The 71,328-nt window shown below is 41.9% G+C and overlaps 4 protein-coding genes across 5 annotated transcripts in view; all 4 read right to left on the bottom strand.

Moving 5' to 3' along the window:
• Window positions 1-7,053: 7,053 nt before the first annotated feature.
• Window positions 7,054-30,609, bottom strand: CDK7 (cyclin dependent kinase 7). 2 transcript variants are annotated; one of them, XM_086479063.1, is made up of 12 exons: window positions 30,541-30,609; window positions 30,055-30,114; window positions 28,872-28,905; window positions 26,906-26,973; window positions 24,894-24,962; window positions 23,143-23,253; window positions 21,811-21,929; window positions 20,682-20,781; window positions 19,602-19,688; window positions 12,664-12,813; window positions 10,426-10,573; window positions 7,054-7,281 (listed from the first exon to the last, which is right to left on the bottom strand). In XM_086479063.1, the coding sequence occupies exons 1-12, from the start codon at window positions 30,598-30,600 to the stop codon at window positions 7,256-7,258; spliced, it is 1,032 nt and encodes a 343-aa protein (XP_086335189.1). In that variant the 5' UTR covers window positions 30,601-30,609; the 3' UTR covers window positions 7,054-7,255. The 2 variants fall into 2 exon arrangements, with proteins under 2 accessions (XP_086335189.1, XP_086335190.1); XM_086479064.1 differs by lacking the exons at window positions 24,894-24,962; window positions 26,906-26,973; window positions 28,872-28,905.
• A 692-nt stretch (window positions 30,610-31,301) lies between these two features.
• Window positions 31,302-36,698, bottom strand: KGD4 (alpha-ketoglutarate dehydrogenase subunit 4). The gene is made up of 4 exons (XM_086479532.1): window positions 36,633-36,698; window positions 35,770-35,833; window positions 32,709-32,911; window positions 31,302-31,458 (listed from the first exon to the last, which is right to left on the bottom strand). The coding sequence occupies exons 1-4, from the start codon at window positions 36,669-36,671 to the stop codon at window positions 31,441-31,443; spliced, it is 324 nt and encodes a 107-aa protein (XP_086335658.1). The 5' UTR covers window positions 36,672-36,698; the 3' UTR covers window positions 31,302-31,440.
• An 8,299-nt stretch (window positions 36,699-44,997) lies between these two features.
• On the bottom strand, window positions 44,998-48,121 carry CCNB1 (cyclin B1). The gene is made up of 7 exons (XM_009957892.2): window positions 47,879-48,121; window positions 47,492-47,659; window positions 46,942-47,100; window positions 46,310-46,546; window positions 45,773-45,910; window positions 45,376-45,486; window positions 44,998-45,108 (listed from the first exon to the last, which is right to left on the bottom strand). Exons 1-7 carry the CDS (start codon window positions 48,119-48,121, stop codon window positions 44,998-45,000), a joined length of 1,167 nt encoding a protein of 388 aa, XP_009956194.2.
• Window positions 48,122-51,332: 3,211 nt separating this feature from the next.
• The window catches only part of SLC30A5 (solute carrier family 30 member 5), a 29,033-nt gene continuing 9,037 nt past the window's right edge, over window positions 51,333-71,328 (bottom strand). The window contains exons 5-16 of the mRNA XM_086479364.1: window positions 70,998-71,085; window positions 69,155-69,242; window positions 64,592-64,668; window positions 63,482-63,652; window positions 59,939-60,227; window positions 59,369-59,577; window positions 58,134-58,291; window positions 57,366-57,495; window positions 55,726-55,951; window positions 54,090-54,316; window positions 52,231-52,359; window positions 51,333-51,625 (exon numbers count right to left, since the gene is read on the bottom strand). Coding sequence (XP_086335490.1) covers window positions 51,455-51,625; window positions 52,231-52,359; window positions 54,090-54,316; window positions 55,726-55,951; window positions 57,366-57,495; window positions 58,134-58,291; window positions 59,369-59,577; window positions 59,939-60,227; window positions 63,482-63,652; window positions 64,592-64,668; window positions 69,155-69,242; window positions 70,998-71,085 — 1,963 coding nt within the window. The 3' untranslated portion in view covers window positions 51,333-51,454. The remainder of the gene's footprint in view (window positions 51,626-52,230; window positions 52,360-54,089; window positions 54,317-55,725; window positions 55,952-57,365; window positions 57,496-58,133; window positions 58,292-59,368; window positions 59,578-59,938; window positions 60,228-63,481; window positions 63,653-64,591; window positions 64,669-69,154; window positions 69,243-70,997; window positions 71,086-71,328) is intronic.

Here is a 71,328-nt window from a genome sequence, read left to right on the forward strand (position 1 = left end):
TTCCCAGAAAAAAAGCCCTGGTTAAGAAGCCAGTTGTGCCCTGGGAACCACCCACTTTCCTCACTCAGTGTGTACGCAAGCAGAGCAGAGTAGCAGAACCTGAAGCCCCAGAAACATGCCACTTTGGGCCACTTACCTTCAGGCAGCCTACAAAACTGTGCCTGCCAGATATCCAGCCCTGCTTCATACACACGACTGACCTTCTGTGACCATTAGCTTTGCTCAGGTCACCAGGAAAGTCATTGCCCTTGGATCCCAACTGCAGTTTCACTTGCAGGTGTTGCACCTTGACATGCATCCACTTTACTCATTCACAACTCATTTCTACATGGATTACTGTAACAGAAACAGAGGTTCTCACTGTCCCGCTTCACCGTGCGAAAAACACAGTATTGCTACCTACGTAGAGAACTCAAAAGATGCTAGTGGTGAAGCAGAAAGCTTTTTGGCTCATACTTACCAGGAATGCTCAAGTACTCTGTGCTTCCTCAGTACTTGCATAGTATGAACCATCTCAGTACATTTTCAGGTAAGAATATTAGAAATTGTGCCGTTTTGTTCACACCTTCTGAAATGAAGCTGCAACTTGGAATGACGCTTTGAGTGTTTTGTAATTTCAGGACTTTGGTTTGTGTGAATTGGCAGAGAGAAGAGCACAAATAGCCTGCATCCTGTGAGGAGAAGAAATCTACCACTTCGATGTTTTTCAGGTGAAAAGAAATACAGAAAATCTTTCAAAATGTAAATGCAATGCAAAAGAAAACAGAAGATTGTTACATGTCATGGTGGCCACTTAGATAAAATTAGTTCATTTTTACAGTGTAAATTTAGACTTTATATGCCTGTTAAAATACCAAAAGATGTGAAATTGCTTTTTAGGTAAATGTGTATTTTGCTTGTGCCTATCAATTAGACACCAATCAAAAATGCGGTTATGGGAAAGAGGGGCAATGTGGGTGCATGTGCATGCACGTGTTCTGGAAATGACCACTCAGATCCAAATGTAACCTCTTCTGCAGCTAATGACCTAACTGCTGTGATGTTTGCTGGAATATTTTCCTGTGGAAAAGGTATTCCAATAAAGTGGAGCACCACAAAAAAAAAATAGATAGAAAAAAAAATATTTATTTATCACCTAGGAGGTTAACTTGTGTGTGACTGCAAGACCATCCCTGTCTCATGGTCTAGGTGGCTGCAGGCCATAAAAAACTCATGACTTCCTCAGTTTTTTTTTCCAAGTGTGCACCAGCACCTGGATTAAGGACTACTCCTCCCCTTTTAGGTAGCCAAGGGCTTCCAGAACCTTTGGGTATGTTCCTGAAGCCAGTGTATCTACGAATCGTGCCAGGATCAACTGCCACAGCACAGCATAGCCCAGCTGTAGACCTGACAAAAACCAACTAGGAATAGCCCACTTAGACACAAAGGTGCACCGTTAGCAGTTGAAGCATCTCGGAAGTGTTTTAATGCTTGGCTCAGTGCAGGAAGCCTAAAGGCAGGGTATGGCCCATGCCAGTATTTGCCAAGAGCACCAAGTCACCAGTTACTCCTTAAGCTCAGAGTTCTTGGCCACTACACCTTACTTATTTGACTCTCCAGTTGCTACTCTGCTTAAAAATAAATTAAAAATTTAAAATTAAATTAATTATAAATTAAAATGTAAATTAAAAGCACATTACAATAATGGATGCAAAGAATCCAATGACAGAGGAAAATGTAACATCTGTCATCTTTTGATGTTTGAGCTTTTAGGATCTAAGATTTCAAGCTGTTTTCAGCCTCTCTAGGGGTGGGAGACTGCATCTCCCAGCAGCAGCTTTCAGAAAAGCATCAGTTGGCTTGGGATCTAGTAACAGACTTAAACACTATAGTATTTGTTACCGCTATAACTAGATAATCACCTTCAAGATTGTGTGTGGAGGTTCATGGCGGCACACAGAGCAACTATAATGGCAAAGAGAGCACTGAATGATCTGCCAGTGCAAGGCGAGTGCAACATGCAACTCTAAATCTCTGAGACTGACACCTTTCAGCACAATACCATGTAATGCCAATTGTAAATATCATTCTTTCTGTCCTCTCAGCAACTGTATGCAGTATAGCTTTTCGTTCCTAAATCAGGGCTTTATTACCTGATGTCTTGGGTTTCTTAATCACAGCTAATACCGTTACCTTACAAATAACTGACCAGGCGACACTAATGAAACATTGTAATAGAAGAAAAGGAGACAGCAGCATTTCTCAGCACATTTACACATTTTTGACACTCAGGTAACCAGTCAGCAGCAGGGAGACTGGTGCTGGCTTGAGGCACTAAATCTCACTGGAGTTAATGAGTGACAGATGGAAGACAGGAAGCCTGCATGCCCCCTGAGTTATTAGGTAAGGTCAATACAAAGTTCTAGAAGAGTATCAAGTTAAGCAGGCTCAAGCTGCATGCTTAGAGATAGCCCAGTTCTCCATCCTTACAAGGAGCCTCTAGCTGTCAGAGTGATGATTCTCAGAGAGACAAGTGTTAGGTTAAGATCAGGCAGTTGTTACCCCATCTGACCATCTGCCTTATTTTTCTGTCAAGACACTGTCTCCAGTGGCAGGGAAAACTGATCTGATTGTAAATCAGCATTTCAACTCCTGCAGTTAAGTGTGATAGATTAAAATCTGTTTCTAGCATCATATATAAAGACAAAACCCATGGTGGCACTGTCTTTCTGCGCTGTTGACTTCCTCAGGATGCTGATGTGAGAAAACCAGAGGAAGCTCCTGAACACATAGGTAAGTTTCAAGTAGCAAGAAAAAAAAAAAAAAAAAGACAGTTTTAGTTTTACACTTGTCAACCCAGTAGTAGACTTCTTCAGAATTGCCAGATTGCAATACTTATCTGTTAATTTTCTTTCTCAGTGAACTTCTTCCTAAACAAAACCAAAGAAGTTTCATTCATGTATGGCAAATCTTTGCAGGATGGCATAAGTATTCTTTGAGGGTACTCAGCCTGGCCCAAAATAGAGGCTTGCCAAAATGAAAGCACATAGCTCACAACCTGTTGTCAAAGTCAGCTTAGTGTAAGTCAGTGTCCCTACTGAAGTGGCACAAATATCTTGTAGTAGGCAATAAACCACATTTCACTAATGCTTTCTAATTAAGAGCTAAATGCTACCTCTCATCCTCCCTTCTCTGCACACCATTCTGTTCTTATGGCAGTAATGAATGCTATTAGTGTGAAGATTTCTGGCACAATTTGAGCCAGCAGCACTAGAGGAAACCGTCACACCACTGATGGCCTCTGTGCTGACCATACAGCAAGCCTCTCAGAAAAATCTTCCTACAGGACCTGCCTGTAGATTTCACAGAACCCTCCCTGCCCAACCCCCTGTCCTTTTGTTTGAAAGAATAAAGTTTCTAAAAGGAAATAAATGGAAATTTTCTGAATAAGTTGCTCACAAATAATAAAAAAAAGAAAGTCCTAGAATTGACCACAGAGATGATATGAGGCTCGTTCAATAGCATCAAAACTGAGATTTTATTCCAGCTGTACTTGAGGAAGCTTGAAAATGAGAAATGGGCATTACACGATGAAAAAAGTTTGGCCAAGCGGAGTTCTCAAGCTAGCAACAGCAGAGGTGCTTCTGCAGCCTTCCTGGTACTGATGGTAGGCTACAGGAGGAACAAATCTAATTCCCAGCAGGTCTTTGGGAAGATTAGACTCAACAGAAGGTTCTCCTACAGCAGTGCTGTATTTGGGAGCAAAAAGAGACTGCAGCCATGCATGTCTTTTCCCCAGCTTCTCACACTACTGGGTATCAGCAAGGTGTATGTCAAAACACAGCCTGCCAAAAGTGTTTAAAGCACTGAGTTTAGCTCTCCAAGAAGTTTGTCTATCTCAACCTGACAAGCTACATCCAGATATATTCCTGTTTTGTCCGGTGATTTTATGACAGCCATGTGGAGAGAATATCTTACCTCAGAGACAAAGCTGACATGGTTGAGTATAAAATGCGAGGGGAAACAGAGGCATCCAAAGAAAAGCAGGCCTAACTACAGCCTTTTTTGTAACAATCCTTCCCTTCTCTCAGAGAAGTAAATGAGCATTAAAAGGTCACAGGTGAAACCTGTTCTGTAAAAGAATCATTACATTGGAGCACATGGAGCATAAACATTTATGCAGCAGAAGAAATGGCTGAGTAGGAGTTAAGCAAGCAGTGCACACGCAGCAAGTCAAGAGAACAAGAACAAGTCACAAAAGCCAAGAACAAACACAGGTAAAAGCAAAGAACTGGCGGTGCTGCCTGCAGTGCTGACAGCATCAGGTCCGTATCATGGGCAAGAGCATAACACAAATGCAAAGCAACAATTGTATGTTACAACTCAACTGGTTCTGAGCCTCTTGTCAAAACAAAAAGGCTGCAAGGATCACACAGCGTTCGCACCAATCAAGAACCAGGGAGACAAGATGAGGATGTGATAGCTAGCAGTCCTTCTTCTCCATGCCACCACAACTAATCCTGGTATCTGTGAGAAAATGAAATCAGTCTCATTTAAAACAGAGAGCACCTTCCCCGTCTGTACCGTGTGCTCATACAATGAGCTTTGCTACACTTCTTGTAGGCAACACAGTGGAAGGAAGAAAAAGTTTTAAATCAATAATATTAACAATATCAGTACAATGCATAGAACATTAAGTCTCAGGTAAGAGCCATCAAGTTTGCAAAGAGGAGTACTAACCTTACAGGAAGGAAACAGCAGTAACTCACGATAAAAAGATGGTAAGGGAAGAAGAACTGTCTCAACCCAAGAGAGAAGGCATTTAGATTATGTTCCAGTTTGCATAAGTGTACAACTTAGACCTTTGCACAGGCATGCACACCGCAGGCTCAAGACAAATCATCCTTGATTGTTGAGGTTGTGAACAGAAGCCCAATAGATTGCTGCAGCTGTATATTGAATGAGTTGGTGTGATAAAAGACAGACTGTCAAAGCAAAAGCACAAGTAGAATGATATAAAGCTTGTAAAGGTAACCAAGTCACAAATTAAGCAGTATTTAGATCAGTAATAGCATACAATCGCATATTAAGTTATATACACCAGAAGTCACATATATTCTTTCCAGGGTTCTGACCTAAGTCACAAAAGTTGAAACAAACTATCCAAAAGCCTGAGATTAAGAAAAAATACTGTGCTGATCCTTTTTCTAATCTTACCTTACTCTGTGATGCACATACACTTTATCTATGCACACCACCACAATTACAAGCAAGGCAATTTTAGTTCCCGACACAGCTTCATTCACGAACTCAGCTGAAAACAAGACTTACTATGTATCCTCATGGCAGAGAACAGGCCCCAGATGTACATGCAGTGCACAATATGCCAAATGAATTGCAGCGTGGAAGCTGGATGGGAACAGCTCCTGAACCCATTATACAGAAGCATTGATAATTTGTGGCATCTACTGCAGTAAACACATGACTTGAAGCATACAACACAGTAGCCTTGGTCACAAAATATCCTCTCTCTTCAACCCCACTCTTAAGAGCACGGCAACTGTGCTCTATACAAACACTGGCTGCCCACCTAACTCAGTACTTAGTCTATAACTTTTGCCAGCAGGATCTCAGAGAATTGCTACTTCTCCTACTGGAAACGGTTTCCTTCAGGGAAGGGTATCGTCTAGGCACACGCAGCATTTGGCAAGAAAGGAATGGTGTGGGTCTCAAAGCAGAGCTGACAGAATACTTAAAATTGTCACTGCCATTTCAACTCTATTTGTTATACCCCATAGTTAGGATACTCACTGAAAAAGGCAATATCTGGTTTAGGGGCTGAAGGTTTCCAGGCTTTGAATCCAGTCAGAATGCTGCCCTAAATAAGTTCAGTGCAAAAAAGTTTACAGTACTCCTAACTCTCTCTTCCCTATTAATGTATTTTTGTATGTAAGCCTGTGACAAGTAGGACTGCTGTTCTCTTAATCCCCCAGCCTGCATTCAGGATGATGTTTGATTACAGACAGCAAAAACTGCTGTAACTAACGTTATTTGATAAACATTTTCTCTACACTGTCAATTAGATCTTTTTCAACTGCCAACAACCAATACAGAGCATAGTAGCATATAAGAAGACTAGTAATTGTTCTCCCTTACAAGGCCAGCTTACTTCACACTGGCTCAAGGTAGAAGTAAAGTGAAGTAACATGGGAGCAAGAAGATAGTTGCTCTTCCTCTACAAGTCTCAAAGTCTTCTACTAATACACTTGCCACATTAGAAAAGAATGCTGAATGTGGTTCATAGGTGGCAAAATGACAGTGGCTCACCAGGTATCCCTGAGATCCACTGCACAACAGGACTGGGCATGCGGTTACGCTGCATCAACAGCACCTACTGGCTTGTTTCTCTCCACTGCAGAAGTTTGGTTACCCAGCAGCCACTTTGCAACACAGCCATGCTGGAAATCAGGCAACAGAGCTGAGCCCAGTATCTGCACTACTAATTGTTCAACAGCCACAGGTTGACAAGAGGGCTGGTATAGTTTTCCCAGCTGGATCTCCCTCCATCTCTTATTGCAATCTTGAGGCTGTGAAGGAAACAGTAGTTATACACTCTCAGATAATTTCTCCTGGATGACTGGAGTCTGAAAAAAAAAACCCACCCAAACAACAAACCCCAACACTTCACAATCAATCTGTGCATCATATTGTTTTCAATATATTGGATGTGTCCTTGGAAAGTCTTAATGCATGAGTGCCGAGAGAGCACGTGCAAACTCATTTGTTAATACGTTGGCATATTAACTGAAAGAAAAAAGCATTCTGCCCTTCCCTTATAATGATACATTTTTTCCAACATTTATTATAGGGCTGGCAGACAACCGTATGTACAACTAAGGTCCAGGTGAGGAGGGTGCTTTTTGTAGTTTTCCTCCTTAGGGGGCGCATCTCTACAGGATAGCACGAGATTCAGCATAAATGTTCTGCAAAATTAGTCCACGTAAATCTGTAGCCAGCAAACAGTTTAGACAGTTACTACCTCAAAGTAATAAGACAGCAAACCAGAGAAAGGAATCTTTTTGTTCTGCTTGAAAATGATTTTATTAAAAAAAAAAAAGTAGGGTTAATGAAACATCTGTTTCAACAAGGAAATATTAAATTCACATTTTACAAATGAAAATATTACAAAATAACCATCCAGTGACTATTACAGCTTTTTTTTCAATGGTTGGGACTTGGGCCATTTTCAGTCATTGTCATCCATCATCCACAGCAATCAAAAAACCAATTTTTTTGGTAATCCTGAAAAGTGTAAATCACATTGTTACCAAAGTAAAGGGGTCCAGCCCCCTCCTCAAGGTTTTATTATTTGTTTGATACTGTTCTTGAGATAAATCTACTCTTAATGCTGTTTGCTGCAGCAGCAGTACACGATGACTTTTTCCAATGAATCTATGACAGAATGCTAGAATCAAAGCTCCCTTGAATCAGTATGTGTACTCCAAATGAGTCCCAAATTCTGTAAGTAAGTGTTAATTGCATTTGGGATACATGTAAGTATTTCTTGTAACAGAGAGCCAGTTAATTCTACATTTAAATCTAAGAAAGGCAAGCTATTCTAAGGCTTAACCCTGCCCCACCACATACATACTCTTAATGATTTCTTTTACATGCTGCCACTACCCATAAGCTGCCTGCAGGAAGTAAGAGCTGTTTTAGTCTCTGCCTCATTTTTTGACCATGTCTTTGTTTAGTATCAGCTGTAGAGATGATGACAGCAGTAGTACTTTTCTGATTCTGTTCCAGATCTTGTTCTCTCATTTCTTCATATGCTACTCATTTATAATGTAGGTAGAATGAACACAGCTGTGTTCTGGGATGGATATGAAGCTTACTATGAAAAGATCCAACTGGTTTTGCATGCCCTATAGGCAGAGGTCTCCTTTAAAATACAGTGACATTGAGTCACACCCATAAACTTTAAACTAATGCCCAAACAATATAAATTCTTAATCTTAGATAGGAATAGAATGGTATTTTTCTTTCCCCAAACCAATGTAGAATAGTTCTGAAATTAGATATATTCCTTATACTGCATTAACTCAAGAAAAAATTTAGCACTGTATCTTTTATAGTCTATGAACCTACAGCTCCGTAGACATGCAGATTACTAGAACTAGAAATTGTTGTCCTGTGCAAGGAGTGCTGCTTTTGATTAAGTGTTTGCCAGAGTGGAGAAGATGGACAACGATGTCATCATGACATCACTGCCTCCACATACCTCACTGATCAGAAATAAGTCGTAGCAATAGCTAGAAACGATGCTTGCTTAATACTTTTCACAAGCAGTCATCCATCTAGTGATAGTTTTGCCCTGACAATAAAACGGCTGTTTTTTGAGAAGTACAGCTGCTGCACATTAAGTTGTGAACACACCCCACAGGCTACAGGGTTTTGTTCTTGTGGAAAAGCAGCACTTAAGGGGATGGCATGTATTCTTTCTCCTGGCAGACAGCTCCCGGTGCCAACATTTCATAAGAGGGTACCCATCAGTAATCACTCAGTCCATTCTGCTAAGTTCCAGAGTGCTACCTCAACAGAGCTAAGGGAAAGAGAATGTACTGTGCAGGATGCAAGCACAGGCCAGCCTATGAATTTCAGGCGATGCAATTTTTCTTTGAAATTACTTTTGCACATTTGCACCTTCAATTGCAACAAAAATATGCTGTACTTCAAATTTTATTTAAACAAAGACTGTAGGACTCTTCTTCCAAACCAATATTCAGATTTTTAACTTCAGATGATAAAGCCATGTAAGGATGTCAAAAGAAATCCAGGATAGCAGGTTTCCTAGCTCTAACATTGTCTCTCTCCTTTAACGTTTGCTGGCACTAGAGGATCTACTTTTGAGACCCTCTGGTTCTGTCAGCACAGCTAAGGTAGTAACAGAACATAATGGAAAATCCACATCAGAAAATCCAGTATATTTCCATTTCCACTTAGTGGAAATGATACCATTTTTTATACCGATACTCAAACGTCTCAAAAAGTAATGGTGACTTCCCAAATGCCTTAGTTATAGCCAATCTCAAAACTCCTGGCATTTAACACACAAGTCTGATTCCCTCTTGCTGAAGATGAGACTTTCAGAAAGATGTTAAAGCAATTGGTGTTCTAGCTTGATACAGCTCTGGAAACTCTACTCATTGTCAAAAGCAAGACTTCACATAGTTAAGTCACAGAACTCAAGGAAGCATTTCTTCCTCCTTCCTGTCCTGTAGTTAACAGGCATATTTTAGGGCATGCATTCCAAAACACTAATCACAGACCCTCACATGGCCCTTGTGAAAAGAGCCAAAAAGCTTAAATTACCTAAGCTATAGCAACTTGAGAAGTTCCCACATGTTAGTTGACCCATGGTACTGGGGTCAGCAAAGAGAATGCAAATAGTCAACCGATTAAACTTTTGAGATTAGAATCTTAAGCGAGTGAACTACTGCATTGTACTATTAATTTGACACAGACTAAGAAACAACAAGTCAAAGTGCCTAAAATGTAAGTTAAACTCTAATAATGTAGCTGTCCCTCAGAGTTCAAGAGGAGATGTACTTTCATGGAAGCATTCTCCATTCCAAAAAAAAATACTACTCTTGTATCAAAACCAGAGTCTCATACTGGCAATAACAAAAAGCAGATGCTAACCTGACAGCTGCTATCTAGCATATTCCAGCTGTTGGGAAGACCAACTCCAAGTTTAAGAACCAGTATTTGCCTTTCTACTAGAAGGTATGAGTAACTTGGTGTCAGATACGGGTCTTGTGTCCTCAGAGCTTTTCTTGCCGTGAAGATACAAAGTTCATGCTACTGTTTGGGGAAGACTGGGTGCTCTGTATAGGAGTAAATGTTAGAGAATAGGCTTGTCTTTTAAAAGGGTCACAAAAGTGTGCTTCATGTTCCTTACCCAGAGCAGTCTTAACAGTTAACTTGCTCAGTCTAAGACAGAGGGGGCAGAAATCTCTCTTCTAAATCTGATTTACATTCTCCCGCTCTCACCCCTCCCCCTTTTTTAAGTGAATAAAGTTACTTCCACCTCAGTAAGGTGTCTCAGAAAAAAAATAAAGAGCATCATAATAGCCTATAATTTACTAGGTAGTACTACATTCCATTATAGAAATTAATGGAATTAGATATTTCTCCTAACAAATAAGATTCCTAAACATCATAAAAGAGCCTTTTTTGTACCAATTCTGTGAGAACACAGAATTAAGTCAATCGCACCCTGATGCATTTATCCTAAAACATAAATCATTAAAAGGGCTTCAGCTGATGCTAGTGCCCAGGGATGTAGTCTGTTCAGAGAGTTTTTGCTCTGAAACACTGGAAGTATCACATTCTCTCTGAGCATGTAGCTCATATTTTAAAACAGGTGAAACATTAAGATGTTACCTTGATCTATACCTTCTGTTCTTTTTCTTTTCAAATTTAAAAATGCATTCTGTTGCTCCTTTACTGCTTCTGCAGGACAGTTGGGTCTTGGCAGCTGATTTCCTGGCGTGGGTCCTGGTCGGTTACTAAAATACTTCTGTTTCAATGCCTTAATGATAATAGAAGAAAAACCCCAAGTAATTAGTACAAAGTGTCAGAACACCATCTATAAAGAGGTTATAATGAAATAACACACTTGCAAATGGACTTCAAAGCTACTTGGACACTTTCATACTAGGTGGCTTTGGGGCAAATCAAGACTTTTGTGTTCTCAGTGACTACACAGAGCACTTTGATTAGTAAGCGAAGAGATAATTGTGTACTGTCATTTTTAACTAGTGCTTAGACACCTTAACAAAACTCCAGACTACATTGCACAAGGTCTTGGACAAACAGCAAATTTCTAGCTCTGAGGAGTTTACATTCTGAATAGACAGATGAGACAAGAGGATAAAGAAGAAAGAAGGAATAAAGAAAGATTAAAAGAACACATCCAAAGTCTTCATCAGATCCAGGACCTAGACACCAGCTGCTTTGCTAGCTTTTAAGATAGGTCTTTTCCCAAAATTTATTTAACTATGCTGTTTCTACACTGTAAACTATGAGGAAAACTTAGTTTGAATTAGAGCAGAAGACAAACACAAGCGAGCAGGGTTAATTTCATGTAGTGGAATTATATATCTTATTTTAAATTTTAGGAATTCTACAGCTTCCATAAACTGCGGTTAAGGAAAAGAGGCTAAACTGTTTCGCAGTTAATCATCACTCTTGCTAATGTAAGTTATGTGGTATTCAATGCCAATTATAAATCAACCAATACAGCAAGTGCAAGTTGTTTCCTGCCTTAAACAAGTCTTACGAGGAGCGGCTGAGGGCACTGGGGCTGTTCAGCCTGGAGAAGAGGAGGCTGAGGGGAGACCTTATCGCTCACTACAGCTACCTGAGAGGAGGTTGTAGTGAGGTGGGGGTCAGTCTCTTCTCCCAAGTAACAAGTGACAGGACAAGAGGAAATGGCCTCAAGTTGCACCAGGGGAGGTTTAGATTGGACATTAGGAAAAATTTCTTTACTGAAAGAGTAATCAAACATTGGAACAGGCTGCCCAGGGAAGTGGTGGAGTCACCATCGCTGGAGGTGTTCAAAAAAAACATTTAGATGTGGCACTTCAGGACATGGTGTAGTTGGCATGGTGGTGTTGGGTTGACGGTTGGACTCTATAATCTCAGAGGTCTGTTCCAACCTAATGATTCTATGATTCTATGTTTGTCAATAAAAATGCTAGACTAGAAAAATCATATATATACAAGTCACCATCCTACAATATGACCTGTAAAATTACTTAATACATACAAACTAGTACAGAAGTGTCCCAAGCATCGCAGAACTACTTATTTGGAAACTTATATTAAAAGTTCTTAAAGATGGTGAACAAAAAAACCTCAACGTGCTCTGAAAAAGTCATCTAGAAGATCTGTAATACATGCACTAATCCCCTGGATTAGGGTCTGCCTTGTCTAACAAGCAATGAGGGAGTCCTGGCCTTAAGGGGACAGCTCTGTTTCTCACAGGCTTCCCTAAATGTCAGGTGTCAGAAACAGAGTTTTAAAACTGCCAACGGCCGTGTCTTCCTCATAGCAGAAATCAATATTCTGAACCAGAACATTCTGCAAGTTTTTTGTCCAAAATCCTTAATTTCTCCTCATCAAGGAGTAATGAAATTAAGATCAGTTTCACCCAAGTATAACGGAAAAGGATATTCCGATCAGAACACTGGTTTAAATCACCGAAGATTTTCATATTAAAAAGAATCAAAAAAAGCTCAAATGAAGTTGAAAAAACTGGATGAAGCACGGATGAAAACTTTCAAACTCAGGGAACAAGATCTGCTATGTTAAGACTTAAGTTTCAACCTTTAGGTGACTGAATTTTGAATATTAAATATAATGACTGTCTGAAGGCCATGACTCATACACCTCTCAGTCACCGACCTTTGGTCTACATTGGGAACAGAGATGATCAGTCAGCAATACTCTTGCCTGTCAGAGTTCTCTCTATAAAACACTGGAAATCTGTTGCTATTATTTCACAGACAGAACTACAGGACATTTCATTTCAAACCTGGCTTACTGGCTTCAAAGCACATTTACCTGATAGTAACAGTAGGTTAATGAACATTAGGACATAATGCTAGTATACTATACCTGAGTAGCTGTAACCCTAGTGCAAGGATTAAATGTGAATAAACCTTGCAGAAGATTCAGCAAATCATCACCAGCTGCACTGAAGATATGTTGAAGCGGCATTCCAGGGAAAGACTTAAACGTGACATAATCTGGAAGACTTGTCATTCCCTACAAAGACCAAAACCAGAAAGTATGTTTTTCAAGTTAGAGTTCAGCTTTTCACAAAAAGGAACTTCACAGGGCTGTCTTTCAGCAGAAGCAAATTTCAAAACACCTTGCTAATACTTGGGCCATTGAAATAAAAGAAGTGGAGGAATAGTAGGTCATAAAGACTTTTTTTATATATATATATATATATATATATACACACTCTTTCCCTCTCCCTCTTTTCCCTCTTTTCCTCTCCAAGTGATCTGTCCTGCTTTAGTGGTGACCAATCCAAAAGGAAAAACTGCTAACAAGGAAAGGAAGCATGAAAGAACTTTAGAGTTTAGGTGTAGACAAATCAAGTAAAACTTTTTTGTTTTGTGAACTGACATGGTGGAAGAGACAAGATTCACAAAAAAGCCGGTCTGCATTTTCTCCAAGTTAATAGTACACTGTCCTCCTCTCCAAGTTAGCTGACCAAGATGAGCATTGTGAACTACCTTTGAAATACACAACTGAAACTTTTTACCTGGGTAGGGCGGGAGGGAAGGAAAATATGCCAAGCAGTTAAACAACATATGAATTGCATACTTTCTTCTCCTGTAGGTATGAAATCAATTCTATCGTATTTAAATTCTGTCACAACAAATGGTCTTGTAACAGCCAATTATCCAAACACAGTATTTTAATAGTGTTTTAAGTATTTTAAACCTCTATACATAACACTTCAGTAAATTTATCCACCCAAAATAAAATATTGAGAAGTGAAAAATGTGCTTAACGAGTTACAATCTTGAGAGTAAAGTGAAGTGAAAAATGTGCTCAATCAGTTACAATCTTGAGAGTAAAGGTTTCCATTCCTGAAATGCATGTGTTTGCAAATTAATTTGGGAATACATCATCTCTGTCATTATTGCAAATCTCCTATTCTCTCCTTTCTCCACCTTTACCTTAACTCTTCCCCTCCAAAGAATGCAAAAATGTCACTGCAAAAATCTTCATGCGTTTCACTTAGAATCCCAGAGCAACAACAGAATTGTGTGGGTCTACTAGTGCCTTATACTATATTTCTCTGTATGGCTATAGCTCTATTTGGTGATCACATACCGCAGCACTCGAGCACCATTCATACAAAGGAAAAGCGTCACAGAGTGGGAGCAAAGATGGGATGTGATGATTGGTTAAGCAGCCCATAGAGTGCTCCCACAACTCATCCACAAAACAGGACTGTCTGATCAGGGAATTCTGGACCCCTGCCCCGTGCCCACTAGCTAGTCCAAGTTGCCCGTTTGAAGAAGCCATACCCTGCTTCCTGTCAGCCTGCCTGCGAACCATGGTTACGCTGGTCATTGTCTGCCCTGACATTAAGTTTAGCACAGTATTAGTGAATTACTGGATTTACTGCCATCTTGACCCAGATAACGATACTACCGATATGTAATTATTACTGCACTGTTATTCTCAGATAAACTGTTTATCCCTAAACCTATTGGTCTGGTGTCTGGTACCATATCCTGGACTTGTAACTTGGCTCAGCCACTCCTGGTGTCAGAAGTGGGATACGGTATGCAGCATCATTACCTGCCCCAGCCTTGTAGTAGGTGCCCTAATTGGTTGTTTTCCCCCGCCCATAGACACTAGATTCTCTGATGGAGAGAAGTACCTGTTCCCTTTTCCTGAGCTACTTAGAGAAATTCAAAAAGACAAAAACATGAAGGGGAAGTTACTCCGCCTATTCCTCTCAGCTTGCTGTCTCAGGAATACTGAACACCATCTGACTGCAGCCAAAGCCTGAGGTCTCCCTACAAAAAGAATTAGCTTAAGCCCAGCAGGACACTCAGCCTGCGTTGGAAGACAAGACTCTTGCCACTGCCTGTGTTAAAAGCGTGCAGACTTGTGTGGAGAAATCAGAGTGCCTCGTGGTTCCTGTGGTGGCAGTGCCTGCCTGAAAAAAACTTGACCGGCAGCTGGAAGCTACAGAAAAGTAAGTTTCTGCAACAAAAAAACATAAAGCTTTATATATTGACCAGAAAGACTGGGAAGGAAATACTTGGTTTGATTTGAATTCAAACAATGATACATCAAATTATTAAAGCCCAAGCAAACTTAAGAATCCCATCAATTATTGAAACTGAGTATGATGCTAATGGAGGCATGGAAATATCTCTACATACCCTTTCACAAACATACACCTAGCCAAATGAAGGGATTTCTATTGCAGATCTGTTACTGTGGATCACCTAGCCTGGCTTGCAAATATCAGCGGGGAACACTATTCAAATATCAGAATCAGAAGCCCATACCCTCACTTTAGGGTCTGGGATCTGACTACAGATTCCACCACAAAATACAGACTGTCTTTTGGGCATCCGCAGCTTATGTTCAAAGAGTTAAAGCGCAGAAACAACGTCTTTAACTCAGAGAGTTATAAAGCAGGTATGTTTATTACAGCGCTACGTGCAAGGGGGATCACTCCTAGCTTGCACACCGGGTCATATTCTAAAACTGTTATTAACTCCTTATTCCCCAGATCAGAGTTACTGGCTGTATGTTCACAGTGTTACTGGCTCTTGTCAACACTCTGCATTGTGCCACACATTCTCCCATTGGAGGTAAAGGCCCAAGTGCCCCTCCTGCCATTCCATCAGCTGGGGCCTGGAAACCCCAGCCTTGCATTATCCAAACTTTAAATTAGAGGTCAAATTAGCACCACAGGGGTCTGGTCAAAAAGTCACCAGTCCCTCTGAGGTGCTATGGAGGGTGCAGCTTATATGGACTTCCAATCTAGTGCTAGATGTCACCATCAACGATAAATTGTGTTTGTGTTGCCTCATTGATACAAGTGCTCAAACTTGTCATCAATAGATCACACACTGGAGCGGACCACTTCCCTAATACTGCAGTAGTCTGCGGGTTTACAGGACCACTCGTAACCCTTCCTGTAGTCACAGTCCAGTACGGCTTCCCTAATAGACGTACAGCCCAAGGATCTGCAGTTTTGGGAGATTCTAACATCTTAGATAGGAACCTGCTCAGAAGCCAAACCTTCCACGATGCTCAAGGCAAGGTACAGTATCTTGGGTCTTCTGAACCAACCCACCTGTTAGTTCCAGTAATACCTTCCCTACTTCCAATGACCCATGTTGTTAATTTACAGCAGCACCCTGTAAAACCATGAGCCCGAAACCCCATCACCCACCTCCCTTCTCAGAGGTCTGGGAGAACAGGAAGTAGTCATTCACACCCACGCCCTGTTTAGCTGCCCCATCTGGCCAGTGGGTAAACCAAACAAATGGGTCTTGGTGTCTGACCGTTGACTACTGTAGCATACATTCTGCCTCCTCTCTGCTTCCACACAACAGTCCTAAGAGGTGCTGAAGTACTCAACACCATTTGCCTTGCTTCTTACCTATGGAAGGCAGTTTTGGACATTAAAGATATGCTCTTCTGGTGCCTCATGAACTCAAATGGTCAAGGTCACTTACTCTACTTATTTACCTGAAGATTATCAGCATAGTCATACCCTTACTCATGGTCTCTTAGCCTTAGCTGAATTTTCTTCCACTCTTGATTTCTATTGCAGCCAGTATACCAATAACGTTCTCCTGGGCAGATCTACACATGAATCTTTTGCACAAGATATGACCCTCCTAGTTTCAGCTCTGAAAGAACACTGAGATCTTTCTGTTCCTCCCAGAATGTATGTGTCTCCTTGTGTGCTGGTACCAAAAGCATTCCTGAAATGATCTCGCAATCTGTTTTATGTTTACCTACTCCCTCCTCCAAATAAAACCTCCAAGGATTTTAGGCACTTTATAAATTACAGCATGCCCATGTCCCTGGTTTTAGTCAGCTAGTCCATCCTCTGTATTCCTTGATGCAAAAACATTTCACCTGGGACTGGAACACAAGTCATCAACAGGCCTTAACCTTTCTCCTAAAAAGTATTCAACAGTATCAGTATTTAGGACCCCTCACCCCTATGGGCAGATTTGAACTCAGGGTCCAGTAGAGTGGAAATGGCGCCTGGTGGTGACTGTTCCAGGAAAGAAGTTCCAAGAACCATACCCCCAAACCAATCCATTTTGGTAGCAAGGGGTGGCCAGATGCACAAGCCTTGTACTGTGAACAGAAGTGGGCTTTTCTTGCTTCCTTTTCTGACAGTGACAAACTCCTTGGGGATCGTCCTCTTACACTTAAGGGTTTTAAACTCTATTCTTCATTACGTCCTTCACAATATTGCTTTCCCTGAAGGAGGAACTCAATTAATTGCCACTCAATTCACTGCCTTCAGGCCCCACCTATTCTCACCCACCTCACTTTTCCCATTCCTGTAGCTACCAACAATCACTCAGATTTGCCAATTACATAAATTCCTCCTTTCACCACCCCACAGGAGGGCACCTGGTTTACTGATGGCTCAGCAATCCTTTGCGGTAACGCCTAGTTTGGGTGTAACAACACTGTCTATACCACTGATGGCCAAACCATTATGGACAATTGCCATGGTACTGCCCAGAAGGCTAAAACTCCTGGCCCTTTGCTTAGCCATTCACTCCTCTGCCCATACTGTCTGACCCCTGGGGTGTTCTAGGCGCACCTGGTGGCTTTCCCTCTTGGAAAGTGTGCTCCTTCTGCACTCTTTACTGCAGAAATTAGGAGACATCTTCTTTAGGACACATTAGCTGTGGGCCATGTTGACCCCATTCCACTCACCCCAGGGCTGGGGCTAGGTGGAATGACTAAGCAGATGCCACTGCTGCAATCAGAGGGGTGGAAGTGATAGTGGACACTGACACCCATGATAAGCTGATAGCAGCCCAACTGTAGCAGACAAAGCTGAGAAAACCTTAGCCCAAACCTGCAAATTGGAATGTGGAAACCACCTTGGTTGCATAAGCATTGGAGTTATCCTGCTGTTAAAGCTTTAGCCCACTGTGGAATACATCTTCAAATGTAGTGAACTGAATGTATTCAAATTGTATGGACAAACAGGAAAACCTGGCTCATGGAACCTTGCTACTTTAACCCTGGTAGGTGGAAAATCCCACAGCTCCCCAGTATAGAGCCCTTCTTTGAAAGATATTATACCTCCACAACCCAAGAGCAGAAAATCACAGTTAACTGTAGGATTGTAAACAATTCAAATGGGAGATACCTCTATATTAGTTAAGGGACCAACACATCAGTTGATCAACAATCAGCACCTTGTATGCTTATGTTAACCCTTTTGTTGCACAACCCTTCTCTTTTCTCCCTCTGTTAATACTGTATCCCTTTGGGCTAATGCTCCAATAGCTCTCTCAAGCGTAATATTATTCCTACATTTCCAAGTCCCTCTCTTATTTCCTTTCCCAAACCCACCATATCATCCGTACCCTCATCAGTACAAATTTATCTCTAATTGAATGGGGTTTGGAACAGGAAGACTCGCATCAACTACTGAAACAGGCAAAGAAGGAGGCACAACAAACTTTAATAGCCATGGTACCAGAGATCAAACAAATCCTGGGAAGTGTTAAAAATAAAAAAAATTTAAAAAAAAAAAGGCAAACAGTTAGCAGGAATCCCTTTTAGGATGGCCTCCCACTCTTAGGGGTATATGGAACATCTTACTTCTTTACCTAGTTGTTATTCTTATTTTCAGTGGCTTCTTACATGTTTTAGTTGTCATACTCAAGATTTATACTTGGATTTTGACCTACACAGTTCTGGTGGTTTCTTGGCACGCCATCTTATTGACTGCCTTGTCTCAATTTAATCCTTCATCATTCCACTTCCAGAATCCCCTCCACACCCAACACCCCCAGTGAGGTGGGTAGTGTCAACATCTGTCTTGGCCTTATGCTGCCATGGCAAGACAACAACCCTTTCCCCCACACAGTCACAGAAGCAAGGTGTGAAAATGTGGGGCTAGTGCTGCCTCATACAGTGCCTCCCCCATATGGTGACCACACATCTTACATGGCTATAGCTCCATTTGATGACTGCACTACTCAAGGCAGCAGCCAAGCACCATTCACACAAAGGAAAATTGGCACAGAGGGAGAGCAGAGGTGGGATGTGATGAACTGGTTAGCAAGTCCAGAGAGTGCTTCCACAACTCAACTACAAAAGAGGACAGTTTGATCAGGGAATTCGGGACTCCCCATGCCTGTCAGCTCGTCCAAGTCACTCATCAGAAGTTATGCTCTGCTTCCTGTCAATCTGACTGATAATCATGGTAAGGTAGGTCGTTGTATGTCCTGACACCAAGTTTGGCCTAGTATTATTGAATTACTGAATTTACTATCATCTTGAAATAATTGTACTATTAATTTGTATTTGTCACTGTACCGTTACTCTGAGATAAAGTGTTTATCCCTAAAGCTATTGGTCTGGTGTTTACTACTGTATCCCAAAACTGTAACTTTTCCAGGCCAACTTAAGTCCCTACAAACCGCTCCTGCTTCTGAAAGTGACTGATGACTTTCTGGTTAAAGCAAACTCATCAATCAAGCATCCCAAAACCATTAAGCAACAACAACAATTTCACACCAATAGCCATCGGAAACTGGATACACACAGAAAGGAAACCAAGAAGTTTCATTATTGCTGCTTAACGCTAACAACACTGCTATATTGACCAGAGATTCGCCAAGAGAAACAATAAATCTCAGCTTTTATCCTCTGCTTTGTGAGATCAGGCAGCTGCCTTCTAAAAATCTACTCAAGTAAGTATTCTGGTATACCCTTTAATTTAATTTCACAAAGTAAAATAGAGAGTATCAAGTAAAACTGATGTCAGTCTTTTAAACTAAAGGACTCACAGGCCACTGTTCTTCTGTTGGAGTGCCCAGTGTTTCAAATATCCTTGTCAGCTGGTCAAGATCAGAGTCTCCAGGCAAAAAAGGAACCTGGAAGAAGGCAACAGCATTTATTGAATTAAGTTCTGAACTTCAATTCTGGAGAGAGGCTTTGAGCTATCCCTCATAATTCCAGGGCAAAACAACTTCGTATACCAGCTGCCCACAAAGAGGTATACTGAATATTTGAGGCTTTCTAGTGATGTCCAAACAGATTCTGAAGGTTTCTTGCAACCCAGTCTTGATATCACTGACTTGACAGCAGAGAGCTAAATACAAGATTAAACCACCACCACATTAACATAAAATAACTAAACACAGAAGAGGAAAGATTTTACATCTCGGTTGCCACTTTAAAGTTAGTTGGTCACAGTGATCTTTCCATCATCTGCTCCCTGAGGTTAAGTTTCATATATATTCAAAATATTTAAAGTTAATTGTAACTGGATTACACAAGCAGCAGCTAGAATGATGGAATGAGATCACAGCATGAGGGAGAGTAATGACCCACCAGGATAGAAACTGCCTAATCAGTGTCACATCTCATTTAAACTATGCAGAAGACAGAGAAGGGGATATTTGCCCAGTTCAAGTTGCAGCTTGCACACCAGGCACAGAATGCAAGATCAAAGCAAAATTATGAAGAATCACAGGCAGTATTTAACTAAGTAGGACAGAAAGACCATAATGAACATCCCTACTAGGCAGTGTTCTAAATTTGGTGTCATGAAAGCTCCTTTAACATCACCTGCTTCTGTAAAGCTCTCAGAAGTTGTGCTGTCCATCAACCCAGTACACACAGGAAGAAAAAGGACAGATACATTTAAAACCATCACAGCGATAAAACTGAACCATAACACATTTTCTACTTTGTGAGAAACCAAATAATCAACAGAATTCAACAATTTCTTATTTGCTTTCTGACTTTCCTTAAGTTCATCCAACTGCCTTTGCCTGCTGCTGTTAACACGAGAGAGGAATCCCACATATGAAGTTGTAATGCACTGAAGTGCAAATACCTAATGCTTCCATTTGCAGACTTACCCTGAGGAGCAATTCAGCTAAAATACAACCAACAGCCCACATATCAACACCAACACCATACATTCTAGCACCAAACAATAGTTCTGGGGATCGGTACCACCTGAAAAGAAAACACATTTTGGGAAAAATCACTTAGCTTTGCTCATGTCAAATGCTGTATATTGTAGCAATGCAAGAGTTACAAAGAGGATATTGCTCCTGCCTATGTATTTTTTACACACTGAAAAGCTGTACTCTACCCTGCAAAGTGTTTTGTTTAAGAAAGACTGAACAAAATTGTGCATCCCTTACCATGGGGTCACATAGAACCACAAATTAACTACAGTTTTGACTGAGCTGATTAACAAGCAACAGAAATGCAAAGAGAAAAAAATATTCAATAGGTAGGTTTGCATATTATAAACCAAAATTTTCTTTAAACTTTACGTTGAAGAAATTACAGAAAGGTAGAATTCCTTCCAGCTTCCAAAAATCTCCATACTAACAGGCCTAAGTACAGAGACTAGTTTTATGCAAAATGAACCTTGACAGCAGTTGTTTAAAACAGCTACTTCCACTTCCTAAGAACAATCAAGTTTAATGCAATGATCTGATACACACTGCATTTGAAACTAGTGTAGCATTTCTGCCTTTTGAATAAAGGTGTTAAAACAAAATAGCTTTGCCTGGACAGTTTTAGCATTACAGCAGACAAAAGGAAATACCTTCCATATTTTGCAGTCCTGCTTTTCAACACATACTTTAAATAAGCACACCACAAATACTATTAATAAATATTCTAATTGTTTCAAGCTTCTAGATCAAAGATTCTAGGTCTCATGATTAACAGAAACTAACAGCTGTCTTGCTCTGAAATCCAGGCTTACAGGCAGATACATATTATTTCCATGCTTTTCAAAAGAGCATCATACTGCAGAACAACCCCTACGGATGCATATTCTAGCAGTTCTTATGGAGTCTTTGCTGAACAATGCTTTCTCGTGTTTTCTTTATGAGGCTCTTGCCACTACAGCCATATCACATGAGCTAGGTGTCAAACTTTGAATATGTTGATTTGGCATGATGTATTTCAAGAGACACTGCAAAACAGCTATGTAATCACTATCTAAGAAAAAACAGAATGTTTTACCTTGTTACTACCTGGTGTGTATAAACTCTGTTTGGGCTTCCAAAAGATTTTGCCAAGCCGAAGTCAGCCAATTTCAAAACCCCATTTTCGTCCAACAACAAATTATTTGGTTTAAGATCCTGTCAGAATAGAAAGTAAAGAATTAATTTTGCTAGTGTTGATAAAAATAGATATACAATGAACCTCCTGCTAGGTGTGCCATAACAGTATCCTAAAATGCAGGCTTTTGATTCTATCATAAGTCTACATTGTGAGGAAAAAAAAAATAAGACACCCAGGAAATCAAGTATTTCATCACACTCAAAATCATAGTGAAACACACACCCTTTAATATTATCATATTTAAACTGCAGAGTTTAAAAAAAACTGCTTCTTAGTAAGTTTTACCTTTGCTGCAGGAACAACAGTTCTGTCTTAACTGCACAGTTGCCAAATGAATAATAAAAAGACCTTGCAAATGTTTCAAATAACTGTAGAAATCATGGAAGTGATACAGTTTCATATGGTAGCAGTGTGTTGTGGGTTGATCTCTGGCCAGTAGGGAAGCACCCACACAGCCATTTGCTCACTCTGTTCTCATCACACCCCCCCACCCTCAGCAGAATAGACAAGAGAACAAGAGCAAAGGCAGGAAAACTCTGGGAGAAATATAAAGGCAGTTTAACAGGTGAAGGAAAGAGGAAGAAACCCAAACAAACAAGCAATGCAATGGCAATCATTCACCACCTTCCACAAGCAGACTGATACACAGATGGTCTCTAAGCAACAGGCACCTTGGAAGCCAAAAAACCCTCCTCTTCCTCTGCGCCAGTTTTTGTTGCTGAGCATGATGTGATATGGCATCCAGCATCCCTCTGGCCAACTTGGGTCAGCTGTCCCAGCTGTATCTCCTCCCCACTTCTTGCCCACCCCCAGCCTACTAACCGGGACAGGGTCAGCGTGGGGAAAAAGAGAAAGCACTGACAATGCCCAAGCACTGTTGAGCAACAGCCAGAACATTGGTGCATTATCAGAACTGTTTCAGGCACAAATCCAAAACATGGCACCATAAGGGCTGCTGTGAAGAAAGTTAAATCCATCCCAGTCAGACCCAGTTCACAGTGCTAATCAAAGATACTTGTAACTTGAGACACTTTCATATAAATATCTAAATGATAACCACATCAGTAATTCTTACCATTTCTGGTACCGCTGTTGTCTCTCCAAAACAGCTAGCATGAACGCTTACGGACCAAGAATGTCTGAATTTCTATCTTCATTAGACTTCAGACTCAAATTCTATCAAATGTGACTTGTTACAGCATGAAAGCTGTCGATTTAGTGCACGCTTACCCTGTGTAGAATCCAGTGCTGATGTAAATATTCTAATCCCTGAAGAGTCATCAACATATAGGCCTTGATGTGAGACTGTGTCAACACAATACCAGTATCCTTTATAATTACCTGTAAAGTGTTAGATTGATAGTAAATCTTACCACACAAGATTAACTTACTTCCATTTTTTCCATCTCAGAAGTTACTTAATCCTTCAAGACAAAGTTCAAATTGGCACCCATATTCTCTACTGTTCTCACCCTTTTTTCCAGAAAAACAGGTCTATTCTGGAGATTAGAAATTGAAATAGGACGTCCAGATAGCCTATGTGAACTTTGCATAACCAGCAAATGGGAAAATTGGTGGGAAACATGAGTTTATTGTTTTATCTCAGTTCCACCTTGATACTCAAACTTACAAGACACAGTAGTGAAGCTGAGAAAATCATTCTTTATTACAGTTGTACACACAAAAATGACAAATGCATCAGTAGACTTGAAATCATTTTTACGCTTACTCGTTCTTTCTCCATGCAACCTAAGCATCTAATCTTTGTAAATGCAATGGCTTCCTCTTCTATTTCCAAGATGACCAGAAGGTATGGTCACTTCACTGTATTTTTAACAAATCTACTTATCTTTACTACATTCTTTGATTTTTAACATTAAAACTCTATGTAAACATCCTGTTTGAAAGTATTTTCTACACTAGTCCCCAAAACTTGCTTGTTAATACTACTGTTCAGTTCAGCAATAGCCTTTCCTAAGCTTCAAGTTGTTTGAGACCTGTAAAATAGCTAAGACAACATAAAATTTTATGTATGCAGCACACACCCATGCAACAGTTCGCAGTCCCAAATGGCGATACAAAACAGCTAAATGCTCTACACACCACAGCATTATGTAGTACAAGAGTATTTCACTACTCTTCGTACACTGTATCTTCTTCAGCTCTAGAAGTTTCGTAGCTACTAAGTAAAGAGAATGAATCCTCTAGAAAGTCTACCCATTACTTCAACTTCTATTAGCAAAAACCTCATCTAATCTTTTCAGTTTTGCATTTATCTAGGTTTCAGCAAACTTGTCAATACTTTCTTTTAACACTTTAAATGCTAGCCCCAGTTCTTAACAGCGTACGTGTCATGAGTTAGCTTAACAACCACATGAATTTCAGTCCAGAGTAGTTATAATGTGTGCATATACAGAACGGACACGAATTGCCATCTAGTACAGCCTTCCAAAATGAAGAATCTCGCAAAGTGTCTCACACCAAGACTTCTGCAAAGACAAACTGACTTAAGGTCTTGGACAGTAAAACGTCTGTAAGATGCTGATTTGCAAGAACCTAGTGCTGCTGCATTTAAAAGAATGGTTGAGGTGCATGTGATTTTAGTACCAGCTCATCACTTTGTATACTTTAATATCACACTTACTTGAACATGTTTGATGATATTATGCTTAGCAATTGCACTTGGAGATGCTGGTCTATGACTGGGGCTCTATGCTCTGACTGGAGTTCCAGAAGACTAACATAGTAAATATAATCTGTTTCTTGAAGATCATGCTGACAAGTATTTAAAAGTAAAGGCACTATTAGCTGAGAACTCACAAAAATTGCCAAATTATTCAAACTACTTTTAATACATGATCTTAAGCAACTGACATAATGAAAGTCACCTTTCTAACACCGACAAAGGTAAGCCCATTAAAGTAGTATTTTCAAAAACCATTTGAAGATATTGAAACAAAAAGTCTTCACAAAAATCTTACCTCTAGATCCGTTTCCATAAAATCAAACACCAAACTAATATTGGACTTGTGACCAAATGCATCTAGAAGCTGTAAAACAAAATACATTATGATGAAGCATACTCTCAATTTTTTAAAAATTCCATACCACTGTAGCCTGCATGTGGATTTTCAGCTTTGCTGAACTGGGTTAAGTTTTTTGACTTGCAAAAATTCTTACTCAGTTTATCTTTTTAACTCAGTCTCCAAAAAAAAAAAAAAGACCCCATTGGCAATAACGTTTTACACAATTGCCTATCCTTCCTGGAGTTCAGGGAGGAAAAAAAAAAAATAAAAAGAGAAAGAATTAACTTTACCACATTAGCTACAATAGATTATCTAAGGCACACCTTGTACTCTCCCCAAACCTTGTTGTTCTACAAAACTCTTACCCTTTCTTGAGACTAGTTTTCCCATGGATTCAGCTCTGTGTATTTGCTTCCTGTAAGCATGCAGTACTTGGAAATTCTAAGGGTTAGGCTTATTAACTTCCTTCCTTTCAGTGATATTCTTAGGCATGTATTCATCTTCGTAGCAAGCTTTTAGGATAAATAAAACTTTTTTGGAGAATATCCAAATGGCCTTTTCTTAGGATGAAGCTGTATAACAACAGAATCAGTTTTTAACTTGAGATAACACAAGCGTGATGCTGAGCAAGAACAACAGACCACCTAGCCTGGTATTCTACCCTCAAGATCAGGAACGTATGCTCTCCATGGTGAAGCTCACTCCTTACAGTCTCAGTTCAACGACAACGATGTGAATTACCCAATTGTAAGACTGGTTTGCATAGTTCATAACAGCAGTGACTGTACTTATGCTCTTCCTCTACAGAAGCCATGGTTACAGGAGATACTATGCAGGTGACCCTACAGGCCTGGCCACTTTTTGTATTTAATGCCCCTTTCACCTCCAACATCCACAACAGTTTTATCAGGACTGCTGAGAGAGGTGCAACCTTGTCTATCGCCTTTAGTACCTGCTTACAGACCTGCTGATCCTAAATTTGTCCAATTCCTTTTTGAACTGCTTCTACAATGCCTGTGGCAACACGTTAAAGAAATTCACTACACATCGTGTCAAGTAGTACAATTTCCACCCCTCTCATCCCCCACACAAATATGTTTTAAACATATCTCTTATTTCTAGTGCTGTGGTGCTTTGCAAATACCAGTTCTTCATGGACTTTACCTACCACCTCAGTTTTGTAGACCTCACCGTTCCCAGCCTCTTTCTCTCCAGAGCAAAGAAACCCAGACTTTTTCATAAAGATGCTCCCCATCCCTTTGTCATTATAGTTGTCTTTCTCTGTACTTTCTCTAACTTTGACAGCTAAAGCAACCACTTTGAAAGCAAGTTCACAATTCAGAAGAGAACCATATTTCCACTCTGAAAAAGTTAAATAAGATATCTGGAAAATTAATATTTGGTCTAACATTTATGGCAGACCTTCAAATTATCACCATTAGCTAATTTTAAAATATCTTTAGCTTCAGCTGGGAATCTGTAGCTGGAAGTCAGCCTAAATGCAACTGAAAAGATACAGGTTTTATGCCTTCCAAACAGAGGTTTTAGGTATCAGCGCTAAAACCTAACAAGCCACATGAATCTCACTTTGCCATTGTTTACAAAAGCCTGCTTTTGGCTGTCACCAGTTCCATTTGGAGCAACCAGGTAAATTCAGCACTGCATTCACTTGCAAGTCTGTCAGAGAGATGCAAAAATCAAATAATCTAAATTTCTACAATTCTCCCCACCATTAAGAGCCACACAGTCCCAGTAAGAAGTAAAAGAATTTCAAAAGAAACTGCTTTGTCTTTGTTATCAAAATAGGTCTTTTGCCATAACAATTGTTTTACTGCCCATTTTGTGTTGGGAAAAATAACTCAAAATTAAGTAGCACCTCCATGACCCAATGAATTCTCAATTTCAGTTTGAACCTGTACCAAAAGTATTTGACAACTGTTTCTAGAAATAGCATTCATTTTACTTACACCAATAATATTCGGATGGCTTAGTTCCTGTAATAATTTTATCTCCCTAAGGGCTGTTCTGTTGATTCCTACATCAAAAAAGAAAAAAAAAAAAAAAAAGAAAAAAAAAAAAAAGACAGAAGAAAATTTAAAACTTTGGATTAAGCTCCAAAGAAATCTCTCATTATTTTACCCACTGACAATTTACTGCGACAAACTACTTTCTCACCACTCAATAAATGGTTAGATAACAAGTACATTGCCATAAATAAGTAGATTCCTGCAGAATAAAAGCGGACACACACACTTTCTTCCACAACACATAAATTCTACACCACAGTAATCAGATTCAGATTATGAAGCAACATGTTCCCCTTTTGGCAAAAAGGGAAAGTTCTAGCCAAAGCCGGGGGGGGGGGGAGGGGGTGCAGGGGGGAAATCACCTTTTTCAGGCTATTCTAAGCTTTGGTTTTATTTTAAAGAAGAGTTACATCTTGCAAATATCAGTTCTTCAATCTGTTTCACTTCCAGAGGGAGGCACACTGACAAACCTCATGAATATATACATCCCTTTTCTTTTCGACATTGCATTATTTAATAAGGCAAGGCACCTACATTTTTCTATATTCATGCTGTGGCATAAAAGGTACAGTGCCCAAAACCTGCTTACCCTTGCTTGAATCCTTTAACAGCCAGATTTTATAGAGGAAAAACTGGGGGGGTGGGTAGCGTGCTAACAGTGCACTTCGGCACTTGCATTGACTGCACTGCATCAAACCATGATTCCTGCAGGGTAACAATTCCTCCTTCAAAAATGCTGTTATGCATGACTTGCACAAAGACTGACTGGCAAGCAAATGCTTCTGTGGTATGTTGTGCAGGAAGTTTCAGCTGCGCATGAGCTGAAAAACAGTATTCTCCCAAAACCTGGGATAAGAATCAACACATAAGACTCTAGCAAAGTTTTGGGAAAAGCTACATGGATTACTTCACACTCCTCTTCGCCTATTTTGATTACTTATTTTGGAATAAAGTTGACAATGGCTGCTTTTGGGTGGGCAAAGCCTTAGAATAAAATAAAAACGTACACTAGGTTATCAGACAACACAGGGAAACCAGAATGATCATTATTTTTAATAACATCTTTGAACTATAGCTAGATATTATGTAGGCCAAAAGTAACAACTGTCCTTAAAGGACTTCAGGCCACTGAAGGCCAGGTGGACCATGACTCTCTGGCAGTCAGCTCAGCCATGAGACTCTGGGATGAGTGCTCAGTTTCTTTTTAAAAGTTCTTCGCTTCGAATGGAATTGGAGAGTTGAAAGCAAAGATTCTTCCCTGGAAAGCTGGTAACCTGATAGAGGATGCCTGAAGGATGGCAGCCTACAGACACGCAAAATTCTAGTGCACCACACAGGCTGTAAGAGAAGACCAGGGTTATTGGATTTTTACTTGAAATAACCATGCCTAAAGGCACGTGGCTGGTCAGAGCACATGATCAAAAGACATTGGTCTTTAGATCTGATTTCTCAACACAAAATAAATCCAGAGAGAGACAAGAGTTTTAAGATCTTGTTTTTATCAACTTTTGTCTCTGCATAAATCACAAAAATAGAACACAGGAAACATCTGAAAACAGAGATAAACACTCTCAGGCACAGAGATGCATCAATACAAAAAGGTATTCTAAACTCAGTGCGGTGAAGATTATTATTCTATGCTATATTCATGTTCGTATTCCACTGAAATTGAAAAGTTAAGCAGTTATATACTCATATGTAGACATATACTATGCATGCAGATATCTCTGCTGCTTTTTTCCACCCCTGCAGTTCGGGAAGTAATCCTCTACTAAGCCTTATACTGACAGTTGAGCTCACTTTTCTCAGCTAACTTATGGTGTGGGAAATTAATGTAACCAATTTACAAAAGCAAAGTAAACAAAGCACTGCTGCTGCAGCAGCATGCATTTGTTTTAAAACTCACCATCTTTAGCTTCTGACCTATGTCCCAGTTTAATCTGAAAAGAAATGTTTCATATTACATAAGGTTAAGCCATCTGCCCCAACAGTAGGGGATACATTCTTTGGTATTACTCTTCTAAGACAAAACGAGTTTCAGTACCATGAAGCACTTTACCAGCTAGGATTGGTTTTGGGTCATTTTTTCAGTTTGTTTGGTTTCTCCCCCGCCCCTTAAAAAAATAATTGTCTACAACATTAGTTTTTATAAAAGCTTAAAAATAGTCATGATGGGTTTCTCCTCAGGGAGAAATGAGGGTAAAGTAATTTATAGTCACCTTATAATGATTCTAGTAAAATTAGCATATCCGTAAACTTGGGCTGGCTTAAAGTCCCTCAAATCATCTACTGCCCTGAAATTTTCAAATCCAGAATCCTGCTATTGATGTCTCCAGATGATAAGAGTAAGAAAACATTCTGACAAAAACAAGGATGCTTTTCACAACAGCTGCTACTAACAGCAACCATAGAGGAAAAGTATTCTAATGCTGAAAGAGATTAGTGTAACAAACAAAATTGATATAGTTCAGCTTGTCTAGTAAAGCAGGCTCTTTAGCTAAACAAAGCACTGTAACGTGCATTTTTCATCCCTCACAAAGCACAGCTAATCATTTGGTTTTAATACAAAACCTTCCTGCAATCTCTTCAGGTAGCATGAAGTGAAACACTTTATGACAACATAGTAATTTTCAACATTTGTATTCAAAGTTGCAGATCTAAAATCACTTTTGTCAAAAAACTACCATCAGTTCTAAAGAACTTAATCAGAAGTAGCACTCCTGGACTGAAGGAAATTAGGCACAGCAGGAAAAAAATTAAAAAAACCCCCCATGATCAAGGACTAATGAAGTCTCAAGTTTGGAAATGTGTGTGAGGTTTTTTAAAATCAATTTATCAAAAAACTGAAATTTAAAGTTACAGACCAGGTCACCCTTCAAAAACTCAGAAACATAGTAGGCCTGAAGCTAGCCTCTTTTCTTGGGTGGCGAGGCATTAAAAACTGTTAACTAGATCACTCATTTAAACAAACCACTTTAGAAACAAAAATATATATCCTTCCATTACCAAGTTGGTCAAAGAAAATGATCAGGCAAGGCAAGAGCAATCAGACACTTGACCACACAACGGGAAAACATCCCAACACTCACCTTTTTAATAGCCACGATTTGGTTGGTGTTCTTATCCCTCGCTTTATAGACAGTAGCAAACTAAGGAGAAAGAGAGAGGCTGGCGTGACGGGGGGGCACGGCGAGGGGGGGCACGGCGAGGGGGGCACGGCGGGCGTCAGCACAGCCTTCACAGGGGCTCGAATGTCGCCGCGGCAGAGGCGGCCCCTGAGCCCGACCCCTCCAGCCAGAGAGCGGCCGGCGCCCAGGCCTTTTCTCGGGAGGAGGCCACTAAACGCCGCTTGTCAGCGGGCTGGCGGGGGACCTCCTTCCCGGCCGTCTTCCCCCCGGCCCTACAGCCGCGACACCCCCCGCCTCATGGGGAAGGCGAGGTGGGGCCAGGTCCGGCCGCGAGCAGCTCCAGGACCGCAGCCCGCCCCCGCCGCGCTCCCTCCAGCCATAACAGTCCCCTCACCCACACCGGGGGCCGCGCACACGCCTTCCCCACCGCCGCCAACGACCACTCACCTGCCCCTCACCCAAGAAGTCAAGCTTCTCGTAGCGCTTGGCGCGCGTCCGCGCATCCATCGCCGCCGGGACGGGACGGGTCGGGACGCGGGGGGCAGGGGCGCCGCGAAGTCGGCGACGGGGCTTTAACACCGCCAACGCCGGGCTCCGCGCCGCTTCCGGCCCGCGAGCCAGCCCCGCCCCTGGCAACCGCCGGCGTCATCGTACCCCACGTCCTCGCCCCGCCCCCCCCGTCCGCGCAGCCGTCGGCGCCCCCGAGAGCCGCCCGAGACCCCGCCCCCACCCCAATGACCCTGGCCCCCCACCGCGCAGGCTCAGTACGCTGGGCCGCAGTTGCGGCCTGCACGGCCCCGGTCCGTTAAAGCCGCGGATCGGGCGCGCTGTGGCCTTCGGCTGTAACGGGCCCACAGGGCTGCTGCTGAAACAGCCGGCAACGCAAACGGCCCCAGAAGAACCAGCTTTTGTGTCGCTCCCAAGCTCCGGCATTTCAGGGAGAACGGTTGCGACGCGACGGCCTGGCCCAAGCCGTGTCACTGCCCCAACCGCCGCCCCCGAGGACACCTCGGTGCCCCCGGCTGCCACCAAAATCACTCGTGACCGCACACGCGACTCTTCTTAGGCAGAAAAATAAAATTACTCGGTTAGATTGTCAAGTTTGCAAATGGCTAATTAGAAAAATATTTTAATGGTGTGGACATGAAATATATTCAATTGCTGGTTAGCCATCAACAGAAGAACCTTCCCAATCACAAACTAATATATAGTGTGTTGTGTCAATTTTCTCACCCTTCATAGGGGTTTTTATTAAAGCTATTCATATACAATCAGTTTTAGTATTAAGGAAATGCTTTTATTGTGAAATCCATACTTCAACAAGGGCCAGCGAACCATCTTCCATGCTTATTCTGGACCTCCACGCTGTAAAAGAAAAGCAGACAGTTAAACATATTCCACTAAAAGAATGGGAAATGGAGAACAAATCTTCTTTTGCACTGTTACAGACTAACAGACAGAGTTCCAGTTTTAATTTCTAATTTATACATTCATTTTTCATCTATATAAGAAGATGCACAGAGTGTCAAATACCAGCACCTACCAGTACCAGCTCCATTTTTTGCAGGGGAGAATACAAAAAGATCAGCACTTGCAACCTACAAGTACAGTTGCTGCCATGTCTCCCACTGAAGAAACTTGACTCTTACTGACTTCAGAAAGGCCTGACAAACACAGCAGCAGTGAACACACGCTTTACAATTATTTTTACTGCCCAAATTCCAAAGTGTAAAATAAAAACAAACCCAAGGTGAGCCATCCCAACAAAATTATTCTACAACTTACCTCACCATTAGATAATTTATGCTAGAAGTCAAGAAGAGTATTACTACGGGAAATAACTCGTTTTATTTCTAATTATAATACCCTGCCCACATACATGCAGGAACACTGATTTCCTCTACTAACATGATTAGACTGTAGGTGTCCTTATCATTCAACAAAGCTTTGCAAGCGCCTTTTCATTTCAAACTCACAACTATCTCACAAGTTCTTCAAATTTTGTGCATTCTCCCTTTTCAAGCATCGGTGTTCAGAGCTCAGAATTGTTACAGAACAAAAGCGGGGTTTCTTCCCTCTCATGTACACTGCCTTACTTGCAAATATTGCAGAAAATATTTATGTCAAGTTTAATAAAACATTTGTTTCCACTACTAGAAACACAAGAGTTAACCTAACTAATAAATAACTTCTGAAAACTAGTTTGAGCAGTGCTTTGGACTTCAATCATGAGGCAACAGCCTTCGCTGGCTTACAAGCGGACCCCTGTGCTCCAGTCCAGCACATTCAGGCTACACGTGAAACAGCTGTGACAAAACAGGCAGTGACGGTGATTAACGTAGGCTACGGCTGCCGCTAGCTGCCTGCACGTCTGTTTTAAGCCCATACCACTATACCTGGCGATACCACAAGCTACTCATTACTGAGAGCCCAGTACACAGTACCTTCTGCATTAAGGATTTGTGGCCTGGCTATCCTGCACCAAAGACCTGAAAGCTGCGACCACACCCCTACCAAGAATTACAAAGTAATACCAGGTTTGAAACTTTGAAGGTGTAGAAATAAGCTAAATGCTAGGCAAATCCAGACAACACACACCAATAAATAAAACTTACTTGAATATATTCAACCTCTTCATCCGACATAAGTTTCCTTCTGTATTTCTGAGGTAAGGTTCTTGCTAATTCAGAAGTGTCTGGTGTACCCTGTACTCTACTAACAGGTGAAGTATTTTGAAAGGCCAGTGATCTCCCTCCTATGGACTCCTGTGCTCTCGAAGCAAGGAGAGATGGCACACTTGCTGGTAGAGATTCCTGTACTGAAAACACAGATTGTGAAACCATTTGCAGAGATGTAACAAGACTGCAAAACTGATTAATGAGCAGCCAATCAAAGTTACCAGTTATTGACAATTTTCTTCATTATAACAAATACTTCAAAGAAATAAGACACTCCACTTCTCACAACCTCTTTTTACTGGTTTTAAATATACCAAGAGCATAGTGAAACAATTCTGACAATGAAAGAAAGCCCCTTTGAGTGGCACAAATACTGACGTGGAAACAGGAGATAAATCAGCATATATCCTGACAAAGGCTTTTTCACTGGGAAGCTGTACTTACAGAAAAAGCATAAAGTATCAGAAACGTGAGTGTGGAGGCAATTATGAAGAAAGATAGCAAAGATAAATCACTAAGATCCACTGAGATGATGCTGTTTGTTCACTGCGACTGTAAAGACAGACAACTGAAAAAAGAGGTAGGTGCTTACCGGAAGATAAAACTCACAGATACCACAACACGCAATGCAGCACTGTACCCGTTTTTAATATTACAAAATGGCATCGTATAAAATTTTGTTAACGATATGCAGAATGACCACCACATATCGGGCATCAGCAGTCAATGCCAACGCAGTGCAGAGATCACGGTGCGCATGAAGCACTTTACAGGTGAGGGCCAGGAGGTAGGCTTAAGGAATTCACGTTACAGAAGTTGCCGTGAGTTTGAGGACAGAAGAGATGACAAAAGGGCAGTGCTGTCACAGTCAGCATTCTGAACCTTGGGTCTGTCCCACCATGGCCGATCTTACAACGGAAGTATGCAGTTACCCCACCAGGCAGGATGGAGTCTCACAGCAATACATTTACTTCACAAGCACTCAGACCTCTCTATAGAAGGTTGAAACACCTGATAAAGCAGAATGCTTCCCCAGGAAGTCCCTCCCAGTGCTCCTGAAAAACGAGCAAGAGAAACACAACAGCTGAACAGCTGCGACAGAGGGACTGTGTAATTATAAAATATGCAGCATCAAGACTGAACGAGTCAAAGAATGCGAGGAGTTAAAATATCACAGCGTTGCCTGCCTCTCTCCCTCCTGCCTCCAACAAGATCAATGAGGACAAAGGAAAGGAGGCAATGAGTCAATGGTAGGACCTGCACCAATGTGATCAAACCACCATTGGTTAAAAAAAAAAAAAAAAAGCCACCATTGAGTGGCATATTCCGAAGTTCTCAGTCAGAAGACTGTATCTGGAAGTCCCAAGTTGATCAGGTGCTTCAGGTACAAGGTAAGGTCCCAGAGTGAGGAGGAAGAAAGCCCATCAGAAGCAGTATGTTCTGAACAGGGGGCATAGTACTTTTGTTTCAAGAAATAACACACCTTATATAGGAAAAAAGCAAGAAACAGTTTGTCCAAGTTTGTTTCGTACTGCACAAAAATACCTAGAGATTTGCCAAGGATTTTCCTCTGTTGTATGTTTCAGTCTCTAGTGCAGCTGGAGCAGATGGCATTAGCCAATGAAAACCATCAGAAGTCAAGACTCGAAAGTACCAGGCTTAATACTGCTGTTGCTTTATCTCAGATACAGTCTCTACTATCCCCTTCCCTGTTTGAGACCATCATGTTGCAGTAGTAATAGGGTAGAAGAATTTGGCTGGCCTTTCAAGCACCCACACCCCTAAAACTTCAGTCTCGCTCTGCAGAGCTCTGTTTGGCTATGCAGAAGCGACAGCCTGGTACAGTGAAATGCAGTTATTGCTATAATGTTCAAGCAAAATGAAGTAGATTGCAATTTGCTAATGAGATGACAGAACCTGATTAAGATAGAGGTCTAATAATTATTAGTTAAAAATACTTAATAGATTAACATATTAATACTTAAAATACTTCAAAGATATAGTCACAAAAATCTTCTGACGCAGAGATAAACAAGAGGTAAGTAACATTTTTTCAAGCCTTTGAGAAAGCAGTTCAGCGGCACGAGAGGCGGTGCATTTGGCTGAACTGTGCACAACACACAGAATTCTGACAGAAAGTTATTGCCGAAAATAGCTCCAGAAGAGTTCACAGGTAAGTCAGAAGGGGCACTGATGTGCTCTGTAGGTGCAATGTCAATGGATAAACTAAACTCTGAGCTGTATCACAAATGTGACAATGCTGTGGTATCATTTCTAGACAAGCCAGAACAATGTAACAGAGCTTCTTAAGGTGTTTCCTACTTCCATTTCGAATGCTCTGTTGACTCAAAAGCAATATTAAAACAACATGGCACTCATCTAACTTTGATGTCTAGATGTAATAGTACTGGGAATCTTATAAATACCAACATAGCTATAGGTATAAAATTTATGTCAAGGACTGGAACGAAATTAATTTTTTCTCAGCATTAATTAGCAGGACAAAGAAACACTTATTAAAATGTGCAGCAGGATGGCTCTCCCAGCTATAATGAGGGTTTTAAATACCACAAACACCACACACTCTCAACTAAGAAAAGAAGAGATGAGGAAAATGCAGTAGCATTTCTGCAAATACCACAGAATACCTAAAGCTGCGTCAAACTCACTTGGGCACAGTCATTCCAGGCAAACATTAGTATTCAGAAAAATCTGACTTCATATGTAAGCAGAAGACCAATACTGGAAATCTTCTTGAATCTGCTTTTATCAAGAAATAAAGACACGCATGTATTATGTGTATTCTCACAGTTGCATTGAGTCTGAAAAGGAAGAGTCAAAGCGTTGCCTTCAAATTAAAACAACGACGTTTCAGAAACCCTGCCCAAAATCAGTCAAGTTGCATAGTTGAAACAGAAAAATTCTGTGCTGGTTCTTATATAGAACGGCTAATGCAAAGAAATGTGGCGCAAGTTCTATCTATAGATTAAATACTTACTTTTAGGTCTAGGACTACTTTTTCTGTCCGGGAACTTAATTAACGGAGTATGTGGCTTGACTACCTAGAACAAGGCAAGGCAGTAGGAGAAACAAGGATAGTAAAACATATTTCCAGACACATATTATCTTCGCAACAATAAAATGGAACATACAAAGTATTAAACAATCACTGCTATACTGCTGCTTTCTGCATCACCACTCTGATAAAGCTACTACTTATTAAAGTTCTACGTTTACCCCCCAAGAAATTTCACCCTTAAAGGTATTCCCCCACCTAACGTCCACAGCAGGAACAAGCGTTCTCTCCCCACAGCAATCAGCCTGTGTGTGTGCAGAAACAGCTACCGCAGTCGCATAAATGCAATGATAAAGTTTTAGCACGCGGAATTGCTAGCTGTGCTCTGCCTGTACGTATTCAGCTGTCGGGACGAGACTGACTAGTTCCAGTAAGAAAAAACTGTAAACTGTAAAGGTTGGCAGCCGAAGCCACACTGCTTATTTCTGAAACACATCCTTTGAGGAAGGCTCCACGTCTCACCTTCACCTTGAAGTACGATGGCTTAGAAAGGAGCTGCCGGATAACGCCCTCCCCTCTCGAACAGGGCACAAAAGGGTGCCCGCTGCCCCGCAGCACCCTTTGGTACCAGAAAACCACTCACCGGCACCAAATGACCGGCGACACCGGGCGGGCCCCACCAGCACGCCTCTTCCCCCGCGCCAAGGACACCGGCCTCCCCGCGGGCGCCTCAGGCCCCGGGCGCCTCAGGCCCCGGCGGCCGCACGCCCGGCGAGGCCCGCCGCCTCAGCCAGGCCCCCGGGCCCCAGCCGGCCGCCCCCAACCCGCAGGCCGAGCGCCGTTACCTGCACGACCCTAGTGGCGGCCGCCATCTTACTGCCCATGGTGACCCCCGCCGCCGGCGCGCGCCTCCGCCCGCGCCTGAAGGGGCAGCGCCGGGCCACGCCCACGGCGGTGGGCGGTGCTTGTCCCGCCGAGGCCTGGCCCGTCCGTACGCCGGGCTGGGAGGCAAACGCGGCGAAACGCAGGGGCGACGGGGAAAAAAAACGCAACGCTTCGCGTGAACCTGCGGTTTAATTTTATTCGATCAAGGCACGTGCTGCCAGCCTTTTAATAGCTGATATTCACTTACCAAATTAAAGATTACAAGTGACATCATTTTAACACATTACACACCATAATTTGGCCAATTTTCTTAAAGAAAAATGCAATTGTTAATAAAAAAAATACATTTGGAATGATGGTTAGCTGCATAGTTGATAGCATGAAGTCACCTCTTCCACCTGCATTTTCCCTAGGGCTGCTGTATTTTGCTGTCTACAGGTCACATACATCCGCTGCTACACCTCTGCTTAACTCATCAGCATGCAGCAGTCGTAAGTGGTAGCTAAAAATTAAGATTATAAGCTTTTCAGAGTTCAAAATTAAAACATGATGATAATTAAACATGATGATTGACTTAACTGAGTTTTCCAGTTTGGGCTTTCCACAGAGGCAGAGCAGGGTCATGCATCCTGTCCAAGCTCTGCAGGCTACTGGGTACCCAGGGGAAGGGGACAGAAACAGCAGAGCCTTGGTTTAAGACCACTTTTACATAAAAGCTTGAAAAACATAGATTATTGCTCTTTCCAACGTTATTGCTGCTTTTCAGAGAGAGATGAGCATTTGGGACAGGACAGCTATGAAATGGCTCTTCAGGTAGTTTCATCAGCTGCTCTAACAGTTCAAACATTCGCTGTGTACCAGGAACTAAACTTCACTTCAGACAGCTGTGTGGCCACATTCTGAGTCTCTAGAGAGAACAACGACTTCTAGAAAACTTAAATTTTCAAATTCTTAAAGTGTGATTTCATGATACATATTAACCTATCAAGTTGAGTACACTGAAAACATACACTGTATAAAACTAAGTACCTTTTCCCCTGACTCACAGAAATCAGGCATTTTTTTCAAGCTGCAGAACAATTGCCTTTAAAGATGGATCTTCTGCCCAGTTAACTTTGCTTCCAATTATGATACTCTATAAGAAAGAAAGATTATTGGTTAAAAAAAGCCTTTAAAAAGGATTATTCCTAGTAAAATCTCTCAAAAGCTGTCTGTTTTTTATTTTTAATTTGGAAGCCCTTGAAATTCACAGCATTGTTTGAAGTAGGCAGGACAGGGGGAAACAGGAGAAAGGGAAGTATCGTTTTAGATCCTATTGTCAATACGTAGGCAAAAAAAAAAAAAAAGCAGTGCTTTGAATTTCCTAGAGGTACTCGCACACCATTCATATTTTAAACACAGGAATTTGGAGGACACTTTTTTTTTTTGAACACATGAAATAAAGTTTGCCTCAAACACAAGATAACACAGTTTACATTCTCACCCCGCCATTCTGGATTGAAAATAAGAATTGACAAATTTAACCAAGGAAGATTTGCTCTACTTACAGCTCAGAAGATTTCAGGAATACAAACCCAGGAGATAATTCTAGGAATCTAACCTAAGACCCACTAAAATGTTTAATTGCTTCTTCTCAATTTGAGATGTAACATTGTTACCAATGCAAACTAGTAGTAGACATAACATGCAATACAAAAACATGTGGCGCTCTGTCCTTGAAACTCTTCTGATCACCCACAGCCAGCATGGTTATATCCTGTCTTCTACCTGAACTCCTGCAATATGTTCTCTCTCTTCCCTCAGTCTAAATTTTTTAAATAAACTTTGTGTGCACTTAACTGGGATTTCATAACCCATTTGCAGGTACATTCAAGAGCAATTTACCATTCACTGTGCCCCCCATCTTTGTACTTAAGTGACTGATCAGCAGGGCCAGGAGAAGGAAGACAGGACAAGTCACCCAGTGAGGCAAGTACCAGACTGCAGCACAGCCTATGTGATCTTTAGTAGAGCCCCTCTGAGAACAGGATGCTGCAGGAGGCCCTTCCACCCTACCCTAGTTCACAAGGTTTTCTTCCTTGCTTTGCGTGACCCACACTCCAGATGACCTGCCAGCCAGCTGCACGGACAGACTAGTCAGCAGCCTCTGTACATGGGTAACCAAAAGGCTGAAGGCTGCGCTGCTGAAAGTATTTGGAGACTGGCCGTGGCTGGAGGACAAGGCTTTCACAAGGCTGAAGGGGCAACGCAAACACAGGAGAGCACGTGGTCAGAAGGGGGAGATTGAGGAGCAGCAGTCTGGCTCACTGGTGTCATGGGATTAAGACCTGCTTGTTTTTCCTAACCCTGAGATGGGGGAACTGATTTTGGGGGTGTAGGGGTGACTCTCAGTGTAAGGAAATACAGCCATTGCTGTGACAGACATTCTCTGAGAAAAATGCATTATTTTTGTACCTTTAAGAGAACAAAGGAATAAAGATAGATTGATAGACCATCTCTAAACTCTGTAAACAAGTATTCCAAAGAAGTTTGTGACAATTTCATGCTTTTAGCCTTTAAAGCAAGGAAGTTTTCCCTTCATACACCAGTTTTCCCATTACCATCATTGCTTAAAGTTTTTAGAAAACACCATTTTGTTTGAAGTTACATTTACTGTACACTATGTTATCTTGACTCTAATGCAAAACTGCAAACTTTCTTCTAAAAGCTAAAACACATTACCTGGAATATATTTTGAACTAGTGTAGTTATGTTCCTTTCTTTTTGTAAGTCATTACGTATCCCCTCCAGCATTTTGCTCACTTTCTTACTTGTTTCTTCTTCCTTTTGTTTCTTCATCATGGTATGAATTTGCAGCAGCTTCTGTCTTGCAGCGTTTTTCAGTGCTGTTCCATTATTAGGAAAATGAAATGTTAAGCAGCAGCTATGTGAGCAGTAGAACTAAAGATAGGGTTTTTTTCTTCACAGACATCTAAGGCTCTTCCACTGCAATAACCCTAACTTCACACTTCATCCCTGCCCTCCAATATACCTCAAGATATTCCTTTCACACAAGAGGCAACATGTGCTGTGCCTTCCTGGTATCAAAGCACATCAATTTGTTCCCTGGCTGCAAGCAAAACAGAAAGTACTTTGTACGCAGTCTACATTTCCATCAGGCATGGACTGTAATCTCTACATCTGTCCTATACGCCACCTTCGGTTGTCACCACTTTTGAAGTCAGAGGTGTTCAAGACTCTTTCCCCTTTCTAAGATTTGATTGAAACCAAATTCCAGAGTCACACAGGGGACATATGGACAACACCAGTCCAAAACTATTTTTTAATAGGAAACCAGGCTTAAAACCAGACTGAATAAAACCATTGAGGGGCAGTTCATGCGTGGAAAGAATGCTGACACAGCAGTCCTTCCTTTATTTCTGAAGATATTAGGAATGTTAATTTTTCCTGTGAAGATAGGCATTTCATTGTGTTTGTTCATTACAGACACACCACTTCCTACGCAGGAAACAAACAATAGTCGTTAAAAGAGTTGGCAAACCTGATCATATGACAGCAGGAAATTTAAAAAACCTATTTACCTTATTAAGTTCTGAAGAGTGACTTCACATCTAAATTCGACACACTCTAACAAGCCTACTGAATACCAACATATACACTATTACAACAGTTCTTTGTAAGTAAATCCCTTCCCCTATTCTGCAAACTTTTAATAAAGGGGCAGTCTGATTAAAAAAAAAATGCTTCAGGTGCTGTAGGACTGATTTAAATTACAAAATTATGTGTAATTAGCTGAGGAGCTTACACTAAATAATAAAACACCACCACATTCTTTTTGAGTATCTTCGTGCACGTCTCATTCTGATGTGTCAGTCTGATGCTCAAGTAGACAACACACCAGCTCATTTTTATAGTACTTCCTACTCTTTTCAGAAGTTTTATAACTGTGTTGAGTTTTGCAGTTACTTCAGATTTAAGTTAATATTGCTGTAAGAAGAAATTTAAAATATGAACTGTACATTCAAATATAAAACAAAGTCAACATAACTAACACACTTACAGAGTCTTTTCTTTCTAATGTCATTCAACTTCTGTTCCTTCTCACGTGCTTGCTGAAAAAAAAAAAAAAAGTATTTCTAGACTCTTGACTCCAAAAAATATTGAAAGATGCTAATTCAGTCCACAAAAGCAGTCAAAGGCAGCTCTAAAAGCAGATTTTCTTACTTTAAGCAATCATTTCAGTAATTTTAACACCAGTGGAAACTACACGCTTTGGCTCACATATTTAGCTTCAGATGACTTGTGCAACAACGTGGATTTCAAATTGTGCTCCTGCCTGTGTGGAGGTTGGTAGACCTGCACAACTGCAACAGAAGCTACAAGTGCCACTTACCTCCTGAGACTCAATTATTGATGTGCTGAGCATTACTATTTCTGTCATAGTTTCCATGATCAGTCTAAGGAAGGAAACACAGTGGATACCTTAAGACCATTAATATGAATCAACAGCATAAATGTTTTAGTCAAGGTTATTTGGATTAAACAAAAAAATCCCCATTTCCCCTAACACCAAAATAAATTATTTTAAAAAACAAACTGCACCCTTTCTTTTTCACAGTTATTATACTAAGTATTGTTGTACGGGCCAAATAGTCTCCTTATTTCACTCTTAGCTTCCCTAATGTTTCAGTTAAATTTGTCTAACATTTCAAACCACAGAGCTTGGAAGGTATCAAGGAAGCCTAGGCATCTGAGAATGGCTAAGAATTCAAGGTCCTGAATTCTGGTGCATGGCAGGGACATCATGGAGACGCAATGTTTTCAGATGCATTTCTGATAGAAATTATATTTCTCGTATTACACTTGATGTGCATGCACCTGTTAATACCAGGCAGGAAATTAAAAGTTAATTTTAAACATGCTTGAAATTTTCAGTTCTTTTTCAAAGACATTAAGCTCCCACATGATTAATTAATGAAGGCAGCAAAGCAGAAGCAAGGCTCCGTTACAAGCCTGTAATTTGTGCTCAGCTACTATAAATGCAGATAATTCATACATAAAGTCTCACTAGCGAACCAAAAATTATGATCTCTGTAATCAAAGGCTGGCTAATTAAGAGCCCAAATGCAAATCCACTCTGGGTATAAGAGGTCTGATCATGCTGCCTCTAGCCAGAAGGTGGGCAGTATAACATCCAGTAAAAACTAGAAGGAAGCTTGCTTTCAATAAAAGTGCAATGAAGTAAGGTAGAAATGCATCACATTAAACTGTGTAAAGTCCATTGCTTTCTACCTATTTTTTCCCCAAGAACACCTTACCGTGAGTCATTATCGTTTTGCTGCACTTTGTTTCTCAGGGCACCTGCAAGTTGGATCCTGCATAGTGTGGGGAAGAAACATGTAAATGTAACTGATGAGAACTGATAAGAAACTCAGAGAGGTAGATTTAGACAAGTAACAGAAGAGATATTTTCAAGGTTCCATTTACATCCACTTACACATTGGAACTCCATACATACAATACTCAATACCTTTTAAATATCACACTTGTTAAATAATGGGGCTTAACTCGCAGGACGAGAAAAGTGTTATCAATGATTATTTGTGAGAGTGACAACTCCTTTCTCTCTTGCCAAACAAACTCAAGACACCATTAATCCCAGAGTCTGCAGAAGCAAAGCTGGGCAAAGGTAGCAATTCAAATGAACAGCCATGTAACACAGCAGACGTGTAACACCCACCAGCTTCCACCTTCTCACAGCCATTTGTGAAGTACTGCCAAGAAATACGTTTACTGATTTATACAGCCAGACTTCCACAATTTTACAGGAACCTTTAGGTTTACATGTTTCAACTTGTAAGGTGGGGTTTTTTTTGTTCTCTATGGTATGTCCATCCACATTGCTACTGGTTCAATGGTACTAAAATCTCTCATGTTTGTAACACACACCATATCACTTTGTGTGCACGCATACTTGCACGTATACATATTTCTGATTAAAACAGGATTTCATTAACAAACAGCAAACCTCCAAATAAACAGGAAAAAACCTCTACCTTTGCAAGGCTAATGTCTTGTTCTGGAACGAGACTTTTAATTCCTCCATATCTTTTTCCAAGTCTCGTATGGCACTGAAGGAAAAAAAAAACAACAAACAAATGACTCCAAACTGTGTGAAGATAACAAAAAAATTGAAAGCAATATCACATTTTTAACTTGCTCTCTATATGTCTACAGTAAAAATTTGTCCTGTAAATCAAAAATTATTAAGGCCAGTATTTTAGTATATGGAACTATATTAGTGAGTTCTAACTGTCACAAGGACTGCAAATTTAGAAGCCACATCAGATACAGAACTACATTAGGAGACTGAGTAAAATATTTCTTCCCCATATTTTCCCTTTCTTTATTTTCACTAGACTCCTGCAAAGTACTGATTGTTAATCCAGAGATTTAATAAGAAGGAGTAACTAGAAGAGAACCTCCAAGCTCAGTTCTTAATTCTTCTCCTCTTTATTTTAAAACACATCAAAAGTTTGAAGTTATCCAATAACATACTTTCTGAGAAACTCTTCACCAGTGATGTGATCGGGGAAAGTTTCTTGACCTGCAAAGAAAGAACATCAGTTAAAAAAGCACCAGGCTTCTAAACATGCTCTATAGAGCATAAACAACAAGCAGCTTGACAGCTACACTAAGAAGGTATTTCTTATTCCTAACTCCACACCTTATCACCTCTTCCACTGTTGGTGAGACTATGCTATCAATCAGCTGCATCAGAGAAATAATTAGGCTTTAAAATATTTCCATTTAGCACTTTTTAGACATGCCAAAGCTGGCTCACAGCATTGCTCTATATGCTGCTGGCTGGTTCAGTGGAAGGGGACGCAGGTAATGGAAACATAGTGGGAACAATAAGAAACACCTTAAATCACTACTGTTGCCAAACACTTTGGCAGACTTTTGGTAAGACTTCAGTCTGAGTGATCATATGCCTAAAATCTGTCATGTGTCAGAGGAGTCAAAAGTGAAAACCCAAGAGGAAAAATGGCAGTGGGCAACACTCATACAGCAGTTTGTAAGAGTTCAAACGTGTCTCCAAGAACTGTCTAGAAAATGCAGTAAGATGCTCAGACAAGAAAAACATTTCATTATTATAACAAGCACTTTTGATAACTTTTCTACATATGTGTGTTAGCCACGCCACACTCTTTATCAGCATAACATCACATTAAGAGGAAGCTGGAGGTGAGCTTACCGGTACAAGCTGCAGCGCTGTACTCCGCGAGCTGCTGCTTCAGTTGGCCCCTCAGGCTGGAGCAGAAGGACAGCGACAACGATCAGACCCCGGCCCGCGGCCCCGAGCGCAGGCGCTGAGGGGGCCCCGCCGCAGCCACCGGCCCCTCACGCCCACCCCGGCCTGCTCGGAGCCGCCGCCGCCCCAGCGGCTCCCAGGGCCGCCCCCGGCACTGACCGGAGCAGCATGAGGACGTCCACCTTCGCCGACCAGTCCTTGGACTCACATTTGGCCGCCCCGGCCGCCGCCGCCGCCGCCGCCGCGCTCGGCTCCCCCTGCCGCGGCTCCATTGCCGCCTTTCCAAACTTCCCGCGCGCGCGCGGGGCCCTCGTCAGCGCGGCGAGGGATTGCTTCTGCCTGCTGGGGCGGGGCTCCCCAGCAGCTCGCGCGTTCCCGGCCAATCCTAGGCCACTTCTTCCGGATCGGCCGTTCGGCGCTCGGCCGCCAGCGCCGTGCGGAGGGGCGGTTGCGGGTGGCTGGGCGCGCTCCCCAGGCGACCCCTGCTGGTGAGGTGAGGGACCGCTTTGCCTACGGCACAAGGCAGCCCCTGCTGTCGGGGCCGGAGGGGAGGCGGCAGCACGGTTACGGAGACCGTGAAAAAATGGAAGGGCGGTAGGCAAAGAACAACTGCCGCTTCTAGGCGAAGGCAGGTGCAGCTCTCTGACCAGTGCTCTCGTAGAGCTGGCGGCTAGCAGGGACGTGACGAACGGAGCCACGCTGCAGAAAACGCGCGCTCCGTTAATAGAGCCGCACGCCACCGACCAATACGGCAGCCACTGCCTTCGCCACCGCGTGAGCAGAGCCGGTGCCAAGGCTCCTGCCCGCACCTGGAGGATCAACCCCACCCGGGACAGCCCCGAGCTCGGCTAACGCCTCTCACCCCTGGGCACAGCCTCCACCCCAAAGACCTGACATAAAATCCACTACTGCTTTATTAAAAGTATTTAGAACACACAAGTAGTATACATTAGACAGTGACAGTACTCTACTTGAGTTAATCTAAGAGTTACAGATTTTTAGTTTAGGAATTACAGCTTTTCAAACACACACTTTGCTAGATCCCGTACAATGGAAGAGCCCAGCTGATCAGTCAGGAGTAGCTTGTGATTTTTCAAGATGTCATATTTTTTCTTGATTGTCTGCAGAGAGAAAAGTTTGATTAAGTTTACCCTGTTGATAAGCTTACACTATTTCAGCTCACCTGAGGCTTGATAGTCAAGCCAAGCCCACCCTAGCACACGAGACCAGTTCACAGCTGAGTCATGCCACTTTGGCAAGAGAAATCTTCAGCTAAGTGAGCAGGTCTGATCCAAGTCTGACAGCAGTTGCTCAGCTAAGCCAGCTTCAAAGCACCACCTATCGACACTTAACCACACATGCCCCCACCTGCACTGTGAGATTCTTACCATGAGCTGGGTAGCATCCATATTCATGAGGACGATGTTCTTTGCCATGTGCTGCATAACTGGAAGAAGGTCGTTTTCTGTGTAGGATGTGTTGTGTTGCAGAGTTGGTGTCTGAAAGGAAAGAAGTCATGAGACAAGCCTTCGAGAACAATCAGAGTACACTGGTTTCTTTGCTTCCTGTTGGGCTTCGGCAATTGCAGTCTCCTGCCTCACAGCAGAGGGTTAATAGTTACTGCCCTAGTACTGTCCCCTTGTAATGGGCCACAGGGAGACAAGAACATGCTGACATACCACAAGGGAAGCAGGAGGCATGCACTTGGCACAGAGTGGCCTTTTAAGCTGGTGCACAGGCACACCGACTCCCAAACTAGGAGGTGGTCTGACAGGCATGACCTACCCATTCACATCCACTGAGTTTCAGAGACAAACACGAAGCAGCTGCTGCAATTTTTGATGGTGGGATGTGAACCATATCATAGTCCACAATGGACAACTCCATCAGGTAATTGGCCAGAACATGTTGTTCAGGGCTGACCTGCAGTAAGTCAAAGCAGAGTATTAGCTATCTCCAAAGCAAGAGCATCCTGTCAAGCAGCAAGAAATACTTACTTAGTGAACATTTTCAGAGCTATAGGCTTGGAATTCAAGTGAATTTATCACAGAGCAATTCTGAGCTGTATTAGGCTGCTCATAGTTGAGCATCACTCCTTTCAGTGGCAGCCTAGCAGTTACCAGACAGCCATTTTAACTATGGTTTTGGGTGGGTTAAGCTCATGCGACAGAAAACAGGCAAACAAGACCTGTTTCTACATGGGCGACAGGTCTCGACCAGGCTGAGTTGCTAAACTGTTGCAGTACTCAGAAGTTTTGAGCAATTTTAACTGCCGCAGCCGGATATTGCATAGGTGTAAGCAGCACCTATTCTTAGCACTACCTTAGCAATCTTTGAAGTCCTGCTCAGGAAATGCAGGGGGAGAGGGCAACCCAGACTAAAGTCCAGAGCTTGCAGGATCTTCCTCTCCATCTGGAGGATTTGAGACTTTGTGTAAGCATGATCGGTTATGTAGGCAAAGTCTTCAATATCTGGGAAAACAATCTCTTCGTATTTGCAGGCAATAAGCATAGCCGTGACACCAACCAGCTGCAACATCGTAGTGGAAATGGAATTGTCCTGTAGGAAGAAGCAGTAGAGGTTTATCTGAATGACTTGGCTCAGAACACAGCTCTTCAAGGTAGCCAATGTAAAGTTTGTTCTATGGCAGGATGTTCACACTGGCATGTACAGAATAACTGTATATCATCTGGTAACTCTATTGGCTTTTGCAGGGATATTAGAAGGCTTTGTGTTCAAATCAGGGAGAGGAGTAGGCAGTTTTGACATATAAAGTCACTGTTCATAGCTGAGAGGGATATGTGGTGTATCTAATTCAACATCAAATGCCCTTTTTTGGTCAACTGTATTTTGTAACAGGTAACATGTCTAACCACTTACGGCCCTACTGCTCAGTGCTCATTGTGCTTTAGCTTAGGAGAAATGCCCTGCCTGACACTGTGAGAGACACTTACTTGCAGGAAGCGATCAATAATAGCAACTGCCAGGTACAAGGTCTCCTGGAGGAGTTGGAACTTCATCTGCACATCCACAAGCCAGTCGATTAGTACGGCACGCATATCCCCATTTATTGCTTGGCTGGCCAGATAATTGGGTCTGACAGGTTGATTTTCCTGTGTGGAGGAGAGCAGGGTTAATAGATCTAGTCACTTAGCTGAAGCATTTGCAATGCTTAGCTTTTGTTGCATCTTAAGGCTTATCAAGGAGTTCAGTACAGGCATAGCCCATAGATGTAGGCCACAAGGCACAATGTTTCCTGGTTTACTAGAGATGGGCCAGAAAGAGCATGGTACTGGTACTGCTAGTTGGTGGCTCTAACAACCAGCTTATGTTTATGTTATCAGCCCAGTTTAATCTTCTGTTTTAAGTTGAGGGATCACTTATTAGTGCCTCAGGAAAATCCATAGGTGAAAGCAACTACCAGTTCCAAGCCACACCTATAATGACAGGTTCACTGTAAGTGTCAGCAAATGCCCCATGCAGTTCTGACCTACTCCCACCTACCTCAAGTTTTCTCAGATATTTGTAAATGTCCTTCACATAGTCGGTGGGGGTGTTTGGGTCATTATCATCTTCCACATCAAGCAAGACATCAGAAAAAGCCTGGTAGAGCACATTGCCTGGCGGGGCACATCCAGGTGTTTCCATGAGGGTTGGAGATTGAGGTTTCAACTGCAAGGAAATTTGGGATCAACACAGGCAGCACCTCCCTCTGCAGCCCAATGTGGGCCAAGCAAAGGCTCCCATGGGGCGACCTGCACTGTGGGGGCTCATAACCCCTATTTCAGGGCACTGAGTGAGGCCACGTATCGCACCTCAGCCCAGCCCTGCTGCAGCACAAGCCAAGGCTGGGGAAGGGGCACGTGGCCCCAGGGAGACTGCAGGCAGTACCTGGGAAGGCTCCGGCTTGGGGTCCATGGCTGTAGACTGCAACTCCTCCTCGGTGGCAGCCCTCGAACTCCTGGTACATGTTTTGTCCAGGGTAGTGACGGCCAGGGCCCTGGTGCTGGACTCCTCCTGGCAGCTCCCCTTCTCCACCGCTTTTTTGGTGATGGCCCATGTTTTTGGCCGAGCAGCGCGGTTGCCGATGTCACGCAGGGCAGTGCGGCGGCGGATTACCAGCTCGGAGGCCATGGTACGGTATTTGGGTACAGGCAACAGGCTGTGCTCCAGCCCTGAATCCTCTGTCACTGAGGAGTGCTGCGGGGAGAGAAGGGAGGGAGGCCCGCAGCACCGTGAGGGACGGGGGGATTGCACGGCTGCACCCCTGAAACCAGGCAGTTGAGAGGAGGGGAACCGGGGAGGGTTTGCACACACCCCACCCGCCCCGAAACCGGTAGGCTGAAGAAGAGAGAAGAGCCGGGGAGAGGATTGCACTGCTACACCCCACCGAAGTTGGGAGGGTTATAGATGCGGACCTGGGGGGTTGCACGGCTGCCCCCCACTCCCGCCCCAAACCTGAGGATTAAAGGGGAGCCGAGGGACCGCCCCAGGAGGAGACCTGTGCGCACACATACCACCACCCTCCCCACCAAAAAGAAACTGGGGTGAATGTAAGAACTCAGGCGGGCTGCCCTGCTGCACCTCTCTCCGCCCGTGAAGCTGGACGGTTTCTGGGCGGAGAGGAAGGGAAGGAGGGAGCAGGACACGGGAGTGCCGCGCGGCCGCCTACCCCCCACCCAGGTTAAGGCGAGGAACCATCCACCCCTGCCACCCGCCGCCGCCCTCTGTCCTGCGCGCCGGCCCCCCGAGCCCGTTCGGGACTTGCTTGGTTCGTCCTCAGGAGCGCCATTGCAGATGTTCGGCACCGCAGACAGCCCCGCAAGCGCTGAGCGCAGCTCCACCGCCGCGCGTTTAAATCCATCAGCAGCCGCCGCTCGTGGGCCGCCCGCTGCCTCCCTATTGGCTGCCTCCCTATTGGCTGCCTCCCTATTGGCTGCTACCTTGCCGCGGCGACCAGTGAAGGACGGCGACGCGCGAAGGGGGCGGGAGCCACATAGAAACAGAGACGCGGGGAGGGGGGCAACTGCCGCGGCGGGCGGGGGGTGACCCGCTTGTGCGCGCCCCCGGGCTCTTTCCCCCCCGGGGGTCCCGGCCCCGGCCGATCGGGCAGGGCGGGGAGCCTGAACCTTTCTTTGGAGGGTTATCGCCAGACGCGGGCTCTTGTTAAAAGAATTTAAGACAGGCAACGTTTATTGCCGCTCTGTTCCTGTCAGGGCAGCCAGGCTGTACCGGCTGCACGCCGCTGTGTGTGTTGGGGGGCACAGGAAAAGCTGCAGAACGCGTGTTGAGATGAAGGTTTGCGCTTGCCTGCGAAGGATGCAGATGTGAGCTGGTCTTCACTGACACAATCATCTAACGTGGTCCCAAGCCACCTTCATTTGTTTCAGGTGCCCTTGCTAGCAGCTGAAGTTAGCATTTGCTCAGAGAAAGTTGTTGCAAGGATGAGGGCTCTTCTATTATGCTAAGCTAACTTGTAAAAGAAAGAATCACCCTCCTTTTCATCTACCTGTCACGATGGGGCTAAGGCTCAGTTTGGTGAAATAGTGTCAGCTCCACTAGTCACCTCAAACAGGAGTGGCACATGTGAGTATTCAGGGAAGCTTTTTGAGAATGACTTTCAAAACCTGAAGATCACCCTGCTTACAGGCCAAACCTAATTGTAGCACTGTTACTCAAGTGACCTGACCCTTCTGGAGGAGGCAAGGCGAGAAAAACATTGCCAAAGGCATGAATCAGAAGAAAATAGGATGAAAGCTTTGAGAACTCTGCTGGTTCTGCAGTGCTATCCCAAGAAATGAGGGACTGTGATTTGTGCGGTAATTTTTATCACTCTATGCAAAAGCAATGGAACTTTTAGAGACTTTCTGACCATGTTTTTTCAAGTCAGTCCTGTACTGCAAGACAGCGTTTTAACACAGCACCAGAGGAAAAGAATAGAATGCAACCTTGATTAACAGATAGAAAAGAAATTGTGCCGTTTGTATACACAGTCCAACCATGCAAGAAGCAGAGCTGCTAAAGGACATTTCAAACCGCACCTGATCTGATCGTGTAATTCCTACATCACTCCACCCTCAATTTCCACTAACATCAAGTCTGGTGTTTATAATGATACTAAGGTACTGATCCTAAATACCAGAAAAAGAAAACAGTATGACAAAATAAGACTGCTGTGACACACTGAATAATGAAAGCCATACTCATTCTTGCTAACCACTGAATCGATTTGCTAATTCCAAGGAAAATGTTTAAGGGCTTCAGACAAGAAGGAAAGGGGGCACAGGAAGACTGCAAGCAGATGTAAGGATAACTACCTCTGAAGACATACGTTATTTCCCTGTTGAGAGGTTTTTGCTAAAGACAAGAGATTTATTTTTTTTGCAGTATTAAGATCCCAACATACATAATTCTCTTTTAAACACACTCTTTCTCCTTCCAGTCAAGAAGACTCAATTTAGTTTGTTTCAGCAACTTGCCAAGTCCCACGCTACTGTCACTGTTTATCATTCTAAACCTGGACTGCTTCCTTGGGTAACAGACAAAGGTACAGCTGGCTACGGTACACCTGCAGCTGTGTTATGGTATTATGAAAAAAATCGAGTAAACGACAGAATAACGTATCTTGAAGATGTGAAGTTTAGCTGAGTGCTAGGATGCTCACTGATTAATTACTTTAAGCTTCAAACTATTGCATTTGCAGATATTCATACAAAAAGTATAAAGAACTTATTTTACCAAGTGGTTTTTTAGTCTGAGTCTTCCCAGGAAACAGAAAAGTGTCTGCAATTTTTCCCCCTCCCAACTTCTCACTGTTAACCTGTGTATTTCTCTCCTTAAAAAAATAAGCTGATCTAAATTTAAATGGTAACATCTATTTGCTCTGATCCATTAAAATTAAGTTTAGAAATCAGATTTGTATGCCGAGACAGAATATAAAGACTGTATTATTTCTACTATCCAAAGTGTGCAAAAGACATGACCTCATGTTGTTTTTTACTCTCTATAATAAATATGTAATTTTTTTCACTCAAAGCAGCTTCAAGCTATGCTTGAAAGAAAGAAAAATATTTTTCAGTTGATTATGTTTGCATTCCGATATAAACTATTTCCATTCCTCATTGCTGACATGGAACTATAACCCTGACCTTCCATACTTAAGAGAAAGTATGGAAAGTATCTGTGCTCACCCACAAGTTGCAAGACTTCTGTTTAATAAACACCAAGTACAGTATTTAAGATTTCCATTATTTTCACATATATTCAGCAAATACTCAAGCACATCTTAGTTCCTTTATAAAAGCATCTTGATCCAATTTTAATAAAGATAGTATGCTTAAAAAAATTCAAATATATTGTACAATTGTTTCTGTACATGTATGTGCAAGGTCTCCTGACAAAAATATGAATAAGGAATCCAACAGCTTCACCATTTACACCTGCTTTGGCGAACACGACAACTTTCTATCACATGATGTAAGTACCATCTTTGTAGTATTTCATGGATTCTAGTTGCTGAGTCATTGCAAGGACATCCTGAAATCCTGTACTGAGTCCGGACATGTGTTGAAAATAAGCTTCCTTCTCCACTTGGACAGTTAGGTTGTTTATGCCAGCATCTTTCAGAATTGCTGTAACCTGAATAGAACAGCACGGTTAACATGAGTATTACACTCTATATGCATCTCACAGTAACTTGCAGTATTCCATCTCTGAAATACTGTAGATTAAAAAAAATACCATCATAAAGAATTCCATTTTCTGGAACGTGAAGACCAGCTTTAGCGGGTATGGCTTTGCAACTTCTGCATAACGAGCAATTCTCAGTGTCTTGCCTACGGAAATAATTATCTTTTTAAGGCAAACAAAAACCCAAGGCAGACAGACACCTGCAAGGCAGTTATAAACACGATTAGCATCCAGATATCCCTACTGTTTACTGTCTGTTTTGCAGTGTGAAATCCACCTCCTCCTCCTTTTCTCAGAGAAGATGTAGAGCCACTTTGAACAGTGAGAACCTCCTCCTCTCCCCCTTTTTTTTTGTTTTGGCAGATGTTTTAGCAAACAACTCTTTATGCAACTAATTCCAAGCTAGCAGGCAAGGGGAAGCACAGCAGCAGAGACTAGCTCTGAGACATTACCTAACAGCTACAAAAATAATCACAAACAGCAGCTTCCAGAACTGAAAAAGGAATACGGAGTAAGAAATTAAGACATTAGGGTCTAACACCCTTGCACCTTACCTGCTGTACAATCCTCTGTTCCATCACATCTGATACCACTTGCACATGTATTGTACCTGCCACAACACTGGCGGAGTGGCACCAAAAATGAGGATCTCTGTAGGATATGACTCCCTCTATTTTTTGAATCTGTAAAGAAATTACATTAGCAACAGTTAATTGAAGAACAGATTTTAAACTTGTGTATGTGTGTGGAGATTGGTGGCATCTACTTCACAGGGAAGCAAGGCTAAATAGCAAAGCAGCTTTTCAGCTAAGCTGCATTCAGAAATATATAGTGTTGAAGGGTCATCTAGCTACTACTGTGAAAGACTAGAAGCTAAAAGTCAAACTAAATTAAAAACTCAGCAGAGTGCAGTGCTAAATAGGATGAGAAAAAACTGATTTAGTGTACAGATCACAATAACATGAATGGACAGACCAACCAGAAAGCTGGCTGCACATTTAACCATTTCTAGGGCATCTGTTACCTCATTATCCAGGATTAGCAGCTATTTAGTTTTAATAGTTGGACTTAATTTGGAGACATAATGTCTTCCCATAATTTATAATTTTTTGAAATTGATCTTTGTACTGGGTCTGGCTGGGATGGACTGAACTTTTTTCACAGCAGCCAGTACGATGTGGTGTTTTGAATCTGTGGTCGAAACAGTTCTGTTAACATCCCAATGTTTTGGCTGTTGCTGAACAGTGCTTGGGCACTGTCAAGGCCACCTCTTTTTCCCACTTCGCCCTCATCCCAGTGAGTAGGCTGGGACGGGCAAGCAGCTGGCAAGTGACAGAGCTGGGACAGATTTTTCTTGCTTTTGCTCTTCCAATTTTCTCTCCAGTCCCACTGGCAGTGGTGGTGGTAAAGGCGGCAGCGAGCAAGTGGCTGTGTGGATGCCTGGCTGCTGGCTGGGGTCAACCTACAGCAAGCATATTGTTTTACTGTGGTGCATTTGCTAAAATGCTTTCCCTACTACCTTTTAATGACTTGTTCTTTGATTGTTCTCAAAAAGTACTTACTTCTTCCTCAGTCTCCTAGAATTGCTCTCTTCCCTCATCAAAAAGTGAAACCCCACTCTGAACCTCACTTTCCTTTCACTACATAAGGCTCTCCCAGACAATTTCCATTTATTCTTGTATTTCTCATGCAGACAAGACCACATCTTCCCCTCTTCTAATTTACAGGACACCATCAAGATAGTCTTCCTTGCTGCCTCTAATTGATGGCATCCTCAAAGAACCTGTAACTAGTTCTTTGACAGAGAGAAGCTCTCCACACTGAGGTCTGCACTACAGTTCTGAGCAGGAACTTCAAATGAGCCAACAGTGAAATGACTCAAAATAGGTACTGTACTACAGCAGACAGGAAGAGAATGGACTAGAATGAAAAAGTAATTAGAAAAAACAGCTTTACTTTTGCCATCTCACCTACTGTGAACCAGCATGCCCTTCCTAATATGGACAAATAAGAAAACCTGCAATTACAGGCTCAAGATACAATCCTGTAGTCTGAACTGTACATACTAAGTTTAAAAAGGCTGCAAGCTTTTGGGAATAGATATGTTACTTTCTACTTAGTAGGCTTAGACTGAGTACTAAGTACCTTTCCCACACTGTTACCATACTTGTCTGAAATCATGCTACCCATAAAAGCAAAAAAACAGTGTATTTTTAGTCGCAAAACAGCTTTGATCAGTAGAACTCCTAATCCTGTCACATCTCTGCAAAAGAGATTTAAAACAATTTGAGTTCTGAAGTTGTCTAAGACAACAGAAGCTGTCAGACTGAACTATTTGAGTTCAGTAAGTATTAAAACCAGTTAATAGCTTTGTATGCTTATTTATGAAAACATTTAGAATTGCAGATCTGACCTTTTCTAAAGCAGTATGCAGATCCTTCTCCTGTTCTGGAGGTATCCTCAACAAAAGCACTTGACAGGCATCTTTCAATAGTGGGATAACACTAAGAAAAATCAGCGTAGCAATAAAAAGAGAGCAGAGTGGATCAGCTATGAGCCATCCAAATTGCTGAATAAATATCGTGGATACTATAACACCAACACTGCCAAGAGTGTCTGCTAACACATGCAGAAACACACCTGAAAACAAAATAAACTGAATGATTAAGTTGAACAGTCCTGTTTAAAATGTACATTTATGTTCAACAGCGGGAACACAGTAGGGTTTATGAAATGTAATAAACACACTTCTAGCTCAACAGTGGCAAATATCTGCCTAACCTGGTGCAAAATTAAACAAAACATTTAGCTTTTCTAATGTTTAAATACAAATCAATGTGAAAAAAACATTTTTACTCTGCAGTGCAATGATCTAGGTAGGCATTCCCAGATTAAACCAAACATGAATAGTCTTTAAATTGTTAGTGCGATTTCTACTATATAGCATAACCTTTTAACTCTGTACAGAGAGACTCATTGATCCTAAACAGAGGATTAAAAACATCAGCATAAATGCACTGGCCTGCTAATGTGGACAGATGCTAATGTATCATTTGATTTTTGTATGCCAACTCTGCTCCATTTTTTTTAAGAAGATTGTCTATCTGCTACTCCTAGGAATTTTATACTTTATGCTGCTTTAATGGTGGGTAGCATTCTCAACGTGCACTCAACGGGCATAGAAAAATAATCTCTAACCATTTGTGAGCTTAGTGCTAGGCAAATGTCAGGATTTGAAGGAATATTAAAATAGCTAAGAGCATGGGCAGACTTCACAAAAATGCCAGACAACAGAATAGCCAAATCAGGATGCAAAATAACCAGTAAAATATGAGACTATTCACTAAAATGCTTATGCTCTGACAAGCTTACACAAAAAACTCATTCCTTTATAGGCTTCTTAATAAGACAGGCAGTTGGAAATAAATACTTTCTAACTACTAGGGAAAAAGCTCTAAGTAGCTACGCTGAAATTTTATACATATTGCCCTTCTCTGTCAGTTTCTGATTTTAGATTTGAAAAAGAAACTTTCATCTTTACCACCTTATCTTCTGAAAGACAAATAGAAGCATATTCTAGATATTGCTGTTTTGCATTTGTTCTTCTTCTTCTCATCCGCTCCCCCAGTGTTTTTACAACCAGCTCTCACATGATACTTAGAAACGTGGTAATATCTTCATAGATAAAGACTTTGTACTTTCATTTCCAGATGGAACTTAGAATCAAGGACTTTAAGCTTATTCAAAAAGGTTTACAATGACTGTTTATTAACGTTAGCAAAGATTGTAGATTAATGCTTTTTACCGGTCCTTAGGTATTACCCACATCTAAGAAAGCCATGCAAAGAAACATTTCAAGTTAGGTTTCTTCAAAACTCATTAATGAAGAAACAATTTGAGAAATTAATGTATACCACATTAAATGGCTGACAGATCACATCTGAAGAAAGATTTCAAGAATGAGGCATAGTACTGGGCCTGATTCTGAAAATCTTCAAAGGCTGCTGGAAATCACATATAACATTTACGATTCAACAGTCTGTACTTGCCTCTCATGTTGGTATTCATGCCTCCTCCAGAAGACCCATGGGAATGTCCATGGCTGTGCCCATGGTCACTGTGGGAATGGCTGTGCCCATGGCTGTGGCTGTGCCCGTGGTGAGAATGGCTGTGATCATGCGAGTGACAAGCTCCTCGAGAAGCCCCATGGGAGTGTGCATGGCTGAAGGCACAGATACCAACAAGGTTTACGATCAGCCCTCCAACAGAGACTGGCTGCGAGAGGGAGAAAAGCCTTTAGCTTCACTACATCTTCTTTATTTTCTAGAACATGGTAATTAGAAACACTGTGCACCTAATTAAGGAAAACTGTGGAAACATTAATATCAACAGAAGGATTATTCTAATATGGATTCCTCATTATATTCCTTTCAGTATAGAAGCTGGTTTCAAAGGAATTTTCTTCCCCTCTCAAAAAAATCCAATTCTCCCTGACCTTCCCCAAAACCCCACCCAATAACCACCACCAAAATGCAAAACCGAGTATCCACAAATCATGACAAGACAGCAAACTTTAAGAAAGGGTGACTGATTTTATTTAATTGCAAAAAGAGATAAAGTGATTTGAATACAAGCTTTGCTTTCCTTTCATCGGGGAAAAAAAAAAAAAGTGTATTGTATCTAGAACACACACACTCATCTAAAATTTTACTTCACTGAAGACAGCAACTACTGCTTTATTGGTTGAGTTGTGCTTTTTACCTGTCTGCCTATTTTTCTACTCTTCTCTCGAAAAACTAGCAAAGTGTAAAAGTAATTACAGCTAATAAAGGAGTTAAGCAAGTCCTACTCAGGGGTTATGAGACCTTTCCTTGGCTATGCAGACTGTGCTTATGTAGAGGGGGGTAACCTCTCCCACCCCCAAGAAACAAAATCAGTAGTAAAAATGGAGTAAATGTTGAAGATTAAAAAGAAAAAAGCAACAGGCCTTGATTCCAGCAATGTGCAATTGTGCCTGCATAAAAATCTTTCTTTGTTACTAAGACAGCAGGAGAGCACAAATTCGAGTGTGTGTGGGGGGACAGAAAACACGTGAAGCTGGAAATGTGATAAATGAAGGCTTGCATTTGCAGAATTCCATAATAAAAAAAAAATAGTTTGAAGAAAATTAACTATTGCATTTGAAAGAAAGGGACTGAAGACTGAAAATTTAAGTGAGGAGCCCTTGAAGAGGCTGTGGAAAGTAGAGAGACAGGTTAGCTATGCACAGCTTCACAACTGGTTATGCCACAGTAAAACACTCAGCATAACGTTACGAATGCTGGCTGATTTTCAGTTTCTCAGAGATTAAGACAAAATCTTTTCTGTAATAACTGACACTGGTATACATAACAGCAGAATCAGTTTAGTCTTGTACAGGCTGTTTCCTTAGTATGTTTTTATTACAGAAAGACCACAACCTAAAAAGATTAGAGCTGTAACATCTTAGGAAAAAATTCAGTTTAACTGTTATAATTAAATTATATTCCCCCAATATTTTTGTATTTTAAAACTAGATGTAGTTTGGATTTTAAAATTAGAATATGTTAAAAGGTCAAGACACAGTTTAGATCTCTTTTTTTTTAATTAAGACAAACATAAATGAACAATTAACTGCCAAACAACATTCAAACAGAATGACAGAACTTACAGTTAGCATATTTGTATCTATGTCTGGAGGATCCACCAGTCTGGCCACTGATTCCATGAAGACAAAGAAAGCAATCACCATCAGAAAGAGGCCATTAATAAATCCAGAGAGAATTTCTACACGTCCATATCTGAAAGCAAACATACGTACTTTTGAGAGTGAAGAACAGGCACTCTGAAAAATTTTCAAAAGTTATAATAAATACAGTTATAATAAATTTAATATAGCATTAAGATTACTTTGATTTTTTTTTTTCCTCAATTCCACAAAATCATGCCTTCATTTCTGGATTATTTATTTCTGATCAAGAGCTAGCTAGTTTGCAACTGCCCAAATACCAACAGTACGAAGCTATAATAAGGTAGGTATTTCTTACATATACTGCACATTCAGGGCTTCAAACTTCTAAACTGCTATGCAGTTTAACCATACAAATTTTCATGATGTCAGCAGAGTTGAAATCCTCATATAAACACCGACTTTCAACACATATTTTTGTTTGACACACATACATAAACAGAGTGAGGCAATTTCTAAATAATATTCACAGTTTTATTTGTAGAGATAAATGAAAATTACATTTCAGACACTTTTTGCAGAGGTAAGAGGGGAACAGAACGAACACAAATGGAACTGAAGACACATAGCAAAACCCCACAGAAGCATGCACCATTAAAACACCCCAAATGTATCTCTGTATCAGGGCATTTTGAAAATGACCAGGTACAATAATTTTCAGATAGTTCTTAAAGAACCTAATACACATACCCATAAGAAAATATGCGAGTTGCTTTCCATCTTGTCATCAGAGCTGCAAAAAGCCCCATCACTAATGCAGAACAATCAAAAAGCATGTGAAATCCATCAGAAATAAGACCAAGGCTATTGGTCCATACTCCATAAAAAAGTTCCACAAAAGTAAAAGCCTAAAACAAAAGAGAGTTTGAATTTTTCCTCAAAGATCAACCTGTAATTTATATCTTGGTAGCTAGCAGGAAACTCTTTTCATATGACACTTGATAGTTTTCAAATTTATTGTTTAAAGTATTTCCAGACTACTTACTTTGTCCTCCAACAAAACAGAAGCAATACATTCCAAATCTATGAAGAGACATTTTTGAACCTACCCTCCCAAAAGCCTTAGACCTAAGAAAACCACCCTCTACAGGAGTAAATTTTTCATTCAGATTTTTAAACTAACATTGTGCAGACAAACTTTTAAGCATTTTGTCATTAAACAACGTTAATATCTGATCCATTATTAGTGTAAAAGCAATGCTGTCTATACATCTGTCCTGCAAAAATTTTCTTCACCAGTTAGTAACTGTTTAAACCTTAGGAATTAGTTTGAGAGGGGCACAGAAGGAAACATTTTTAATACATCCATTTTCCCTGTATAATTTACTATTGTTAATTGGTCTGCCTAACAACTTTCTTTCCCATATTTCATATTCCATACTGCAGTTCCTTAAAGTTATCATGGCATACTTTGTTTCTCCCTGTTTTCTCAGACAGAAAAAAAGAACAAAGAGAAAGCTTTGCAAATGAGGTTCTATCAATCTTGTTTACTGCATAATCTTTTCCTATTTGAGAAAGAGAGAAGATAAATAAAACCAGCCTACTCTAAAACGAGACTAAACAATCCCACACCTGCTATTTTGTTCTCCCAGTCTTCGAAGGCCTTATTAGTTTCAGCTTATCTGCTGCTAACCTCGAGATACCTCAGTCTTAAATGTACCATCATACCAGCATTTGCTTACTGGGATAACAGTTACACATACAACCAGTGCCACACTGTGGCAACAAATCAAAGGGACCTGCCACTTACTGTAATATTAGCACAAGAATCTTCTATTTTAACATTCCATCTAATGAAACTACTCTATCAAGGGTCATATTAAAAACAATCAATCATGAGAACCTTTTAAAGAATAACTTCTCTTACAGTACCATGTATGTACTACTGTGACTGGGTTTGGAAAAAAAACAAACTATGCACTTACCAGATTTAGGCACAAGAAATAGAAGATCTGCCTAGAATCATACTCCTCAAGGATTTGTTTCAGTGACTCCTTAATAAAGCGGGGTAATGACTGAGAGCTCTGATGTAAAGCATCACCCATGAAGTTATAGAGAGGAGTGCCTTCAGGGGAATAGCCAATAAGGGTACCCTTCTGCCCTTTCCTGGAGGGGGAGGACAGGATATTGGCAGCTGCAAGGAAAGTATTGAAGTTTTTGTTTCTAAGCTTCACAGCTATTTTATAATGTGTTTTATCAGCAATCAAAGCTCACACAAAATTTGCAGGCAGAAAAGTGATTGTCAACTTCATCTTGAGGTTTATCATTAGATTTCATTGCTATGTAAGATTAGATCATCACTTCCACAACCGAACAGGTCTATTACAGTCTTTTTTTTGTAGACAGACAGTAAAAGAGTACAAAATTACAGGGCCTTTTTATTCAAAAGAATCCGTAAAAGCTCATCCAAATGAATTCTGCACGCATCCATCTTCTGACTGGCTTCCCAGTCACACAGACAGTAGATTGATTAAAAGATAAACAAGAATACGTACATAAAATGAAGAAGACAGCACTCACTACCACCCCTCCAGAGAGAACGTGCTCTGTGCTTTCATGGTGTGGTGGCTTGTTCATGGCTCGAAGCTGGTCTGTTATTGGATGTGTCCAAAAGTTGCCAAAAAGCAGCGCACTAATGAAAATAAGAAAGGATCCATATCGAGCACATGTGGAAGCTTCCATCTTGACAGAGCATATGGACTCCACGTAGAAATCCAAGATCACAACAAAAAAGATGACTGTTACGAAAGGCATGATGAGAGAAGACCAAGACTCTACTTTACTCTGCAACAAAAAATACATTTCAAACAGGATTGTTCACCATTAGATGTGATTGTATATACAGCATCAAATCTAGTTCACTTTCATTACTAATGTTTTCAGCAATACATCAAAACATAAATACCCTTATACCTTCAATTTGTCATATAAAAACAACATTCCAGCTACAGAAAGACACATATGGCTAATATGCACTACAGTATCTTATTTGAAATACTTCCACGTGCTTAAAAGCAACGCCATATGTCATGCCATGTTTGCAATGGTCTACTCTCCCTAAGCATGCAGGTATAACAAACTTGTCTTTAAATTAGAATAATCTACTCGTCAGGAACAGAAGAGCCCTGTATTTCTACAGTCATTAATACCTGTGCAATATTAGTATATGAATTCAAAGAGTCTATAAAACTAGATTTGAAGGGGCCTGCCAGAGAGGCGCCTGGGGATAGTAGCCTAGTACTCACAGGGCAGTGTACTAGTATTTCTGAGTACCAAAAAGCCTACCATCCCTGAAAGGTGAAATCTGTATGCTCAACTCGCTTCCTGAAACGCTTATACACCAATGCACGCAGCACTGGGAACAAACATGAAGAACTAAAGATCTGTGTATGGTCGCAGGGCCATGATGTTATTGCGATTACTGACCCATGGTGGGACAGCTCGCATGACTGGAATGTTGTCATGGATGGCTATGTACTCTTTAGGCGTGAATGACAGAATGACTCTGTTAATACTGGGACTGCCTGACTCACTGAAGGTCTATGCCACACAATTCCAAGACCGACAAAGATAAAATGAGGGCAGAAGATTGACAGCCGATAGATTAAATCAACACACAAAAGGGGAAGAAGTATTTGACTCCGGACAAACTTGGGGAGAACTAGTGAATGGCCTCATAGCTTACAGCAGGAAAATAGGGGTTGGTTTGTCAGAACCACCTTCCTGGACAATTAAGAGATTAGAAAATAAATGCCTCCCAGGTAATGATAAAGTTAAATGGGAGTCCCACTCTGTTTCCTCCCGGAATCAGTTATGGAGGGAGGGAATAGAGAAAGGAATCTCAAGGGAAGTTATGGATGGAATGTTAAAATTGTTAGTAAGGGTATGGAGGAGGAAAGAAAGACTGAAACCTCGAGGGGGACCTTTATTGAAACCATTCCCTAGTGCACCCCCGATGAATCAGTCGGGAAACCCCTTAATCCATCCCCAGTAAGTGTGCCAGGGGATGGAAAGTGCGTATTTTTAAGAAGGCTCACTGAAAATTGTAAAGGAGAATTATTTATTACTTTTCCAATTGGTCCCCACAGAATCCCTGTGACTTTCCTAGTCGATACTGTGGCCCAGGTTTCAGCTCTTAAAACTGTAATGGCCAAGAGAAGCCTCCCTGCAGTTAATACGGCCTTGCAGGAAGCTGAGAAAATTGTACATAAACAGTCTGGTTTTTTGAGGGGTCCCTTTAGGTTTCTGAGAACAGCGATTTCTGGACACCCCCCTCCCTGTTGGGGCTGTCACAGGGCCTGGTATAGAGGTGGGGAGAGCTGTGGGGGGAGCGGGGGGACGTGGGCAGCTGCCTGTGGTAAGGAGTTGGTGTGCTCGGTGAGACCGCTATGGTGGTGTGTGTGGCATAGAGGAAGGATTACAAAATTGCTCAAAATCCAAGAACCTTTGACCGGGGATCATAATCAAGATATAATACCTGCAGTGACACAGACAGCTCCTCCATTTCAACCCCACTTACAAAATGTGTGGTTCACAGATGCCTGTGCAAAACAGGCGGGAAAGACATGGAAACAGCAGGCTGTAGCCCTTAGTGTTAACAATCAGGAACAAGTAATAACTGAGGGGGAAAGAAGTGCCCAGGCAGGGGAATTAGTTGCAGTGTGGAGTGTAGTTACCCGAGGCTCTGCAAACGCTGACCCGCTGCGTATTTACACTGACTCTTGGGCAGTTTTTAAGAGATGCAGAGAGTGGCTCCCATTTTGGGAATCAGATCAGTGGGAGGTAAATAGGGTGCTGGTGTGGCAAGCAGACAAATGGAAAGATACACTAAAAATTGCAAGGCAAAAGCCCATTCTGGTAGGACGGGTACTTGCCCATCAAACAGGTAACCACCCAACTGCTCTCCTGAATAATCAGGTAGATTGCCTGATGCTTCTGGCTGCAATCCACTTGACAGAGGAGGAAAAATGGGAACCTTTAATTGAATGGTTACACATCAAACAAGGGCATTCAGGAATCAAAGACCTTTTTAAAGCAGCAGGGAGCAGGAGGTGGCCAGTAACTCCAGAACAGTGTAGCAACGTCAGCTTCTGGACAACGCGTACTCGCTTGGTACCTCACCCATTAAAAGACACCCCTCTCCATTTAAGAACTGGTAAAGGACTACAGGACACATAACAAATTAATTATACTGGACCCTTAAAGAAATCTGAGGGAAAACAATGTGTTAGTGGGGGTAGAAATAGTATCAGGAATAACCCAAGGTTCCCCTCCCCCTCTGCTCTGCCCTGGTGAGGCCACATCCGGAGTACTCTGTCCAGTTCTGGGCCCCCCAGTTCAAGAGGGACAGGGAACTACTGGAGAGAGTCCAGCAGAGGGCTACAAAGACGATGAGGGGACTGGAGCATCTCTCCTACGAGGAAAGGCTGAGAGACCTGGGGCTCTTCAGCCTGGAGAAGACTGAGAGGGGACTTTGTCAACACTTATGAATATCTAAAGGCTGGGTGTCAAGAGGACAGGGCCAGGCTCTTTTCAGTGGTGCCCAGCGACAGGACAAGGAGCAACGGGCAGAAACTGGAGCACAGGAAGTTCTGCCTCAACATGAGGAAAAACTCTTTTGCATTAAGGGTGGCAGAGCACTTGAACAGCCTGCCCAGAGAGGTTGTGGAGTCTCCTTCTCTGGAGATATTCAAAACCCGCCTGGGCACAGTCCTGTGTGACCTGCTGTAGGTGAACCTGCTTTGGTGGGGGAGTTGGACTATGTGATCTCCAGAGGTCCCTTCCAACCCCTACCATTCTGTGATTGTAGGATGCAATATCTGTGCTAGAAAGATGAAATAAAGTTATCACACAAAAGAGGAAATTAAGGTATCACAGAGATATACATCAAAATACAAAGGAAAATTTTCAAACAGAGCTTACTACAAAAAGATGGTGACTTTGGTAATTTTAAAGATACTCTGAAAGAAAGATTTAAATTGCACTTCACAACCAGAAGCACTACAAAAAATTATTTATTTTTGTACTTGCTATCTTACCTCTGTTGTCAGAGAGAGGACAATGACCCATGGGCACAACAGAAGGACAGAAACAAGATGAGACAAAGCTTGAAGACGCTTGGCTCCACCTACATCTACAGATAGTTTTCGGGAAGCCATGTGAAAACCAACCTTACAGCACAATGCCAGTACCAGAAGCAGTACTCCTCCCTGGAAACACAGAGGCATCCTGTTAGCTTTCATTAAGAGTCAAATACCTCATTCCAAAGAAAGTAACACTTTCATGAAAAAAGATGAATATGCTTTCCTTAACTTACCAATAAAAGATGAAGACAGGATATTTCCTGTGATTGTTACTCTAGTTAAAAACAGTAACACAGCATATGTAGTTATACCTCAGCACTTCACAACAGCGTGATAGGACTTAAGTTTAAAACTCTCAATAGTGTTAATTGGCTGCAAACTGGTAGTGAACAGCATAAGGAAGACGACAAAAAAAAAAAAAAAAAAAAAAATCACACAAAACTTGGTTTCCCATCCTCCTACTGAAAAACTGTCGAAAGCATATATAATGCCCCAAAGTGTTATGTAACCTTGGCCTCAAAGCCTTTCATTCAGTTACCTTTAATGGCACCATACCATATTTCTTCACTGTATTTTCTTTCAAAATTGTTCAATAAATGAATCACAAGATACACCATCTCATTGCCTTTAGATCACCCTTGCTTTGTGCACAGTTAACCAGTCTCTCTAAGATTTGATTGATTTCTATATTAATAATTTCTCAGCTGCTCTGTATTTTTTTTCCTCTTTTAGTCCTCACTGCAGCTAATTTAGCAACAAGACTAAGCTAACAGAACAACCCAGCCAGCCAGGTCAATCCCATACAGTAAGATTTTGATAATCAGTTATTCATCTCGGCAATTACAATGGGAGTACGCTACTGAGAAGTATCAGAATCTGTGTCTTCAAAAACAAGCACCTAAGGTAAAGGTAAGATATTACAGTGCTAGTTCAGTTTAAATATGGGGTGGGGATGTTAAACTTTTTTATTTTGATTGAGGCTTAGATTAGCTTTGAGTTGGTGAAATTCTTACGTACAATTACAAATTACGTAAATATCAGCCTGCTAAAATACAAGTTATTTACCTTGTGATCTGCAACACCCAGGAATGCAATGATTGTATAAAGAACATGGGTAAGAGCACTGTCATGATGACCCTCAGCTAAATAAAAAAAAAGTTAAGGAAGAGTTTCATTTTTTTTAAACAGAAGAACAGGTAGAGGTAGCAGAAGACCACAGAAAGCAGAAGTAAGCAAATGGAGCTTTAAGGTTTGTCAGATCCTTAAAAATTAGGAAAGATGAAAATATTTCCACAGAAAATAAATAGTTTAACATACTTGGGGGGGTGGAAGACTAGTTTAGAACATGAGAACATATTCACTGTTAAATACTGCATAGCAGTCATGACACAGGATTTATGTTAATTTTAACAAGCAGACTTCAAAAAATATACTCAACGGCATTAAAAATTAGATCAATTTTCACTAAAAGCACTGAAACAGTGAGGTGTCTAAAATATGAACTATATCTTTCCAATTTCTAAATATTTCAACTTTAGAAAACAAAGAGTAATTGACAAGCACAACACAGCAAATATTAACATTGTGATAGTTCTTGGGAAACCACTAGATGGCACTAGACACACTGAAAACTCAGTGGATTAATCGATAGTATTCCTGAATACACTATTTGCATCTGTAATTCCATGTTTTCATCCGTCCTACTGCCCACCCTCAGATGTACCACTTTTTGCCAGTACACTTCACTATAACGAGATGACCTGTTGAAAATTTGCTTCAGAATCACTTCTAATTTACTCAGTGGTTTTGAAAGCATGTTAGCCAGCTCCCATTTGCAGCTTCAAGTCCATTGTTGTTGGAGATACTGCTGGCTACTTCACATCACTTTTCAGCCTGGCAGATGAACTGAGACTACCACATTTGCAAGAGCTCAAAACAATCTTTAAGACACTCTCCATTGTATCTGAAAAGCCACGGCAGACAGGTGAAGTCCCTGGTGACTGGAAAAAGGGAAACATTGCACCCATTTTAAAAAGGGTAGAAAGGAGAAGCCTGGGAACTACTGATCTGTCAGTGGCACCTCTGTGCCTGGGAAGATCATGGAACAGATCCTCCCAGAAGCTGTGCCAAGGTACACGGAGGACAGGGAGGTGATTTGAGACAGCCAGCAATGGCTTCACCAAGGGCAAGTCTTGCCTGACCAACCTAGTGGCCTTCTATGGTGGAGTGACTACATCAGTGGACAAGGGAACAGCTGTGGATGTCATCTACCTAGACCTCTGTAAGGCCTTTGACACATTCCCCCACATCCTTCTCTCTAAATTGGAGAGATACAGATTTGACGGGTGGACTGTTTGGTGGATAAGGGATTGGCTGGATGGTCATATCCACAGATTAATGGTCAATGGCTCAATGTCTGAACAGAGATCAGTGACAAGTGGTGTACCGCAAGGGTCTGCACTGGGATCAGTGCTGTTTAATATCTTCGTCAGTGACACAGGCAGTGGGATCAAGTGCACCCACAAGAAGTTTGCAGACAACACCAAGCTGAGTGGTGCAGCTGACATGCCTGAGGGATGGGATGCCATCCAGAAGGACCTGGACAAGCTTGTGAAGTGGGCCTGTGTGAACCTCAGGAGGTTCAACAAGGCAAAATGCAGGGTCCTGCACCTGGATTGGGGCAACCCCCGGTATCAATACAGGCTGGAGGACAAAGGAATTGAGAGCAGCCCTGCTGAGATGGACTTGGGGGTACTGGTGGATGAAAAGTTGGACATTAGCTGGCAATGTGAGCCCGCAGCCCAAAGGCCAATCGTATCCTGGGCTGCATCAAAAGCAGTCTGGCCAGCAGGTTGAGGGAGGCGATTCTGCCCCTCTGTTCTGCTCCGGTGCGACCCCATCTGGAGCAGTGCGTCCAGATCTGGAGTACTTAGCACAGGAAAGACATGGACCTGTTGGAGCTGGTCCAGAGGCAGGCCACAAAAATGATCAGGGAGCTGGAGCACCTCCCCTACAAGGAAAGACTGAGAGAGCTGGGGTTGTTCAGCCTGGAGAAGAAAAGGCTCTGGGGAGACCTTATTGCAGCCTTTCAACACTGAAAGGGGGCTTATAAGAAACATGTGTACAAACTGTTTAGTATGGCCTGGAGCAAGAGGACAAGGGTAATGTCCTATTTAAAATAAAAGAGGGCAGATTCAGACTAGATACAAGGAAGAATTTTTTTACAAGGGTGCTGAAACACCAGAACAGGTTGCCCAGAAAGGTGGAAGATGCTCCATCCCCAGAAACATTCAAGGTCAGGTTGGTCAGCGCTCTGAGCAACCTGATACCATTTTATAGGTATGTCAGTGACAAAAGGAAGACTAGGGAAGCTGTGGGCCCCCTCTGGAAGGAAACAGGAGAACTGGTCACGAGGGATATGGAGAAGGCTGAGGTTCCAAATGACTTCTTTGCCTCAGTCTTCACTGGCAAGGGCTCTAGCCACACTGTCCAAGTTGCAGAAGCCGAAGGTGGGAACTGGGAGAAGGAATATCCCCCCACTGTAAGCAAAGATCAGGTTTGTGATTATCTAAAGAACCTGGAGGTGTACAAGTCTGTGGGATCTGATGAGATTCGTCCACACGTCCTGAGAGAACTAGCAGACCAAGTTGCTAGGCCTCTTTCCATCATATTTGAGAAGTCCTGGCAGTCTGGTGAAGTGCTCACTGACTGGAAAAGGGTAAACATCACCCCCATCTTCAAACAGGGAAAAAAGGAAGACCTGGGCAACTACGGCTGGTCAGTCTCACCTCTGTGCATGGCAAGATCACGGAGCAGATCCTCCTGAAGGCTCTGCTATGGCACATGGAAAATGTGGAGGTGATTGCTGGCAACCCACATGGCTTCACCAAGGGAAAATCCTGCCTGATGAATCTGGTGGCCTTTTATGATGGAGTTACAACATCAATTGACAAGGGAAGAGCAACTGATGTCATCTATCTGGACTTGTGCAAAGCCTTTGACACTGTCCTGCATGACATCCTCGTCTTCAAATTGGAAAGATGTGGATTTGACGGATGTACCACTCGGTGGATTAGAAATGGGCTGCAAGGTCACATCACACTCAAAGAGCTGTGACCAATGGCTCGATGTCTGAGTGGAGACCAGTGACAAGCAGTGTTCCTCAGGGATTGGTACTGGGACTGGTGCTGTTTAACAACTTTTTTGGGGACACTGAGAGTGGGATTGAGTGCACCCTCAGCAAGTTTGCCGATGACACCAAGCTGTGTGGTGCAGTCGACACGCTGGAGGGAAGGGAGGCCATCCAGAGGGACCTGGACAGGCTGGAGAGGTGGGCCCAGGCCAACCTCATGAAGTTTAACAAGGCCAAGAAAAGGTGCTGCATCTGGGTCGAGGCAATCCCAAGGACAGATACAGGCTGGGCGATGAGTGGATTGAAAGCAGCCCTGGGGAGAGGGACTTGGAGGTGTTGGTGGATGATAGGATGAACATGAGCCAACAGTGTACACTTGCAGCCCAGAAAGCCAACCGTATCCTGGGCTGCATCAAGAGAAGCGTGGCCAGCAGGCTGAGGGAGGTGATTCTGCCCCTCTACTCTGCCCTTGTGAGACCCCACCTGGAATATTGCGTCCAGCTCTGGAGCCCCCAACACAAGAAAGACATGGAGCTGTCAAAGCGAGTCCAGAGGATGGCTACCAAGATGGTCAGAGGGTTGGAACCTTTCCTATGAGGACAGGCTGAGAGAGTTGGGCTTGTTCAGCCTGGAAAAGAGAAAGCTCCGGGGAGACCTTATAGCGGCCTTCCAGTACCTGAAGGGGGCCTACAGGAAGGCTGAGGAGGGACTTTTTACAAGGGCCTGCAGTGACAGGATGAGGGGTAATGGTTGGAAGCTGAGAGAGGGCAGGTTTAGACTAGATACAAGGAAGTTCTTCACCCTGAGGGTGGTGAGACACTGGAGGAGGTTGCCTAAGGAAGTTGTGGATGCTCCATCTCTGGAAGTGTTCAAGGACAGGTTGGATGGAGCCTTGAGCAACCTGGTCTGGTGGGACGTGTCCCTGCCATGGCAGGGGAGTTGGAACTAGATGACGTTTGAGGTCCCTTCCAACCCAAATCATTCTATGATTCTATGACGCAGTTGAAGATGTCCTGGCTCACTGCAGGGGGTTTGGACTAGATGACCTTTAAAGTCCCTTCAAACCCAAACCATTCTACAATTCTGTCACTCTATGAATCTTTCTGGATATATGGAAAGAGTGCCAGCCAGGCTGTCAATCATTTACTGCATGCACTTAGGCTACCGCCATTATGTCTAGAATTTCTGGGGAAAAAAAAAAAAAAAAAGGAGAGCTGATCAAAAAAGCTTCTAGTAATCCTAAGCAGTCTGGTAGGTACAAATGGGCAGAGATCCTTTAACTACAAGTTAAAATCTATATCTGTGTTCCAAGTTATCAAAGTAAGGAATGCCATTCATTTTAGATGTAAAAGTAAAATCTTATGCTATGATAGCCTCAGAAGTAAGACTTCTACCAAGAAAAACGCAAGCATATTTAATTCAGTGCACTCAACCTCACATTCTCTCTGCTTCAGTAGTAACAGGCAATTGCTCTCACACATAGCAAGAAAGGATACGATGTTCTGCTATTTTAGCCATGAGGTCATCATTATCAAAAAGCAGTAAGCAGATGACAGCTATGATGAAAAATGCAGCACCTCTTGTCTGTAAAAAAACAAAAAAAAAAACACTCCAAATTTGTAATGTGCTGTAAGAGGTTAATGTTAAAAATCCAGGAAATCAGTCCCCTCCCTCCCCTCTCCTGATCAACGTAAGCATATTTTAGCTCAGCAAGAAAAAAAAGACAAAAAAATTTGTTTTTTTCTTAAAAATGACCTTTACAACATAATTTTAGATTTATTCTGGTTTTCAGATTTACCAGATAACTCAGGGCAAATCACCATTGTAACAACCTAGAAGCCCGTATCTTACGAACTTCAAGTGTGATTGTTTCCTTCTTCATAGTGTTTCTGCCTGCCAGAATGCACAGCTACTTAAGCCTGATGATTTAATGTTTTGTAGTATCAAGGAGCTATAAAGATGTAGTGGACAAACTGTAGAATTTTGTCTTAGGGGAGTTAATGGCTAAAGCATTGTGCAAAGGTTCTGAGAAGGCAGAGGTCTGCAGTGCTTTTGTGAGAAAGGGAGAGGGGTAGCTACTAAATCCTAGTTCCCAGAGCTTTCATCTCCCTGACTTAAGACACTGCAATTTCGGTATTCATCATCTTGGCAAGACACTGAGCACTACAGCTGAAAAATACTATTACAATTCATCTTCTGAAGCCAAATACAGCTATCACATTCCTGTTTTGGAAAGTCAGTTGACTTCTCTTTGCCACAGTTCACTTCATAAAGCTGAAACATTCAGAGGACAGGGGAATTGCTCCCTTGTTTCTGATGCCTTAGATATGCAGCTTGACTGCCAACCGTGGCCCACTATGATACAGATTGACAAAGAACCTCTCTGAAGCTCTACATCTACCCTTTGGTTAGCTAGAGAAAAAAAAAAAAGTCTTCTAGATGAAGAGCTTTCATGCTGGATGCCCTAAGCATCACTGTCTGAGGGTGGCGGGCATAGAGTGTCAGAGCAGACAACTGTGCTATCCACTCTAATGCCAGCCTAGAAGTGATTAGGGGACGCCAGCAGCGGTTATGACACAGAGATTTCAAAACTCCCAGCCTGTAGCAGCACCAAAGACACACTTCTGTTACACAGCAAGTACTCTAGCCTCAGGTGTATGACATCATAAGGTATCTTCCTCCAACTATCACTGGTTTTGAGTCAGAGGTCAAGACTGCTAAGTGCTGGGATGAGCGCATTCCATTTAGGGCTGATTAGGCACAGTTAGAGAATTTGCATGTAACTGGGACTCAGATAAAGGATGTCTCAAGTATATACCTCTGATTAAGTAAACGACTGGGCCCAAGTAATCAGCACATACAGGCTCATGCAGACATTAAAGTACTTAAGAGAACTTTCGGCAGAAAAAACAAAGCATGTGAAAAGCTAGAGACATTGAAAAGGTGAGGTAAGGATTTGGAGACTGTATTGCTGGACTTTAGTGTCTAAAGGCCAGGACCACTACAAGCACATATGTCCTTCTGTCAGTTTAAACCCCAAATCCTGTTACAAATAATGCTGAAATGCAAAAATCATTCCCAAGGTTCTTTCCCGCCTACAAGGAAAAAAACTTCCCAGCTACCTTCCACGGATCTCCAACAGCTTCAACTACTATTTCTCTCTTAATGTCATATTTATTATTTCAAGTAGTACATCTTATAATTTCACCACTAATTGAACTAAAAAAGCACGGTTTCTACAAACATAGGTCTGAAACACTGTTTGTTCTAGGTAAATAAGGACTTGAACTTATAGCATTTAGTATTTTTTTACGTTTGGTAGAATAAATTTTTAAATACCTTTGCTGGTCCTCCACCTGAGCTTGTGAACAAGACACTAAGGAGTGATAGCACAACCACATCACTGTGCTCAAAAAGCAACAATGTCCTACAAAAAAGTGAAATAAACACTTAGTCCACTTACAAGGAGTTTACCTCACAAACTTGATATATATTATTTCAGCTAAAATTCAACAACAGCAGTCAAAGATTTATTCTGTGATTTCAACAACAAGTTAAAATAATTCAAAATGATAAAACACAAATCTGTTTGCCTTCACCAGCAATAGATCTAGCTGCAGACAGCTAGATGTATCACAAAACAAAGAGCTTCCTAACTCAAGGAACAGAT

Source organism: Leptosomus discolor, chromosome Z, assembly GCF_034619465.1.
Source record: "Leptosomus discolor isolate bLepDis1 chromosome Z, bLepDis1.hap2, whole genome shotgun sequence".
NCBI lineage: Eukaryota > Metazoa > Chordata > Aves > Leptosomiformes > Leptosomidae > Leptosomus > Leptosomus discolor.

Coding starts and splice junctions, on each gene's coding strand:
- KGD4 (XM_086479532.1), bottom strand. CDS start 36,671: ATGGGCAGTAAGATGGCGGCCGCCACTAGGGTCGTGCAG. Junction 35,834..36,632: donor CCGCCACTAGGGTCGTGCAG/GTAACGGCGCTC, acceptor GCCTTGTTCTAG/GTAGTCAAGCCACATACTCC. Junction 32,912..35,769: donor AAGTAGTCCTAGACCTAAAA/GTAAGTATTTAA, acceptor CTGTGTTTTCAG/TACAGGAATCTCTACCAGCA.
- CCNB1 (XM_009957892.2), bottom strand. CDS start 48,121: ATGGCCTCCGAGCTGGTAATCCGCCGCCGCACTGCCCTGCGTGACATC. Junction 46,547..46,941: donor TTATTGATCGCTTCCTGCAA/GTAAGTGTCTCT, acceptor TTCTTCCTACAG/GACAATTCCATTTCCACTAC. Junction 45,109..45,375: donor TGGATGCTACCCAGCTCATG/GTAAGAATCTCA, acceptor TTCTCTCTGCAG/ACAATCAAGAAAAAATATGA.
- CDK7 (XM_086479063.1), bottom strand. CDS start 30,600: ATGGATGCGCGGACGCGCGCCAAGCGCTACGAGAAGCTTGACTTCTTG. Junction 21,930..23,142: donor AGCACTGGATTCTACACAGG/GTAAGCGTGCAC, acceptor CTATTCTGACAG/GATCTTAAACCAAATAATTT. Junction 10,574..12,663: donor CTAGGGTTACAGCTACTCAG/GTATAGTATACT, acceptor ATTATCATTAAG/GCATTGAAACAGAAGTATTT.